Below are 69,937 nucleotides of genomic sequence, written 5' to 3'. Positions count from 1 at the left end.
GCAAACCCTCATGCCCCTCTCGGGTGAGCCAATGCGGGGACCACGCTGACCCCTCGACTGCATATTTAGGGCTGCAGGACCAGGGCAGAGCAGCAGTGCCACCCCCCTGGCAGCCCGGGAGCAGAGCTCACATCAGGGGCAATGCGGCTGCGTGGGGAAGTTCTCACGTTTGGGAGCAGACAGCAGCTTTATTGTTTTAGTTTGCAAACCAAAACCAACCGGGAGTTTCTGAAGTGTCTGCCATCCCCGCAGAGCTGTTTAGTCATGCCTGGTGTGCATGCATGTGAGACATTGCAGGGGAGGGAGGCTCTGGGACTTTGCAAAGATTAAAGATTTATGCTGACCCTTGAATGAGATCCAAGGGTGCTAATCTGCCCTGATCCTATCGTCTGCGTAGGGCGGATCTATTTCACTTTCCTTTATGGTGCTCCTGACTCACTGCTCTCCCACTGCAGCCGGCCGGGTGGGAATGGGAAGCACTGCCACTGCACATTTGTTTGGGTTTGCATGTAAAGCCCTGGACCTGCCATGGGTGCAGCTCATAAAGGAAACCAGCGTGGATAAGATATGGGCGAGCTGAATGCTTGGAAACCACTCCCAGGCAAAAGCTGCCGTGGTTAGAAATCAAGGTGGAGTGATGTGCAGGAGGCACAGTGCTGGGCAGCAACGCCCAGCGCGTGAGAAAGGCGCTCACTGAGGTGGGCAGTGGGTGTGCTGCAGGGCCCCGTGTGCCCTGGGGCCAGCTTCACCCCGTGAGGGCAGCAGTGGCTCTGGGTCCCTCTGTCCCCCCCTGCCCGCAACTTCTGGCCGCCGGTGCCATGGGATCCAGGCAGGGATTTGTGCCCCTGGCGCTGAGCTGCTGCCTGGGAAGCGTCTTGCTCCATCACCAAAAGGCTCCCGATGGCTGCCGGGGATTTATTATGGAAAACAAAGTGTGGGGGAAAACGCAGAGCTGTGTGGAAGGCAGAGTTAATCTCCTCTGCCCTGGCATAAAAAGGTGCGGCAGAGAGAAGCACGAGTTCCCAGTGCTGCCCAGGCCACGTGTCACAGCCGTCCTGGGGAGTCCGCCTGTCTGTCTGCCTGTCTGTCCACCTGTCCAGTTATCTGTCCGTCTGCCCAGCTGTCTGCCTGTCTGTCTGTCAAGCGGGCGGTGTCAGTCACACAGGGCTGTGCTGAGCTGACCGGGAGGCAGAGCGCAGCGTCTCGGATTTCAGCTCCCCCGGGACAGCCTGTTCTCCCGATAGCCCAGGAGGTGTAAATATAGCAAATGCAAAGCAAGGCACTTTCCTGCCGTGCCTCGCTCGGGCTGCATTTAGAAGGGGCTGAAGCCTAGCAGCACAGTTGGAAACACCCATCTGCAACTGTTAAATAGGCAGCGTGTTTTATTTTTAGTTTAAAATGAAGTTCCTGTTTGTAAGGCCAGAAGGGTTACAGGAAAAAAAAAAAAAAAAAAAGATGAAGCAGGATCATTTACTGCGAGGTTTCTTTTCACGTGTCCTTCCTTCCTTCCTCCCTCCTGAGAAATAGGATGTGGACCGCGGCCGTTCCAGCCCGCAGCGTTCGTTAGCAGCAATACCCGGTCCTGCAGGGCTGTCACACCTCATGCCACGGCAGCGCTGCGCTGCCCGGCCGTGCCAAGCGCCCTTCAGGTCGGGTTGCTCCACCGAGCGCTTATCTCATGTAAATGAACGCTGCCTCTTCCTTCCTTTCTCTTTCGTCAGGCTGCGGGGTGACGGGAGGGTCAGCGGAGCACACCCTGATGGGCAGCGCTCGGCACTGCCAGCCCCTCCAATTAGCGCAGCTGGGGCTAACGAGCCCACCGTTCAGTGCACGGCCCCGTCCAGCTGTAGTCGATCAGGATGTGTGGGGTGAGCACCGTTTGGGTGCCTCCTTAAGGTGCCTTCCAGGAAAGGGGACGTGAGCTGCTGATGGGGATTCCCAGGAGCTGTGGGAGCCCTGGTGCACGGATTGGCTTCTTGTAGTGCCATGTGAAGGAGAGGAGGCTTTGATTAATGAAGCAGGTTGGGTTTGGTGGGAAAGTGAGTGGGGGGATTTGGGTGGGGGGAGGAGGTACGTGCTGCTTGCAGGGCTTTGCCTCTCGTGCTCTGAGAGGGGGTCTGAGTGCCTGCAGCTTCTGGTGGGCGTTAGGTGGGATCCAGCCTCTCAAAGATTTGTGTGCAGATACCTGCAGCTGATTCAGAAGTAGGGCTGCCCTGATCCCTGCAGCCTTGTGGTGTGTGAGCACTGGGGCTTGAGTCCAGGCTAACATACATTGAAAAAAGATGAAGAGAAGGATGGGCAGTACGTGGCAGGAGGGACAAACTGAGACCTGGTGTGGCCTCTGCAGGGAGCCAGGGCCTTCTGCTGCTGCTTTTAATGAGAAAACCCCAGTGGAAATTTTAAACTTGGATCTCCATCAATTGCTCTAAGTTCAGGGAGCTCAGGAGGGGGAGTTCGGCCCAGTCCGTGCACCACAGCTATCTGCAACATTCACAGCCCAGTGCTTTTTTTTTTTTTTTCCAGAGACAAATTCTGCCAAAGATGAGCACTTGGATGTGAGGCATTTCTCTTCTTTTTCATCCCTTTTGCTAATTTAATTCCCAGATCCAAATCTAATTGTTCTGTCTCAGGCTTCTGTGACCTGAGATACATCGCTCGCGGTTACGAAACTGCCGTGGCTGCGTCCCTCCCCGCAGTGCTATGGGATGGCCGTGGCACTCACCTGCAGCAGCTCAGCCCAGGGCAGAAGCCCCCAGCTTAGGCACCAGGCAGGTTTATTGCAGCATTGAGTCACAGCCTTCTGACGCGACAGTGCGCAAAGCACTGCGTTTCCTCATTACCAAAAGAGAGGCACAGAAGCCACACGCTGGCTCTCCCTTATTTTCATTCTTTCTTGTTTTCTTGGTTGTAGAATGAGAGCTAATCAGAGCGATGCTCTCCAGCAGGCTTCTGTGCACGGCGTTACAGTGAGATCTGAAATTCCTTTTGCTGCTCATGCATACAAAGCAGGAAGAGCGAGCACGGCTGCAGACTGTTTGTGCTTTCAGATGGTCTCGCCAAGGAAAAAACAACAGGGTAGCGGGAAGAAAGCGCATTTGCTCAGAAACACGTCTGGAGTGCAGCTCCCTGGTGCTCAGCCTAGGGCAGGGCAGGGACACAGAGAGCCCTGCAGCCGTACCAGCACACACCCACAGCTCCTGCTGCACGGCGAGGTCAGCAGCCTGCAGAGGAACGCACTGGGCACGTTGTTCCTTCTGCTCTGCAGCCCTGCTGCGCAGTGCCACGTGAAGCACTGATTAGAAAGTATTCATAGAATGGCTTGGGTTGGGAGGGACCCTGAAGACCATCCAGTTCCAACCCTTGCATTTATTGGGTACCTCCAGCAGCTCAGGCTGCTCGGGCCCCACCAGCCTGGCTTGGGTCCCTCCAGGAATGGAGCATTGGGTGGGTTCCTCTGGCTTGCTGCACACAGCCCTGGTGGCTGGGAACAAGCACCCAGCCGTTTTCTTTGTTTCCAAGTGACACTTAGTCCCCAAGATTATCTCCCCTTGGCTGTGACAACATGGAACATTGGGATCAACAAGTAGACAAGTGTTCCCGTGCTCTGCATCCATCCATCTGATAATGGCTCGCTGCAGGCGAAACCCCTCCCCGCGATGTCTTATGTGCTTAGAGAGAGGTGCTGGGGGCCGGGGGCTGTGGTTAGGGCTGGGTGGCACCGGGTGACGCTGGGGTGAGGCTGCGGAGGCGAGGAGGCGAGCGAGAGGAGCGCTTTAGTGAAGCTGCACCGCCCTCTGCTGGAGGAACGCAGCAAGGACACAGAGAGGGAAAGGGGTGAGGAAAAGGGGCTCGAAGCTGTTGGGTAACGCAGGGATGCCGTGGCCGCAGAGTGCAGAACGGTGGCCTCGGTGGGATTGGGATGTATAGAATCACAGAGCCGCAGAATGACGGAGCGACTTAGGCTGAAAGGGACCTTAAAGATCACAGAATGAGAGAATGGTTGGGATGGAAGGGACACTGAGTCCGCCAGCCACAATCCCTGCCATGGGCTGGGTGCTCCCAACCTCAGGCTGCACAGAGCCCCATCCGTGGCCTTGGGCACCTCCAGGGATGGGGCACCACAGCTCTATGCAGTACTGCCGGGGCCTCACTGCTCTGAGTGAAGAATTTCCTCCTCATATCTAATATAAATCTCTGCTCTTTTCATTCCATATAGAGAAATGTGAACCATAGTTGCCTAAATTTATCAGGCATCAATAAGGGCCATCCATGGTTTTGTGCCAACCAGCCACAATGCAGCCCTATTTCAAATCTGTTTTTGCAAACAGGGTGGCAGTGCCTCTCCTGACCCACCCCCATGGCCACCTCTCACCTTCAGTGTTGGGAAGGAAGAAGAAGTGGGTGGGGGGCTTCGGGACTGCCCTGAAGCTGTGACCTGCAGCAAACAGCCATGTGTGAGCGAGGAAGTAATGCTGTTTTGGGTCCCAGGCCCTCAGCCAGCACCTCCCCAGTGCTGCAGTCTCCCACGAGTGCTGGCTTCCTCCAGATTCAGTAGGACACATCTGCACATTGTGCTTGGACTTAGTGCTGGAAGAATGCTTTCTTTTCTTTTTGGATTTTAATACTAAATTATAGAAAGGGTGAAATGCTGTGACTTAGCTGGTGAGGGCTCTGACTGTGCAATAAATCTGCAAGCGTGGGCCTGGCTTTTGCACAGGACCATGTGCAAGTGCCAAGGTCTCTGCTAATAAATCTGACTGGAGAACCAGGAGGAAACTTTGTTTTTAACTTACTGCAAACAGCAGGCTCTTTTTCGCCCATCATTTTTTCCCCTCTCTCTTCTGCTGATTCACACTCCCGTTGTCTCGCGGCGGGGAGACTCCAGCATTCCTGAAGGTCATCGCCTGCATGCAGCAGCTCACGCTGCAAAGTGCTTGCCAGCCTCTACCGAATCAGAATGCTAAAGCAACTGCGATCATTTCTATTTTCCTTGTCAGCAGTGGAAAAACTTGCAGCCTGCCAACCTCCTAGCTGCCACGTTTCCAGTCTGCTGGGCTACCAGAAGGCAGCAGAGATGCAGAGAAGTAATTCCTCCCTGCAGACCTGATACCACGCTGCCTCGGTGGCAAAACACCCTGAGGATTTTTAAATGGATTCACCTACGGGTGGTCCCCTCTGAGATCAGGGAAGCCCAGAGCCAAGGAAAGCACCTGCCTGACCCAGCAGCCCAGGTGAATATCAGGACTGTTGGCAATGAGATGTGGATGTGCAGTCAGGTTCCTGCAGGACTGCAGCCTCAGAGACTCCCAGGCTGTGCCTCCTCCCCTCTTGTGCCTGGTCTCCCCAGTGTGTTAAACGCATTGTGCCATCCTGCGCAGGACTGAAAGGAGTGTTGTCAGCATGCAAACATCACTAAGACAATAAGAATTACAATTCCATTTTGACTGCATTTCTCCCTTTCAGTGGCAAAGGATTATTTCTGTTTTAGCTCAAACCAAAGCAGCACAATAGACAGGTTTCTTGCTGAGGTGTGGGGAAGGCACAGTGAAATCCTTCCTTTGCTTTTTGAGGTTGTTCAGTGAGTCTTTATGCTGTGCCCATACCCAAAAGCCTCACAAAAGAGCAAACCTTGAGTACAGCTGTGGGAAGATGCAGGTCTCTGCCCCTGGCCGCTCCAGGTGTGCAGGCAGCATGCTGGATGCGGGTCTGGTGATTCAATGTCCAGCTCTACTTGTTCTTTAGGAAATGGAAGTAGAGCAGGAAGAGGAATAACTCTTCTGCTGTTAGTAGGAGGAGTTAACAACGGGCCCCAGCATGGAGCAGCTGCTGTGTAGGGGAAAATCTGCCTGATTTGTTATGGCTTTAGCCAGATCTTGGGGTACCACCAATTCGGGGGGAGGGGGGGGGGAAGGGCTTAAATCCAGCGCGTGGGCTGGGATGGCATTTCATCTCATGAGTTTGTTGATGTGGATCTGATTCACTGAGCTGAGAATGACGGTGTGCCAGGCTCTGGCTGCTGCCGCTGGGACACGCAGCTCTGGGCAGGGCTGGCAGTGACCACTCGCTTTATCTTTTTCCCTCTCAGCACTTTTAACATAGGCTTCACGCACTTGTATTAACTAAGCTCTCATCTGCCTGTTTTTCTTTCTCTGTTATTTCAATAGGACTCGGAAGTGCAGGATGGGAGCAGACCCCACCTGCTGGTGCTGCACAGCAAAGCTCACAGCCTGGGCCCATTTGCTCGCAAGCTCAGCTCCGCGTTTCACCCTCTGTGCAACAGACAGCTGATCTGGAAGGCACCTCAGCTTCGAGGCCATTTTACACATGGCCAACTCCATCCCTCTCGAGAGAAAACTGATGGCCAAGTGAGCAGAAGGCACACGCAGGGCATCTGTGTTGCCTCCTTTAAGCATGAAACACCAGCAGGCAGAAATGCAAAATCTCACACCAATACTGATGCTGTTGTTTGGTCGTGTTGTCTGTTCAGCAGCAGTGCCACGCAGCCAGGCTCTGTAACTAACCAAATCAATTAGTTTTCCTGTGTGCACCAGCTAGCAGGAGTAGTCTTCATCTGAAGACAAATTAAAAAACTGTCCAGTAAGACATTCTATTTTGAGATGAGCTGTCCTATTTTTCTCATGCTAATGACAGACTCGGAAATCTGTGCACAATTTAGCTCATTATTAGAACTAATTGGTGCCAGGCATTCCGTCCCCTTTGATACAGCTAACCACGGGCAGGAAATTTTCTGAGTTAATGAACCATAAAATGGATTAAGAACTTTCAAAGTGTAGTTCATATCACAGCTCAATCGGAAGGAGCACAGTAGCTGGCAAAGGAAAGCCATGCGCTGGGGTGGAAAAGCATATGTGCAGCCCCCTTCCCTGACACCAGGGAGGGGGAAATTTCTCATCCCTTTGCAACAAAGCAGCCTCATTGAGTGCAGCACCTCCACCAGCAGCACACGGTGCAGCCCAGCCTGGCGGGATGGCTGCAGCAGAGATGGATGGAAACGGGCTTTTTCCTCCGTGTGCAGCACTTAGCATTCCTCCTGTGTAACACCGAGCGGAGAGAAAGCAATTAATACAGATCCCCCAGCAAGGTCGGCAGGACTGCCAGGCAGATGAGGTGCCAGTAGGAAATGTAGCATGAACCCTCCTGGTGTGGATGGCATCACTGATGCCAGACTGTCATCCCCTGTGGTTTCATACAGATCTCGTTCTGTTTGGTTTTGTACACCTGTTTGATGGCCCTCAATTAGAGCAGATTTCTTCCCCCTTTTTCTTCTCTGGTGGTTTGGGAAAATAATGTAGCGTAATTTGGAAAATTTCCTTCTGGTGGTGATGGGGAAGAACTCACTGCAGGTGCCCCAGAGTGGGATACAGCATTGGGCTGCAGGGTGCCAAGGAGAAACAGTGAGCTGGGGCCCCAAGGGGAGCAGGTGAAATGGGTTATCCTCAGACGGAGGCACCTACAGCATCAAGCAGTGCTGACTGGAAATGTAACACTCTCTATGACCTTTTGTAGATATTTTCCTGAATCTGCATGGAAAAATCTGAAGCCTTTGTTCTTAGCAGACATTGCAGAGCTTTTGTTTTGTTTTGGTTTGGTTTTTTTCATTATCCAAACTGAATGAATTTTTATTTCCTCTGATGGCACAGCAATACAACGTTTCATGTTATGACACAAATTTGGTAATGTAGGTAATTTGCACCTTAGATAAATGATGCACCTATCCTAAACATACTTGGAATGGTGCTTTGTGTCGTCGGCTGTATCCAGAGGTTCTCCTCTCATGGTTTACAGCCTGCACAGAATTTCCAGGAAATGTCTAGACACAGAAAGTGATGATCCCAGCCCTGTCTTTATCTGCTCTTTCTTCTAATACGGCCATCTGCAGCCCAGTCCTCCTCAGCTGCCAGAAACACCCTGCAGTCCATGGCAGCAGTAATTGCATTGCTCCAAGTGCTCTGTGCTGCCGCAATAACGAGTGCAAAGACTCCCAGGGTGCCTCTGCAGACAGCTGACAGCGGAATTGGGAAGCAGAGTCAAAGTCTAAAGACCTGAGAAACCCTGCACGGAACAGTCAATAAAGTTATGTGCCCAGCTTAGCACTCCGTGCTCTGTGCTGAGCACAGAGCAAGGGATTGTGGAGGAATGCCATCGTTTGAGGTAAATGCAGAAAGTGTACTGTTAATTCAGTGAAATACATGATGCCATCCCTTTGCATTTAGACACGCAGCTTTTGTTACACCACAAATGATATGCCACAGACTTTATTGGGAGGAATACTCAGAGTGTTCAACGCAGACATATGAGAACCTGCAAACGCCTGCAACACTCTGCAGCTTCCCAAGGCCTGCCGAACAGACACAGCATCCCCGCCTGCTGGCTCTGCAAGCAGCTGATACGAATCACAACGTCTGTTGTCTGCAAACACACCACAAATGAGAGATTTCCTCCATGTAGGATATGCAGCCCGTGAGGAAGGTCTCTCTGGTTTCTCTGCAATACAGGGGAGGGGAGCATCGTGTTGCTGTTCTCAGCTATAGAAGAGCTGGGTAACTCCTGCCCCATTCTGTTTCAGTAGTGAATTAGCAAATTAGATTTGCTTCCAGGAGTAAAATACGCATTTATCATATAATTGAAAACACGACTGCTGCATGAGATGTGCTGTTGCCTGCTGCACATCTGCTTCCAGTGTTACATCAGGAAACTTTTCTCTCTGAAATGATGACAGACATCCGCATCAACCTGCTGCTTTGATCAGCTCCCGGCTGGCTCTGCAACCCGAGTGCTACAGCTTCACCTCCTGCAAAGCCTTCAGCATGCACTGCACAAACCACGGGCAGAAGGGGACCTTGGGAGCTGTTTCCTCCTGTGCTTCAGCAGTAAACAGAACGCTGCCAGCTCCTCGGGCAGGGATGTTATGCGGCAGCAAATCCTTCTCAGGCTGCTCCAGGAGGGGGCAGCTCAGGGGGCTCCGTGCCTTTTCGGATGGAGTCTGTGTTGTTAACAGCGATGAGCGACGATCTCCTGGCACACACCAGTTACGTTCCTTGCATGTTGCATCTCTTCTCTTTGACACGCTCCCGGAACCCCAGTACAAGGGAGGCCAGGACACACAGGGAAGAGCCCAGCAGAGGCCTCCAGGGTGGTGCGGGGCTTGGAGCGGCTCTCCCAGCGGGAAAGCTGGGACTGCTTGACCCGGAGGACGCCCGGGGGCTCCGGCGCACGCCCGCCACCACCTCCGGGAGGCGCAGAGGGCAGAGCCGGGCTGACGAAGCGGCGGCCACCAGGGGCGCCAAGGCGGCGGGGCGGTGCCGGGCACGACTCCGCCCCCGCAGCCACTGACGGCCCCGCCCCGCCCCTCCCTCCCGCCGTCGGTCCTCCCCGGGCGCCGTGCGCGCGGCTGCCGATAGGCGGCGCTGTGAGGCGCGGCCTCTCCCGGTGCGCCGCGCGAGCCCGGCCGCGGCGTCATATGACCGCGGCGCGGGGGCGAGCCGGGCCGAGAGGGAGCGCGCGGTGCCGAGAGCCGCCGGAGCCGTCCCGGTCCTCCCGCCAGTGCCCGGCCGTCGCCGTCCCGCCGCAGCCATGTTGGCGCTGCTCTCCCGGCTGCTGGACTGGTTCCGCTCGCTATTCTGGAAGGAGGAGATGGAGCTCACCCTGGTGGGGCTGCAGTACTCCGGCAAGACCACCTTCGTCAACGTCATCGCGGTGAGCGGCCCGAGCGGGGAGCGGGGAGCGGGCTGTGCCGCGCCGTGCCGCCGCGGTGTCCCTGCGGCACCGGGGGGGCAGCGAGGCCTGCGGGCGGCCTGCAGGGACGGGGCTGCGTGCGGCGCGGGATCGGGCCCGGTGCTTGTCTGTCCTCCGTCGGCCTGCAGGCTGTGCACGCCGTAACCAGCGGTGTCATCGGCCGCTTTCCCCGCTGGATCGTTTCGGTGCTCGTCGGTAAATGGTTTAAACGTTTCCCATTCCGTTGTCCTTCCTTTTTTTTTTTTTAATTATTATTTTGTTTTTAAACCTGTACCGATCTGTGCACTCTCTCGAGCTGTGTGCCAAGTACAACTCCCAGGCCTTGCAGCAGCAGCCTGCTGAGCCTGGGCCTGCTTATCAGATGCAGGAGGGCCGTGTGAGTCCTCCCTCCCACATGGAGCTTTGCTATTGCTGTGAGTGAGAAAGAGTGGCTGGATTGGATAGATTCCGTGGTCCCTTCAGCGTCCTGTAGTGCAGATGCGGTCACTGTGGGCGAGCTGCGATTTGTCAGCTGGAGTCGAGAAGCTAACATGGAGGCCGAGGCACCCTTTGCTTTGCAGGGGCTGTGACTGGCTTGAATCCAGCGCAACCAGAGCACTCGGGTCTGAACCTCGACTTCAGATCCAAGCACGCTTCTACCTCTTCTATGAGGCTGTGTTAACAGTGAGTGTTTTTATGCTTGTATTTGGATGAGTAACTCGATAGTGAAAGGCACTGCCACTCTCTTGCAGTTATACATAATTCTTGTTACGCTTACCGTGTCAAAACATAACAAAGCTCATGCGCAGTTGGGGATGTTGGTGCTTCATGGCTTGTGTGATAAAATGGTAAAAAGTACCTCTTCCTCAGCCTGGTTGTATGAAGCAAAAGCTGCTGGACTAACGTGAGAATTCCAGAAGCGTTTTCTTTGACATACTACTGGCTCTCACTGCTTTTGGTCTTGGATTTCTGCAGATGGAACTTGGCCACTGAACAGCCTCAGCCTGTGGTTGCTGACCTGACACTGATGTGAGGTTTTCAGCTGAACTTGGGCACTCGAATTACTTTGCAGGTTTTTACTCTTCTGCTGTCCAGGATGGTGATAGTCCATGTCAAACTATTACTTTCATGTGTGTTGGAGCACATCCACTTTGAGGTTTTATTTGTGAAACTAGCGCAGGCACTACAGAGCATTTAAGCTGTCTAGATTCTCGATTGTCCCAGGTGGCAACATTACTAAAAGCAAAGCTGACAACTGTGCCCAGCTTGCTTTTCTGGAGATTGAAGCTTGCAAGGTTTCAACTGCTTATTAGGTTCACACCCAGAAATTTATCTGAGTAAGTGTCATTCAAACAGGCTTGCAAAACTGAGTGAAATAAGGAAGTCATTATGTGTAAGGCACAGCATCGTTAACTGTTTTACGTTTGGGAGTAGCAAGTCACATTTCTGAAGCTTTTAATTAGGAAATCTGGTGACTCTTAAGCAAAACAGAGTGAGGGGACTTGCTCACGTCTTTATTATTGGTTTAAAGAATTAGTAGCATCAACTGTGGCTGTCAGCATGATATTGCCTCTTACAGAAAGAGTAGTTCAGTCCGTGGCATGAAGAGCTAGCCTTGTGCTGACTGGGCTTTAATTCAGAGTGTGTGTTAGTAGATGAGAGCTGGAGAAGAATACCTGCTCCCTGCAGGCCAGTTAATGGTTTGGATGGAAGCAGCTGTTGTGTGCTGGGATTCCATCAAACTGAACTGAAAGGAATGACACAGCAAGGTGTTAGCCTTGTAGACCAGCTTTAAGAGCTGCATTGCATGGCAGGATGTGGCTCAGGGTTGTGCTCTGCCTAACAGAAGAGTGTTACCAGTCTCTTGACAGCATGAGTTTAATCTAATGTAAATCTCTAATGTAATCTTGTGCCTTGCGTGGGTACCCAATCAGATCAGGCACATGTAACTAAAGGAAAACTCAAGCCCATTACCTTGGAGACTTGATACAGCTCCTGGCTGCTAGTGAAGAGGAAAGGCCGTGGAGGGCCAACAGTCTGGTTCTAGAATGTTCTTTCCAGGTTGGGAGCAGGATTTGACTGTATCTGTGCCTTCGGTGTGAACAAACACTCAGTTTATAATTTAGTTTGACTAGTGGGTTTAAAAACCATAGCAGAGAAATACAGTTGTAGCTAGATGCAGCTTCTGCTTTGCTAAGGCTCCCCATTAGTCACTGTCTCTAATTAGATATTTAGCATAAGTTTTCCATGTGCATGAGTAAACTTGCTCACAAGGGAGGATGTCATTTCCTCCCGGTTTTAATTTCCATAATGTGGATGGCCTGTGGCTCCTCTCAGTGAAACTGCGTGTCATCTCAGTAGCACCTCTTGAATTGTGAACTTCTGATCTGAGGGCCTGAGATGGCCATTGTTTTCTGGAGCCTGCAGAATCCTCTGTTTGCATCTCTGCAGCTAGTGCCTGTCAACAGGCTTTGATCGGAGCCATCAAAGCTGCAGGCCACAGCCGTGCTGCTATGGGGAGATGGGGCAGACAGCTGAGTTCCACTGCCATGTGATGCAACTGCAACATGACTCAAGCAAACCGGTGGCTTCCAGGCTGCAGGCAGGCAGTGCTGGGGAGTGGTGGGACGCCGTTCAGTTCCAGAATGTGCCTAATGGAAGAGCAGCATTCCCCATTGCACACTGAGCCCTGATCCAGGCATCGGGCCCTGCAGCTCTAAAACTTCATGGTCTGGTCGGTGGGGAGGACTGCAGTGATGAGGAGGGACAGACTTACCCTAAACTTGGTCTGTTCTGTCTGCCCCGACCCCTTTTGTGGGATTGCTCTCAAAGTCTGAATTGATGTGGATGGTTTTTAATTTTGGAATATCTGAGCTTTTGAATGAGGCCTTGGTTTCTGGAAAGAGGCGACTTCAAATGAAACTCCTCTGAAGGAAACATTCCTTTAGGCAGCTGGGAGCTGTGATTTCCTTCAGTCCACGTGACGAACTTTGGTATAAAGCTATGCTGGAGGAGTATGGAAAGAGATTGTTCCAAGGGGCTTCGCTGCTGCTTTAGTGCCTTGTGAAGCACCCAGGTGGATCCTGGGTGCACGTGTAGCTTTGTAGCACTTAAGTGAGAAGTGATGCCTCCTTTAGTGAAGGGTTTCTTGATTGCTCAAGTCTATTGAAATGGATTGCCTCACTTCATTAGGTAATAAAGCTAATACCAGGTGACTCACACTCCAGTTAATGCTTTCTGTGAGGTCTTGCTTGCTGTACTCCAAGTGGTCTGAAATAGGTGACTGAAATCTCAGTGTTGGTCTTCTGTCCTGGTCTGGAGTTCCCATATCACACTCTAAGCAGCACAAGGACCTCAAGTGGTAACGCTTGAGGAAGACAGCACTTCCATGGTTGTCACAGAGGTGTGAAGTGTCTCAAGCTCTTATACAAGTGACTTCTAGCTAGCAATATGCCTCGTTAGCTTGTTTCACTTCTGTGTAGTTGATACATGATAGTGCTCCATGTTCTTTAAAATATGCCATTGAAGTCCCTGTTGGGGAAGCAAAAATGTGTGTTTGTGTAGACTTCAGCTGTTTTGCTTTCAGCAGCCGTTCACAGAAATGCTGTTGTGAAGCCGTTTCAGGGACTTAAGTCTCAAGGACTTCTAAACCAACAGTGATCACAACAAGTAGTTGAAATGCTGAAGTGTTTTGAGAAGGAAATTGACTGCAGAAACTGGAGTGCTGATTTGCCCATATATGATGCACTTTCTTGGTAGAGGCTATGAATGTTGCACAGGATGATTGAGGTAGGGGTGGCTTTATGTAATGCTAAATTGACTGCAGACTGTGTGGGTGAGCTGTTGTAGCTGAAGTGGTGTCCAGTGCCATGCCAGAGGGGAAAAGAAGGGAACACAAGCTTTACTGCTACAGTTTGAGTTCTGCCTTAAATTGTTTCGTGATTAAAAGAATTTCTAGGGGAGATGCAGGAAACACAACTCCAGTCTTAAGATCAATTACTTGCTCAAGTTGCTTAGGGATTTGTGCTGCTGTCTGATATGCACAACCTGCTGGAAGTTAGCAGTCTTCTTATTGTAGCTTGTGGCTGCAGAAAGATGGGTGCTGAGACAGTATCTTTTGTTTTGCTTTGGACTTGAGACAAAGGGTGGGTTAGTAAGCAGCTTGATTCACTGTTAACTTTGTATTTATGAAACAGACAAACACCTCACCTAGCATGCTTTTTGTACTGGTAGACGATGCGAGGTTAAATCCTTGTCAGAAGTGCCTTCTGGAATATGATCTGTAATGATAACTGGCACTTTGCCATCTCATTCTCAGGGGAAACCTTCAGTGGGAGCTGGCTGGCAAGGCTGCCTCTGGCCTGCTGCTGGGCTGAGCAAGCAGAGAGCAGGCTTATGGGAGAGCAGTGCGGCCTCAGAGGCAACCTGACAGAGTTGAGGATAAAAGCAGCCCTTGTGAACGCGGTTGTGCTGACATACAGTTGTCAGTAGACCCTGCTACAGCAGGCACAAACAGGAACTGACCAGGGAAACAGCGTGGAAGGCTGAGGTGTGGTGCAAGGGCTGATGTGATGCTGACTATGGCTGGGCTGGCTGGCGCCCAGCAAAGCACTCAGGTGTCTGTTGCTTTCCTGTAATAATGAACTGTTAGGTGAAGTTCAGTGTAGTGCAGCCCTGAACCAGAGATGGTGTTAGCTCACTTGTAACAGATGGAACAGGCTTGGTTGTTGTGTAGAGAGAGCATTCATAAATGCTGTGGTTTGTGCAGCAGCTGGTGCTGACTGTATTGGACACAGGTGGGATGAATCAAAACTGGTTCATGCATGTAGGTGTCTGCCCTGCACTCCTAAATTACTTCCAGGCTGGAAGCAGTTTTGCTGCTTATCAGGTGGGCTGATACTTGGGCAGGGTTTCTGTTTCCCTATGGTAAAACCTTACCTGCACCTCTCCCATGCCAGCTTGTTACAAGAACTGTCCCTTGGTGGGCAAGGAACACATAAGGCTGGTTTGTTGCCTCTGGCTAGCTAAGAACTCCCTTCATTTTAGTACTTCAGGTCTAGTATTTGGTGTGATTTATTGCCTGATCTGCAATATACACCCCGTTGGCTCAAGGCTGTAACTGGGCAGTTCCACACTGAGCTTTACTGTAGTTAGTTGTGAGGCACCAACTGAAGGCATACTGCAGTACCTGAACGTGCCAAGAAGAAATACTAGAGAGCACTGTGTGTAGCTCATCTCAGTCACTGCAGCAGTGGCTGTACTATCTTCTGTTGAACATCAATTCTCATCTTCAGCAACCTTCATGTAAGTTTTGTGGAACGGCAGCGCCTGACCTAAGGAATTGGGTGGCACTAAGTCTCTAATATATCACGTGCTTGGGTTCTTCAGTAGCCTGGAATATGGCAAAGGGAACATCCCTGAAACCAGGAGACTCACATGCTAATCATGCAGGTTCTTTCTGCACAATGGCCTCTGAAATCTGGTCTGTTTAGTCTCCATCTTATCTCTCACATATGGACAAGACTTAGCTTTGTGACCTTCACTCAACAGCTTCCATTAGTGCTGCCTGGTCTGTATGGCTGCAGATTTGAGGGCCTCTTCATAATCACTTCGGGGGCATGGGGCTGATCTGGGAGGCCTCAAAGAGATACGGTGTCTGCCTCTTGGAGTATTTGTGGGTGCTGAAAACAGATGCTACTGCTAGGCCTGCCAGCAGCTGCTCTGCTGTCCTTGAGTGCTTGAGCAATGCTTACTGCGTGTGACAACAGCTAAGCATGTTCAGACTGAGAATAGAAAATATTTCTGTTCTTCTCAAATTGTTTTAAAGCAAACGTCTGTTTTAGAAGGAGAAAACATTATATTGTGAAAATAAGTACTAGGGCTGAGTAATGTGCTTTGGGGAAAGCAGGCAGGGGAGAAGCCTGACTCAAACTGAGCTGTATACTAAGAACAGCACATTCTTCTTGCCCTGTGACAGCTTTTTGCATGCAGGTAGAGCTGAGTGCCTTGGCTCTTTCTGGTTTAACTGTCTCTTGACCTGCCTTAAAAGACAAGGCGAATTTCTCCAGTCATGCTGGCTGAACTGCAGCACCTGCACTCATATGAATAAGTCATTTCAAGTTGAGATCAAAAGTTCACTGAAATACTCAGAACATGAAGATGGATGTGCCTCACAAAGCTGTGTTTTGTGCCCACCTCCTCAGAACCCACAGCCTCCAATCTTCCTCCAGGGCAAGGACTTGCTTGTGTTTTGGAGATGGAGCAGTAAAAGCACCTGCTGCCCTTTCATCCCACTTCTGACAGCTCAAAAAGTCACTCAAGCAGCGCTGGTTTGTCTCACCTACAGAGCAAGGTATAAAAAGCTGAAACACAAGTTGCTACGCCGCAGTCTCACGGCTCCAAGTCTGAACAAGTTGTTCTACCTGGGTGCACAGCACGGGTATGGAGTGCTTGGGAAGTAGCATGGGGTGCAGCAGCTCTTCTGAAGACTTTGTGAAAGCCTGTGATGGATCGTGGCAGCTGTTTCAACACGGCTGTAAGTGTGTGGGAAGGGAGGAGTTGCTTTAATGTGAAGGGATCTGTATTTTAAAGTGGCTGTGGGAGAGCATTAACTGTTGGTTGAACAGCTGTCTGCTGGAGGATCTGAGAGCATCTGAGTCGGAACTGCTAACAGCTTGTGGAGCTCTGGAGCAGCAGATAAACGGAGGTTCAGGGAGTGTTTGGAGATGGAGGTGAGGAGGTGTGGGTGTAGGTGTGACTTCAGGAATGTGGTGCTTCTTGAGCAACCGTAGCAAGCTGACCCTTCAAAGGCAAGGCCAGCAGGCTTTGGGCTGAGCTGCTTCAAACAGGGAAGTGGTGCTTGCCCACCTGCTGCTGAGCTGCACATCATCAGGATGGCTGCAGTGGGTGAGCTGGGCAGCGGGCTCTGGAGGCGGTGGTGGGAAGCTAATGAACAGGCATCCAGGTTGTGTGCGTGCTTTATTAAACTTCACAGGAAAGCTGGGCTCTGAAGCAGTGCTGTGTGAGATTGCTATGCTCTTCTGTATAGCTTAAGCAGTTGAAACTTCTTTCTAATGGGAATGCAAAGCAGCTGTCTATGAGATTTAATCTGTTGGGGTTGTTTGTTTTTTTACAGTATCATTCCTTAGATTTAAGGTCTGGGTTAATTCAGATGCCTTTTAAAGCTGTTATCTGTGTAGCTGTACATCTGGGAAGCAGATCCTAAGTGGAAAAACGACCTCCTATTCAGGAGGCTGCTTGCTAGCCTCACGTTCAGGCCTGGATGTATTTGCCGTGCGGGTCAGCAGCGAGAGCAAAGTGCCATTTAGCTGAAAGAGTTGGGCAAATGAGCCAAAATGAGATGAGAAGTCAACTGAGAACATACAGATGGTGGTGTTTCTTAGGGTAATACTGGAGTCTGTGTATTGTGCAGAGCTTCTGGCTTTGATTTGCTGGTGGAAGATCACAGTTCTGGTGTGGAGGGAAACAAGCAGCTGAAAGCATGGGTTTGTGAGTGACAAGTGAATGACAAGGCTTTGGTATTTACAGGCTGGCTGTCTTCTGGCAGCAGACGCTGAAAAGATGTGTTTTGAGCGTGTCCACGCAGACTTGGCTTCTTCCAGCTTGTGAGCAATTGGGTCCAAACTGTCGGGTGTAATGCTTGCTGCTTCACAGAAAGGGCTTTTCATTCACACTGGCTTCTCTGTGCAGTTTGGGTTGAGAGAAGCAGAGTTTCTACTGCTGTGGTATTGAGCCCTAATTAAGCAATTGGCTGCATTTGAGTTGACCTTTCTTTCCAAATCCGATGTGGCTGCCTGGTTCTATTAAGCATAACGGATGTAGTGAGATGCATAATGCCCACAGTGGCTGAGATTTACCTTCTGCCAGAGACCCAAGGCTGCATGGGAGAAATCTGTGCTGCTGATGATAAGGCCTGTTGTGGCCGCTGGGTTAGCTACCAGAGCTTGGCTTTTATCTGTAGCACAGCGTGAAAGTGTAACTGAGAGTGAAACATCTGCTGTTACAGAGGCTCTCTAATGTTACACTGTTTTGCAGCAGTTATCTCAGAGCTTAAGGTGATGCTAAGCAGGTAGCGTCAGGTTGTAATGCTTTGATTTACTCTTTGATTGCCTTTTCCACTGCTGAGCAAGGTGGGCACAGAGGTTTACAGGAAGCAGACCTGTCAGGTCCTTCCACCTGCTGTCTCTTAAGACTCTTCAGGTGTCTGGTCCATGCTTGTGGCTTGAAGCCTTACCCCTAAGTGATTTATTACTCTGAATTCTGTAAGAGTAGCTTGCATCAGACAGACATCTGAGTATTTTAGCTTCCAGGTGACCAGGAGATCCTGTAGTGCAGAAGCTGGCTCCTGTACCTGCCCTGGCTGTTTGTTCAACTGTGTCAAGAACTTCTCTCGAGTAACTTTGTTACCTTGGCTGCCTCGAGGCTCGAAGGATTATTTAAGTCCTTGTAAGAAGCTCTGTGACTGACCTGAAGCGAGCTTCAGCTGAAACACATTGATGTAATACATGTGATTTCTTGGCTATGAAGCCTTCAGCTGGGAGGCACGTAGTAAAATGCTGCATATTTCTCTAGCTATGTAAACTAATTGCCTAAGTGCTGGATTTAACTTTTCTTCTTTCTCCAGTCAGGTCAATTCAGTGAAGATATGATTCCTACTGTGGGCTTCAACATGAGGAAAGTGACAAAGGGTAATGTAACAATAAAGGTATGTGAACATTGTTGACTCTCAAACCCATAAGAAGATCTTCAGATCTGGTTTAAGAATGCTTGCTCTGTTTTGTTCCCACTGTTGGTACACATGTAGGAGACTGAAAAGGCCCAACTGAGTCTGTCCAATAGCTTAAGAATACACTTGTTTGTTTATAGGGTTTCTTACATGAGAAACTGTTTGACTTCCAGATGCATGGACTGCTTAAAGCAGTGCTGTAACAATGCTGTCTGGCTTTAACGTGAGTGAACTGTCACATGTTCAGGGCACAGATTTCCTATTCTTCTACTCCTCAGTATTGCTCAAGGCTGTAGTCAAAAGCAGGGTTTTAAATTGGCATATTTTCATGTATTCTACAGTATGTTTCCATGAAAACATAGTATGTGGGTGTTCAGTGCATCTGGTACGAGATGCTCTGGTTTTTGTTGTGTGCTATTGGGGCTGTAAGCTTTGTGCAGCTGTATTTTCACTGCTCGTGGAGTATTTCTAAGTGAAAGGTCTTGTAGGTGGCACAAGAGAAGAAGAAAACAGTTTTGACTTCTTATATTGTCCGTTTAAATATAGTGTATGGCTGAACTTACCTTTTTTTTTTTCCTTTCACTTGAGATTTGGGATATAGGAGGGCAGCCCCGGTTCCGAAGCATGTGGGAGCGATACTGCAGGGGAGTTAATGCTATTGTGTAAGTGTCATCTTCCTTGGGCTCTACTTCACTGCAGATTTGCTCTTCTGCATCCAGCCTCACAGTGCACGCTTGGCTCGACAGCACTCAATTCTGACACTGTGCTTGAGCCACAGTGTCTTCTTTGCCTTTGAGTTGGAGGCTCAAGCTGGGTTATTTTCTCATCGCTGTCTAATCCCACATGCTAACATGATTTCCCATTTGACTTGGGTGGCAGTGTAGTGTAATGGGAAGGGTCCCATTTACATGATCGTGGGGAATTTCTTTAAAAAAGAACCAAATTCTTTGCTCAGGTGACCGAGCTCTGTTTTAAAGCTTCACACGTGCTCAAAACTGACTGCATAGCACACAGCTGGTTCTGGAGTAGTTTGGTCTTGCTAAACTAACCTTCAATTCTCTTTAAAGCTATATGGTAGATGCTGCAGATCGTGAAAAAATAGAAGCCTCTCGGAATGAGCTGCACAATCTTCTAGATAAGCCACAGTTACAAGGAATCCCTGTAAGTAATTTGTCTCATATCACTATTAAATGTCTTTGAAAATTGTATATCGTCCTAGTGCCACTGAAGATTATTTGAACTCTGAAGTATAGTGTGAGCATTCTAAGCAATATCTGATCCTAGTGTCTAAAATCCAGTTGTTGACCTCAGCAAGTACTTCAGTGAGCATTCTTGACTTGGTGCCACCCAAAAAATGTGGAGGAGTAGATTGTTCTGCCGTATGGAGTTGTGCTCTGCTAGGTCTGCTGTGGTAGATGCTAACCAGAGCTTTGTACAGGCTCAGTCTGTTTGGGAGATCCCAGTTCACTGAGTTTGTTCTCACTTTTATCGGCTGATCTCATACTTGCTTTTTGCACAAAAGAGTATTTTTGGACACCCTCTTTCCCTGTAACTAGGTCAACCTTTCTTCTCAGCTTGGCTTACTACTGAATCTCTTCCTCCATTGGATTTAACAGTCTGGTGCAGGCTGTTGCTTTCCTAAGATATGAACAAACAAAGCAATAGAAACAAAGCTGAGACTGTTTCTGCTTTGAATTTCAGGTTCTAGTACTTGGAAACAAGAGAGACCTTCCTAATGCTTTGGATGAGAAACAGCTAATTGAGAAGATGTAAGTCTAACCCTTCTGAGGAGATTAACTCATCAATGAATTTGTTTACGTGGGGATGTTAGGTGAAGAAGCTATTTATAAGTAGAAAACACAGTAGCAAGTAGATGAAACATCATACAGAAACAAGTTATATGATGGAGTGGAAGCAGTTTAGATTTTCAATGCAGTGTGCTTGATGTAATGGAGCTGTGTGTTTTAACTTTGTCTCTTTTATAGGAACCTTGCTGCTATTCAGGACAGAGAAATCTGCTGCTACTCAATTTCTTGCAAAGAAAAAGATAATATAGGTAACTATTAACCTAAAACTGTATGCATTAAAAAGAGCTCTATGCCTTGTACTGTAGGGCTAAACTAATTTTGCTACCATCAGGTTAGGAGAAGGCAGTAAAGGCTGTCAGACTGGCTTTAATAATGATGTTTATCTGAATGTAATTATGTGAGCAAGACCAAGGTATCACTTGAAGTCTTTCTTAGAGGTGTGGTTGATTGAGGAACCTGCATCTGCAGCTCCTTCAAATGTTGCTTGCAAGGCTCTGGGCTTTTACAGGACCTGAACACAAGCAGCAAGCTTTCAGGATATTATTCTGTTAATCTGTCTTGGACCATCCTCTAGGGAAGGGCTGCCCAGTCCTCTTGTGTACTTGAGGCTGTGGGCAGACCAAAGTGATGCTGGTTATGCAAATACAATTCAGCACTTGAATATGGAACTTTTCTCTCTCTTCAGATATCACTCTTCAGTGGCTTATTCAGCATTCAAAGTCTAGAAGAAGCTGAAGTCTTCCTGGAATCTCCAGTACCAGTTGGCCATAATCTCAATTGTCCACTTCCCTCCATAATGAGATATAACCCGAAAATCCTGTAACAAGAATCTGCCTTTTCACAGTTCATTTCTCATGTGCACTGCTGAAGACTTGTATTCCTATTATGTCACAAAACAACTAGAGTTGTCATAAAGTCAGCACAAATATTTATTTTACAACCATCTACGGTGGGAGGGTCGTGGGGGGGGCTTTTTAAGAAAAAAATCTACCATGTTAACTATGATGGTACACTCTGTTCTGGTTTTTCAGGGCCAGGTTTTTATATGATTTTCAGCAAGTGTTTTATTTCTAGTGTTTAGTGGCTTGAAGATGCTGATGCTTGACAGCATTAAGATTCTGTAAGATGCCACATACAGTAGTTAGAAAACATTTAAACGTGAGTTGTGGGATAGTTTATCTCACAAATGCATGTGATGTGTGTATTTAGCAGAGAAATGGATACTGTTTGCAGAGGGGAGCACAAGACATAGCTCAGCATCACTGATCTACAGCTGAGATCTTATCCTATCACTTAAAAGAAAAAAACATGATGAATTAGGAGAGTCAACTGCTTAAACTCATTTTGTTGCTTCTGTTTAACATTTGTCTGGGGAATGGGAATGGACTGTTCTGTCAAGCTTTCCAAATCGGAGTATTCCAGCATGAGAACAAATCGCTTGGTTCAAACACATGTTTCTATCTTTGGATTCTAGTGATCTCTATCTGAAACCAGAATACACATTCTGAGCGGCTGCATGACACTTAAATTACTGATGTTTTTGTATAGAGTCGGTTGTTGACCTTTAGCACAATATCTATGTAATTGTCTAGTGTCTCTCCTGCTCAATGAATAGCTGGGCACGGTTTCACCTGGTGCTATGAAACATCTCAGCTATTGTGACAACTCTAGAGCTGCCTGCTTTCTTGATGTAACCATGTGCAAAGTCTGTAAGTGGCAAGGTGAAATGTTCAACTGTGTCAAAGCACAAGAGAGCCAACGAATCGATCCTATTTCTTGACTAGCTTCTACAGTGTAGGGAAGTATATATAAACTAAAGATTGTAATGTTTTTGTAGCTTTACTTTCTCAATGACTTCAATATATTTAAAGGGACAGACTTGTGAAGACTGGTTTGTTCATACAGTAATGTCAGTGTAGCTTGCTAGTGTATACAAATACATGATACACCTGCTTGCATTGCCTCACACTGTGTGTGATTCTTCCTTACCTAAATGTGGAGTTTGCGTTACTTTGGTTGAAAACACTGCTTTGTCCGTATCAGTAATGACAAATCAGTTTTAGTTTGGACTACCACGGCCTTACTGTTCGTACAGCTGTTGCACAGACACTACGTGCTGCCTGCATTCGGTCTGAACTTGGTTTAACTTCTTGTCCCCTTTCAGTTCTCTGACGTGTGATTTCGATTAATTCATCATCTGGTGCTGTAGAGGAGAGGGTCTATTAACTTGCTACTGTAGTCCCTAGTTCACTGTGAACTGCTACAGTTACTCTTATCTATCAAACTTGCTTGTGCCTAAAATATGGGAACTAAACTAGAATGTGTGAATCTTTGTGGGGGACCAGGTCACTGTTTAGTTAACTGGCCTATAGGTAAACTCGATGTGTTTGGTGTTTATCTACTTCACTGCTTTCAGTATTTATGGCATCCAAACACTACCAACTGTTAACCTGTGCATTACTCTCTGCATGTGAACAACTTATACAATTACTGAACTTTGTAAATACGTGGATTTTTTTATTTAGGTGGATGCATATGTTGGTTTACTGCTCTTCAGCTTTATTCAATAAACTTCTGTTTTGAGGGTTGTATTGACGCTTAACCGACTGACTGGAGTTGATGTGCTTAACTCATGGCATTGCGGGCTGCTTCTGATTAAAATTAAATGGGCAAAGAGGTGCAGTGAATACCTGAGCTTCCTCATCTTCTGTGGTTGCACTACTGATGTGAAATGCTTACAGAACTATCTTTCAGGCCCGAGGCTTTCTCAGCTTACATAAAAAGGCTTAACTAGAGTCCGTCTCAGCAGTCCTCAGTGCTTTTCGTGCCTGTGAAAAGGACTTATTAATCAGCTGAAGGGTCGTAAGCAGGTCAGCCTTCTGGAGTTGTGTTTTTAGAGATAAAAGTACTCATATCTAAAATCTTGTTTCTTGTCATCTAAACTAGTCGTGGCTTTTCTAGCACAGGGATCAGATCTAGCAGCGTCTGATTGTTTCTTACCAATTAAAGCATCGAGTTTTGTATCTCACTGAAAGGTGAGGCTTTCATTGACTGTGGTTTCCAACAGAACACCTTTTTTCTTCAATATCTGAAGCTGTACCCCAGTACTGTTGTTCCCCAGCATCATTTCATTCATTTCTCTTAGGTGACCCATTAACCTGTAGGATGCTATGCCAGCATCTTCCCAGTAATGGTAACAAATTAAATGTCTCCTGTGTGCTCTGCCTCCATGTAAGCCTTTACATTTCCTGAGCTGTAGCGAGCTGGCTCTTAGCTCTGAGTATTGGTTGTTCAGCATCTTTTGTAACTGGGTGTGTGGGGAGAGCAGGGAACTGTTGAGTAAAAGATCAAAAGCGTTTTTCTTCAGTTGATGGGAGATCCCTGCACGCAGTGTTCACAACCTGAGGCTCCAGTCAAAGAGAGCATGCCTTGTTACAGTATTGCTGTTGTAACATTTGTCAACCTGGTCGGTCATTTAAATAAGCTGCAGTGCAAACTTGGCCCAGGGCCCATTGCTTGGGATGGCATTTAAATATCATAGTTGCTACTTGGCCACCTGTAAATGAACTATTCAGAAATGTTTGGTTTTTGTTACTTCACAAAATGACTCTACTTGGGTTTTCACAGCTATTCTGCTGTTCTAGAAGCTCTTGGTTACTTACAAGGCAGAAATGTAGCCCTTAAAGTGATGATGTGAATCCAGTGCTGAGGATTGCACTTTCTGTTTACTGGAGGCTTGATGAACTTGTTGATCACCCTTGTTTTGGTATGGAATAGAAGTGCAGTAAGTCTTTCCAGAGAAGGGAGGCTGCTCTCTCTGCCTTCTTGGACTGAAACAACAACTTGCTCTTCTGGCATAGTTAAATCCAGGGCTAAGCACTTTCTGCTCTGAAAATGAGAGGAGCTGTCTGCTGAATTTGGTTGCAGTAGTTGCGTTACAGAAATCTGTTGGGCCAATCTGAGTTCCCTGATGATTGCTTGACTCTGGCTCTGTAGTGAGCAACCTCTCTTCTGATGTATTTGCAGTAGGCCGTTATTGTATGAAGAAAGGTGGGTCTTATCCCTGGTTCTGTCTGTCTTTTCACAGCTCTTAGTCGTGGATATGCACACAAATCAGACATCGGTCGTACCTGTACGGCTGTGTGGTGCATCAGTCTTGTCCTGTGTCCTTGTTTGAAATAGCTGTCAACTCTAAAGAATGTCAGCTTTAAGCACTAAGTGATCCCCCTTACTGACTGTGGGGCAGCAGGCTCCTGAAGGGAGGAAATAGTTGTGCATGCCCCCGTAGCACTGGGCTGTGATGAAGTGTTACAGCCCTGTTGGCTGCCCTGTGCTGTGTCAGGGAGGCTGGTGGGTCCTGTGTCCCACTGTAGAGCTGACACAGCCCTGGTGCAGCTGAGCGTCCCAGCAGTTGCACGGTGCACTTCTGCCAAAGCACTTGGCAATGGGAGAAATGCACAGGTGTGGGTGAAGCTGTTTTATGGCCCTGTTTTTTTATTCTTTGTACATTTTTGTGGAATCGGGTTGGAAATGCCATCCTCTTGAATGCTGGTAGGTTAAGAAAAACTCTGGTGGAAGAAAGGAGGCCAAACCTTAAGCAGCCTTTCTGGTTAAAATAATGAGCATCATGCAGGGGTCTGGAATGACTGAAGTATGGTTTAGCTGGATTATCAAGTGAACTTTTCTAACGTCCAATTGTGTATAGTTACTCTGGCTGTGCAATGGGTGTGCTGGCATGTCATGATTTGCTTAGTGTGTTGTGTGCCTTGTGAATGTTAAACCACGGCTCTTGTTGGGCAGCGTGCCTCAGCTCTGCTCCCTGCTGGCTTGGTTTTGCACTGACCATACACTAGAGAGCTGTGTGAATACTGAGCGGGATGGAAGTCAGATTATCTAAGGCACCTTGCTGAGGGCAGTGTGCTGCCAGCTACACGAGCAGCAAGAAAAGGAATTCAGGAGTTTTGTTCCAAAATTATGCATTCAGAATGACGTGTGTCATGGAATCTCAGACTTCTGAAGGTTGTCTGTTACTTCGGAACCACAGATGCTGAAAGTTAAAGTATGCCTTGGTGAAACATCAGGGATTTCTTCTACATGTTGCTTAAACAACAAACACAGGGTGGCACTCAGAAGGGGTATGCACGTATTCCTAAGGGAGAAGTAGAAATGTGATGGCTTTGTTTCCATCTCAGAGGAAGGTTGGTAAGTAGACCTTTGTGCCAGGATTAGTGCCTTTTACTTATGACATTGCAGGCTTTATTCTGTTAAAGGCAACATCTATCATTGTGATCATTTTGAAGTGCTTCAATAAAAGCGTTGTTGAAAAAAAAAAAACATTCTTTTGCATATTCATCTGTGGCAGGGCAGCTGCCATTGTGGTTGTTAGAATTGTGTACTTTATTAAGTTGTAAACTAGCAAATTTCAGTTATTTGGATTACCTGGGAGAGGCTCCAGCTCGCAGCACTGGATTCACAGTTAGGAGAGAAGGTGCTATTGCTTCTCAGGTGGCAAAACCAACATCTTTATCCTGGACTGACCCCATTTTAAACGCTGTCATAAAGTAGTGGTCTGGAATATATACTTGAGGAAGGTTGAGGTTAATTTCTAAATGAGACTGGATTCTGGACTTCATGTTCTCAGTTTTGGGGGGGGAGGGGGGGAAGGAGCTGAATGTTGGTGCAGGGCTGGGTCAGTGCTGTGGGCTCAGAGCGGTGTCTGTGGCAACTGGAGGAGGCCAGCAATGGCTTCAGGGTGGGAGAGGGGCTGTGAGCTCTGGGTTGAGTGCAGTGAGCTCTTGGCTTCCTTGGTGTTTCTTTGGACTGGCATTGGGTCGGTGCTGCAACGGGAGGCCCAGCCGTGCCTGCCGTGGGGCTTCCTGCTTAGCTGTAAACTTGCTGCGGCTTCTCTGCTCTGAGGAACCTTTCCTCATCGTTATGGCCAACAAGGAGATCCTCTCGGTCCGTACAGATCTCGGCGCCGCTGTGCGTAAGGCGGAAAACCACGGGGAAGGCACCCCCAGGACCCACCAGCCTCCCTGGCAGCCCAGAGCAGCCAGCAGGCTGAAGGGCGGCAAGGCCCCGGTGCTGCTCCGCCGCCGCCGCCAGGGGGCGCGCTGCAGAAGCGGCCACATTCCGAGGTTCCGCCCCGTGAGCCGCCGCGACGCGGCAGGAAGCGCCGCGCTCCGCCCATGCGCTGCCACGACTGCCCCGGCCGCCGCCCCGTCCCCTCCGCCCTGAGTGACGTCGCAGCGCGCCTATGAGCGAAGGCCGCCCGCGCTTCGTCCAACGGGCTGCGGGCGGGGCGGGCTCCTCCCCGCCGAGTTCGCTGTTTCTCTTCCGCCGTCAAAGGAGACGCGGCGCGGGCGGGCGGCCCGTCGGAACTATGCGCGCGGCGCGCGGGCGACCATGCAATGGCGCTCGCTGGTGCTGGGGCTGCTGCTGCTGAGGCTGGGGCTGCACGCGCTGCTGGCGCTGCTCCCCGCGCTGGCGCCCGGCCTCTGCCTGCGCCTCCGCCTCCCGTTCCCCTTCCCGCCGCGTTCCGCCGCCCTCGGCCATCCCGGCGCCGCTCGGCCGCCTCCCGGCGGGGGCTCCTCGCACTGGGGTTCGCTGCGGGGCGGCGGCGGCGCGGCGGGGCGCGATGAGTACGAGAGGCGTTACAGCGCCGCGTTCACCCCGCAGCTGCGGGCACGGCTGCGCGACGCCGCCCGCGGTATGTTCGCCTTCGGCTACGACAGCTACATGCAGCACGCCTTCCCCAGCGACGAGCTCGACCCCCTGCACTGCTGCGGCCGCGGGCCCGACCGCGACGACCCGTGAGTGGGGCTGGGGGGGCCGGGCCGGCCTCCGCGAGGGGGGGCTCCGGGTCGGTTCGGCCTCTGCCGCTGCGAGCGGCGTCTCCGCGTTCCTGGAGCAGCCCGGGAGCGCCGCTCCCTCTCTGCGCGGCCCGTGCCGACGCCCGCCCTTCTGCGGGGCTCCGTCCCGCTGTCCGACCCGAACCTTTCATGGCGCACGACGTCGGGCCGTCGCCTCTCACCCCGAAGCGCCTCGCCTGACTTCGCGTCACGTGGCAGCGCCCTGGAGCTCTGCTGGCCGTGCTGCCTGACGCCTGACTCTTGTTTTATGCAGCTCAAATCTGAACATCAACGATGTCTTAGGAAACTACTCGCTAACGCTGATAGATGCACTGGATACCCTAGCGGTGAGTTGCCAGAACACTTGGGTTTTATTCCCACGTTCATGTCTGGGCAGAACACACGTTGCCCCAAAGAAGTGTTAATTAGCAAGGAGGAAGGTCCTGCTGTCACGGATGAGAGCAGTAACGGGCCGGCAGGGAACAAAGGTGTACAACAGCATCTCTGATATCTTCTCCAGCCTTCGGTATCTCCTAACCCTTAGCTAACCTTCACAGACTTTAATCTGTCCTTCAGAGACTTTAATTGCTTCTATAACTGCACTTCTACTGTATGATAGAACTTCAGAATTACTGCAGAGCCCCCTTGAGCTAAATTGAATCAAAAGCTCGGGAAGGAAGTCCAGAAGGTTAGCTGGAAGGACCAAACTGAATTTTGCAAATTAATTGAAAGGTATGCTAATGTAACTGAGATACAATGCCAAAGAGCATTCATGTTGCTAGTTAAAATCTGAAGGCAGTGACTTAACAGGATGTGGTCATGACTTTCTGAAGGGTTGAAGTCAGGTGGATGAGAAGCTCTGAGAGGCATGAGAAACTCCAGATGCCCTTGGAAATATGGACGTCTGGTCTGTTCTGCTCAGCTGTCAGCAGTGGAAATGAGGCTAGGAAAGTGGGAGTCTGTCACTGTTTGTTTGCTGGTTAGTTCCCAGGTGAGGGAAACTGAGAATCAGAACTAGCACAGAGCTTCTTTTAGAATGCTTATGGAACTGCAGGTGTTGTTTGCAGTGCATTTGAATTGAGGTGGGATTATGGTTGTGAATGACTACTGTTAGGTAGTACTTTAGAACAGATTTTTGCAGGGAAGAGGTGAAGGATAAAAGGGGGGTGTAGCAGTGCATCAATTTATTTGATGACCTCTTGAAGGTGGTCTTGCTGGATCCTTGAACAATTCTCATAGAGTCCTTTACTCTGAGGCTGAACTGTGACCACATTAGAAGAAAAAAAAGGCCAAACCCAAAGCAACCCCACTGTCCAACAGCAATAACTTCTTGTTTTAAATGCACTTTTAAATGTCTTGTAATGGGCAGTGCCTGGGAAGTCTATTAGCAGGAGCTGGAAGGGCTCTGTTCAGGATCTGCATAATGCAGCTGTTGGTCTAAAATGTGTGCTTGCCTTTTCTTCATTTTCCATCTTCTTTTGAAGCAGTGATCATGCATAATAATAATAATACTTTTTATTCATATAAAAGGTAATGGGAAATTCCTCCGAATTCCAGAAGGCTGTGAAGTTGGTGATTGACACAGTTTCATTTGACAAAGACTCAACAGTCCAGGTTTTTGAGGCAACCATCAGGTATGTAGCTCTAAATCAGAACCAGGCTTAAAGGCTTGCTGTGCATATGCTACAGATTCAAAACAAAATCGCTGGTAAGGATTTCTTTGGTAGCCTTTAGTACATAATTGTTTCTTGGCTAAGTTTTTTTTCTAAGCATGCCATGAAAGTGTTGCATCTCTCCATGTTTGATGTTATTTAGTGAGTCACGTGTGCTGTGGTGCAATGGTAGTTTCAGCTGTCTTTGGCTTTCAGCCTGCTGCTTTCTGTCGTTCATCTTGCAGCAGACTCAGCTCTATGCACCACAAACAGGCCGGCTGATGAGCTTGCATGGTTTGATCATCCTCCGTGGATCTTCTGTTTGCTTTCAGTTTTGTTTCGTATGAAAAACAGAACTTGCCTGCCTTAGAGATGGGTTTAAAATGGCATCTGACATTGAATGGTTTCATTCTTTGAACTGCGGCCTTAATCTGTTTATTTAATTGCTGCTTAACTTCACTAGGATTTTGGGGGGGGAGTATTAGGTTTGGATATCAAACTTAATGTCATTTGCAGCAGTAAAAAAAAAAAAAAGGTGGGGAATGTGGTCTGTGCTTAGACTTGGTAGGGTAGAATGTGCTCCTGGGTGAGGTGAATTTTGCAGAACAAGATCTTGAGATTTCTGCAGATGACAAAAGCAGCATGGCTTCTGGATGTTCTCACTAACAAACAGTGGTGGAAAAAGATCTCTTTCTGTAGTGTCTGTAAGGAGCAGAAAGCAGTGCTGCTGTTAAACGTGCTGCTGGTGAGGGTTTAGCTGGAGAACTAGGTTCAGATTAGACTTAAAACCTGGAACTCATTTCCTTTTCCAATAGGGTTTTGGGCAGCCTGCTTTCTGCCCACATAATAATTACAGATGCCAAACAGCCTTTTGGTGACATGACCATTAAGGATTATGACAACGAACTGCTGCACATGGCTCACGACCTCGCAGTGAGACTGCTGCCAGCATTTGAGAACACCAAAACTGGGATTCCGTATCCTCGGGTAAGTGAGCACGTCAACAAAGAGTGGAGGGAGTTTAGAAGCAGCAGCTCTCCTGTCCTGCAGCTGAAGTTCTGTGCCCAGTTCGTGCAGCTGAGCTTTCTAGCCTGCACTGAGTTGCACTGAAATGGGGCGTGTGGAGGAACTGCAGTAAGCTGTGGTGAAATGAGTGGTATAAAAGTTGTTCCTCTTGCCTAGTAAATGTTTTCTTCAGGCTGTTTCCTTGCTCTGTGTACATTGCTGCCTGTGGGTCAGTAGTCATTTGTTTCCATGCTGTTTGGCTGGGATGTGCCCTGCCCTGTGCTTTCCACAGTAACAAACAGTGCTGTCAGTGAGAAGGTTGATGAGAAGTACAGCAAGGGCAAATGGTCTGGGAAAATACCTGTGCTGGAGACTTGGTACTAAAATAATCGTGGTGACCAAAGAAAATAAGGCTGAAATAATTGCTGTGTTGGGCTTGGATTTTGTCACTGTCTGGAGTGCTGCTCCGTGAGGACTCAAGGATGCTACAGCATACCTGAATGCGGCGCCTTCTGCTTTTAAACACTCAACACATAAGAAAAAAGACACAAGTTCTAGAAGAAGAGTTCTCAGCTATGAAACTAATCCTTGCCTTACTGGTGTGAATTGCTGGGTTCAGCAGCAGTGCTTTTCTTCCACACATGTCAGGTGTTAGGAGCAGGAGTTCTGCTCAGGGTGTGGGTAAGGCAGCTGATGGTGGTGTAACCTCCCTTCAGCTTTGTGCCATAGGGAAGTTGAGGAGCGTTGAAACTCTTGACTTGAGGAGTGCTGAAGTAGGGGAAGGAATGCTTGCATCACTCCTGGGAGAACCTGAACACTTAGCAGGAGTGATGAAAGAGTGGCTTGAAATTCTGGAGAGGTTAGCAAGTGTAAGAATGACAAAAAGGAGGATTTCCCACCGTAAGGGTGATATTATAAAGCTGGAAGATAAATTTCAGGAATTTCCCAGGCTGGATGTGGCTCTGGGCTGCCTGGTTTTGGTGGTTGGTGCCCCTGCACACAGCAGGGGGGTTGGAACTAGATGATCACTGTGGTCCCATTCAACCCAGGCCATCCTATGATTCTGTGAGTTATTTGGCCAAGCAGAGATGTGCCGGTTCTGGTGCACTGCAAAAATCAATCAAGAAAGGCCTTATAATAAATGCAAGGCTGCAGGTCAGAGCACAGCTTCGTGAGGTGCAGCCTGCCTGGTTGCTGTTAGCACTTCCTCTGCTTTGCAGGTCAACCTGAAGAAGGGAGTTCCTCCAAACAGCAATAATGAAACTTGCACTGCAGGAGCCGGTTCCTTGTTGGTGGAGTTTGGCATTCTGAGCAGGCTGCTTGGTGATTCCACGTTTGAGTGGGTGGCCAGGAGAGCTGTCAAAGCACTCTGGAGTCTCAGGAGTAACAACACTGGACTGCTAGGTAATCTCTGAGGTGGAGCTGTATTGTCTGGCTGTATTAGAATGCTGTCACTCCACAGGTTTCGTTCGTGTATTAAAGACTTTGTTGATCTGTTGCATCTGTAGCTGTGAAGTCATGCTCTCCTTGTGCTTTCTGTTGGCTTAATAGCACTTCACAATTTCATTAGAAAAATGGATTGTGAGAGTCCTTAGGGCATGGGTTTCCGAAGACAAAATTTTCATGAATCTGAGAAATGAACCAGGAGGTCTGCATTTCTCTTCCTGTTAATATGGTTGAGGTTGGTACTTAAAACAAGAGCAGGTGTATTCCAGCTCCTGGGATGAATGCACTGTAGCACTTGCATTGAATGTAATCTCTGTTTATTCCTCCTAAGGCTTTTTGGAAGTTTTGTATTCTGAAGTTCCTGTCTGATTGTTTTTTTTCTCTGATGCACTTAATGTTAGACTAAAGCTTTTGTCTGTTCTATCAGGAAATGTTGTGAATATTCAAACTGGCCATTGGGTTGGAAAGCAGAGTGGCTTGGGAGCAGGATCAGACTCGTTTTATGAATACCTCCTCAAGTCCTACATCCTCTTTGGAGAGAAGGAAGACTTAGAGATGTTCATTGATGCTTATCAGAACATTCAGAACCACTTAAGAAGGGGGTATGTTACATCATATGAGTTTCATATCTCTAAAAATGTATATATTCTAGTAAGATATGATGGCTTATATAATGTTTGGTCCCCCTCTAGAAAATTTCTGTTCTCTTCTTCAAAGAAGAAAACCTTATTTTTGTGGTAGTCACTGTGGAAAGAAAGCTATGGTCTGTATGGCACTGTTGGTGCAAAGAAGCTGAGCTGGTTACCATCCAATTCAGTAAACCCTAGGCTGAGAGAAGGCTGTAGAACTGTGAAGGCAGTGTATTAAATTAGCTAATGTAGTACTTCTTAAGGCCTGGTGTTACCTACTATGCTTCTCGGTAGGGATTCTGCTGATGTAGCTGAAGGATATGATGCATGTAAATAGTTTTCTGAGATCTGGATGGACTTGTCTGTGCTTTTCATGATGTCTTTGAGCCCAGCTCTGACAAACTGCAGCTTGTTCTCTTTGCTGTTGGCAGTGCTGAGAGTTGAACATGCATTGTGTTCTCATAAAGCAGTGAGCGTTTACACGTGCTTATGGTTCCTTGGCAGTCGAGAAGCTTGCAATGAAGGTGAAGGTGACCCGCCTTTGTATGTGAATGTAAACATGTTCACTGGACAGCTGATGAACACGTGGATTGACTCTTTGCAAGCCTTTTTTCCTGGACTACAGGTAAAGCAAACTTTATTTCTGTTAAAGACTGCGTGATGCAGTGGGCAGTTCTCAGAGAGGCTCATTCTGATCCTAGCCTGTCAGTGAGGCTGAGCATCTCCTGAGATGAGCTTTAACCTGCGGCTTTGAACTGGCTGCTTGGTAAGAGAGAGCTCTAGGACAACTCAGCCTCTGTGCTGGAATAACATTGCTTCAGTGCAGCGTTACGGCGTTGGAAGGCTTGGCCTCTTTATGTGAGCTTTGAGATGCTTTGTAACTTGCTCGTGTAACCTCAGTGTTTGTATGTGTGAGAGAGCAGTGTTTCACTGTATGACGTGTTCTTGTACACAGCGAGCAGTTTGCTGGCCTTCAGTATTAAGCATGCATGCTTATGGCTGTTGTCATACCTAGGTGTTGATAGGAGACGTAGAAGATGCTATTTGTCTCCATGCTTTTTATTATGCCATATGGAAGCGATATGGAGCTCTCCCAGAAAGATACAACTGGCAGTTGCAAGCACCGGATGTTCCCTTTTATCCACTGAGGCCAGAGCTGGTGGAATCCACCTACCTTCTTTACCAGGTACTTCATTACTCCCAGCTTACAGCTCGTGTGTTGGCAGAGATGACTTTCTTCAGTCGCTTTTTCCCCCCTGCAGTCCCTGCTGAGTACTGAGCCACTAGAACTTCATGGTTCTGTGTCTGCACTTCTTACAGAGAGGTCTCTGTTTCGGTGGTTGATTGTTATGTTATGAAGTTGCTATGTTGCTTGCTTTGAAAACAGCCTTTTTAATACATAAAGCGAAAGCAGACTAAACGCCCTGTTCAAGAATAGCTGGCAGATTTTTACACAGAAGAGACCTTGTGACTTCTTAATAGAAATCACTGAAGTAAATGTAATTGCTTTCTCTGCTGTGTTGTCCAGGCATGGTCTCTGGCAGCAGATGCAGTAAACTGAAATGGCTTTCTGGCTGTAGGAAAGCTGTCAGAGCTTGACTGCAGAGTTTTACTGCATTCTTGCACAGAGTAATCTAAGTCATGTTCCTATAAAGATGAGGATAGTGTAACACGTGAGAATCTGATACTGCTGTGCCTTTAAGTGCTACTTTTACAAGATTTCCAAAATTCTGACTCTGCCTGTGTTTTTCTTCCTTGTTTAGGCCACAAAGAACCCATTTTACCTTCATGTGGGAATGGATATTCTACAGAGTCTGGAAAAATACACAAAAGCGAAGTCAGTCTTCAGTGTTGTTTGCCTTCTCTCACTGCTATATACATATCTGTTTTGTATCTGTTTTGTATATAGAATCCAATCTGCTAAACGTAGGTAAACCAGAAAACCCGATTCTCCATGAAAACCACTAGTGATTATTTATGTATTGAACAATTATATTTCTCATTTGAAAATGAAGTTTATTGTCCAGTGACAAATTTATATGCCTTCAGAATTTTACAGCTACTCTTTAAAATCTGTTACTGATGATCGGTTGGCAAAAACTGGTAACATCATTGTTTTCCTAAGGCTCCTGCAAGAGTAATTCTCACCTCATGGGCCTGTGTTGTTTAACTAACTGGTAACATGGCCTGCAAGCTGGGCTGCTGCACATCAGCTTTCTTTTCCAGCCAGCAGCAGGGAATCCTGCACATCTGTTATGCATATCTGAACTTCTTGAAGGGAATAAGGGCAGGATGATGGATCTTTGCTTAGCTGTGGGTGTTTGCCTTGCTTTCATAGCTGTAATGTCATATAAAACTGTAGTGTTCTGAAGTTAAATGGGATTTGGATGCTGTGTAGGGGTGTGGCTGAAAGAATGGTAAGTGTACTGTGTGATGGCTTGCAGCTTCATCCATAAAAGTAGTAGGTAGCTCAGCAGCAAACCTTTTCTTGAGAGCAGGCTTCCAGAACTGTCTCTCTCATGTGGGGAAATGACCTGTTTATGCAGGGTAATTGGAGAGCACCTTGCTTCTTTGGAAGGTGCTGTTAATAAGTCTGCACAGTGGAACAGTCAGCCACAGTGCCGGTCCCATCAGGATAGCAGAAGTGTCAGTGCTTCCTGAGAAGAGACTTGTTTTGTTTCAACCTCACCCTTAGTGCATTGGAACGGTCTGAAGTTGAGAGGTACTTAGGGAGGAGTTCTAAGCCCAAACTAAACTTAAATCTTGCAGGTGTGGCTATGCTACCTTACACCATGTGGTGGAGAAGACAAAAGAAGATCGAATGGAGAGCTTTTTTCTCAGTGAAACATGTAAATATTTGTACCTGGTATGTATGCAATCATTTCAGTTACTCTCTTGCAAGTTTTGTGCACAAACACACCGAGAAGGCTGAAACTGTTAGAAACTGTGCTGGGCTCTGGGGAACCAGAGGTATTTAAGTGGCAGTGTGCAACTCCTTTCTTTGACCCCACTCTAATCCTGGAGGTTTGAGCAAGGTTTGTAAGGGCTGGAGGTTTGTAAGGGCTCGCTGTGCTGAAATGAAACAGCTGGCAGCTCTTTCAGGGTTGGAAGCTGCAAGGAAGGGGAGTAAGACTGAAGGTGGCTGCAGCTCAGCTGAGTTGCTGCTTGTGGCCTTTTTAGATGAATAGCAGCAGCCCTTCAATTACTCTCTATCAGGCTTTGGCAGTCATAGGAGAAAACATTTGAGGCAGTGTGGTTTAAGCTACTGTTCTCAATGTCCTTTACTATAAAAAAAGTGTGATTGAATAGCAGCAGTGGAATGCCAACTAAAAATGTCTGCATAAAAGACATACAGCATAGAAAAGTGAGGGCAGTTGAAGTCGTATGAGAAGTTTTGCTCTCTTCACTCCTGAAATATTAAAACTGCTTCTTCCCGTTTGCCCTGACAGTAGTTAGGCACTAAGAAGCACACTTTTCATGTGATCCTTCAGATGCATGACTGTGTGATCTGATGCATGTGACTGTTGTGACTGTGCTTTTTAACTTCTTAATGGGGGAACTTGAAAAACGTGCATGCTTAATTTACTTAATTCAGCTCCATCTCTCTCTTCTGTAGTTATTTGATGAAGACAATCCAGTGCATAAGTCTGGAAATAAATATATGTTTACTACTGAGGGACATATTGTGTCTGTGGATGAACGTTTTCGGAACTCGCTGTGGCAGGATATCCTCCCTGGGGAAGAGGACAGCACAGAAAAAGTTAAACCTAACGAATTAAAGGCCGTCAACTTCAGCTCTAATGTAAGGTTCCTGTGGTGTTACTGGAGGGTTGTGTGCTGGGCTGGACTGGGCAGCTGAAGAATGGCTTGGGGGTGGCACTGCAGGGTTCTGCTTTGTTTCCTATGTAAGCTCTAAATAGCCAAGCAGCTCCTTTGTTAAAACAAACCCTTGAGCGTGGAAGTGAACAGGTGAGGTAATGTGAGAGGGGTGATGCTGAAGGTGAATCCTGTCCTCTTTTGACTATTTTGTACTAAGTAGTTTCTTCGTTGTTCATTTTGATATTTTTCCCTTCCACTTTTCCTTGCCCTTGAAGTTTTCCTTTGTTGCTGTGATGGAGAGGGAAAAGAGCAGAGGGTGTGAGGTAAATAAAGGTGATTTCTCTTGAACAGCAATTGACTGAGTACAGAAGTATGGGTCCATTGCCTATCAACAACCAAAATAGTTCTGTTTTTAATTCACATGTTCTTAAGTCTCTAAGCTGGTAGCTTCTAGCATGGTTCCTTCTCCCTCCCTCCCTCCCCTGTCCTCTAGAAAAGGAGCATTTTATCTTAAAAAAACCCAACAGCACAAAACATTCACAGTTGTCATAGTGAAGGAAATATTGATTGAATGACAAGCTGCAGCAGTTTGGCTTGTATTTGGAAACTTGCAGCTTGCTCTGGAGAAATGCTGTTTGCTGATGTTTGTGCTGCATGTTTGTAAAGGAAGGGGGAGAGAGCACTGAAAGTGCTGCTGGTTACAACTTCCTGTGCTGGGAAGGAGGCTGTGGTCATCAATGCTGAAATGACTGCTATCCAAAGAGGATGTGAATGGGATTGACCGTTGGCAGGTTTTATTCTTAAAAATATTCTCATTTTGTTACCAGTGTAACAGAGTTCCGGATGAGAGGAGATATTTGCTGCCATTGAAGAGCAACTACATGAGACAGATCGATCGGATGGTGGGCTTGATCTGAATGGTTCTTCAGAGTAACTTCTGTCGTGTGTCAGGAAGAGCATGGGATTTGGCTCTGGGCATTCCTCTTCAGCTGCACAGCTGTGTGTGCTGCCAGTGGGTGTCCCTGTGCTTGTTAGTTTTCTATGATGGATATGAAGGGAGATTTAATTCCCTTACGAGTTCAGTCTTCTGAACTATGGAAGCTCCATGTGCCACCCAAATAGAGATCTCCTGTTTTAAGACTTCCAATGAAAAATGTTGAAAATGAAGGTTGGATATACTTCAAAAGAGGAAAAAGGAAAAAAAAATTGGCACGTGCCACTTAGCTACCTCTTTGTAGCTGCATTACAGATTTCCCTTTGGAAAAGGGAGGGTCAGGTATTTAATTTGAAATGATTGTGGGGTTGGGGAAGGAATGGGAAAGTGCAATTTCTAACACCACGTTTAATTATCGGGTTATTCTGACCAGCAATACACAATCTGAAGTACTTCTCAGGTAGGGACCCACTGGCAGTGGGTTTTGGCTAAAACAAAAACGCTCTGTGTTGAACAGTATCTTGAAATCTCTTGATCTCATAAGAAGCTGTCAGGATAAGTCATGAGATCCCTCATGTGCACAGTTGAATAGAGCTGTGCAGTCACAAGGGCTGTAGCTACAGAAACCAGTAATAACACAAATTTGGTGCCTTCTTTTGTAAGGGAGTGCGGGGTAGGGTGGGGGGGGCGGGCAAAACTTCAAAGCCACTCAGCTGTAGCAGCTAACCTCCAGTCACAGTGCCTGCCGTGTGCCTGGTGCCTCTTCCAGAGAGATGCTGAGAACTGCTATGAGTCTGTGCAGAACAAAGTGTTTCACGTTCCTTACAGCATTAATATGTTAGTGCCTTATGTTTTCCTCAGCGGCAGGAGAAACTGAAACAGCGTAGCTGCTGTTCCCAACCCAAAGAATGCTTCTGGGTTTATTTTCTGTCATTGTAATGGGTAAAGGGACCATCTCTGCATCATCCCAAGGCAGGAGTCAGTGGGAGGTGGGAGCTCATCCTTCTGTCACGAGGCAGTTTGGTACGTGCCATCACAACTGCATCGTGCCTGCAGGAGCTGGCAGTGCTCACCACCATGCTGGAGTGCACTGCAGGCTGTGCCTTTGGATTCCAGTGAGAAAACTGCTGGTGCTTCGTCCCACCATCTTCAATTGCAGCTCAGGTGCATTGGAGGAATAGCAGTGTGAATTTTCAGGAGGAAGGCAGCTGAATTCTGAGGGATGAGAGCAAGCTGGGGCCCAACAACTTCATCCAGTGACAGCTTTTTCCAGTGGCTCCTCATTGCTTACATGCTTTTTAGATGCTGCTGCTGACTGCAGTTGAAGCAGTGGAAGGTTACTGTTGGGTTCACTGTTTTTAAATTAAGGCTTAAAATAAGGGCAAACTTAATCTGCTGTATTTTCACCTTTTTATGATAACGTCTGTTTTCGTAAGCCATATATTGCAACTCAAAACATTTCTAATAAATATGAAGTTAGTGCTTTTAAGAGGTTATTGCTTGAATCTTTCAGTGTGCAGATGCATCTCAGGGACCTCACTGTAGAATCTTTTATTCCGTGGTAGCTGGATCTTGTATTCAGGCAAAAAATACATATATTCCTGTCTTCCAGGTTTTAATGAATGTGTTTTAATAGGGGTTTTGGAGGTAGAGGGAAATGTGTTAAGATTTCCCAAAGCTCTGCAATAGAATCAGTTGCCTTTGCTATCTTAGGCAGCTGGCAATTCCAGCTCCTTCAGAATTGGCTTTGCAAACAGTGTCTGCCCAGTTGCCTAAATCAAAGCAGAACACAAATTCAGTGTTAATATCCAAACGTGTTGGGAATGGTTCTCCTTAACCAGCAAGCATTGACTTTGTGAACATCTACAGAAGTGTGGGAGGATGAAATAAAGGGAGTGCAGGGCAGAGACAGCAGAAATGCCTGGGGTTTCTGAAATACTGCAGGGCCAGACCTGGTTGTGCTCAGTAACGTGGAAGCAAAGCACAGCGTTCTGGAACTTTCCACTTCAAATTGCTGTAGCAGATGCCAACGCTGACGTTGCCCTGGGTGTGCTGTGGATGTTTCTGGTGCTGGTTTCCCCCCAGCTGGCAGTGGAGCTCTCTGAATGTCGTTTTGCATCGTGCAGTTGCCTCTGTGTTTTGTGCCTTCTGAAAAGCCTGAGCCCTGCTCAGGGTTCCAGCTGAGTGTGACGCACCAAAGTCTGTTCCAGTTTTCCCCAGGGAAGCGCAGGGCTGTAATGAAGTTGCATGGTATCCTGCCACCTTGCTTCTCACTTCTCATGTGTGCCAGGAACAGCGAAAGTCGATGTGCAGTGGGAGCAGAGCAGGCAGGTAAGGCAGCCTTTCAGCCCGCGGTGACTTGGGCCATTAGTTGCAGTGCCAGCTCTTAGCTGGGCAGCTTCTCATTAGAGACAGTGCTGGAATTTGTGTTGCCCAGGTGAGCCGATGGCTGTCACCCCACAGGAGCATCCCTGCCTCCTGGGAGGCTGGTTCTGGTACGTGGTGGAAGGTCTGTGTTCTTCAAAGTGCTGACTTTTCTCTTTTGGAATACAGAAGTGTTCTGAGATACTTTGCTCTGTAATGGCAGGGTACATGCTATGCACTAATGTGGGTATTTTTAAAATCAGTGGTAAGTGAAATTGGTAACACTGCTGGAATAATTTGCTGAAACGTTTTGTATTTCTTGGTATAATGTGCAATATAATTTTTTTCTAATTAAAGATACAGTGTATGCTTAATTGTTGTTTTCCAACAGAGTATTTAATTGGGGATGAGGAACTTTTAAAAGGACCAAATGAGCTTTTGTGAAATGTGCGAAGTTTTCAAAACCGAGCTTCAATTTTAAAGTTTTGCATTAAAAATGATGTATTTGACCACTTCTAGCTGTGTTTTTCTGTAGTTCTTCATAAAGCTTACGTGTCATCTCCCAAAGACAGGGAAAGATGAATTGGAGTGCGTGTACCTCATTGCTGTTCACCCAACAGGAGAACTTCAGGAGGTGAAGGTGGGCTGGGGGAAGCAGTGATGGAGGGAAACAGGGCTGGGGTCTGGTCAAGCAGGTTTGGGGCTCTTGGTGAAATTCTCTGTGGTTTGACCTGCCTGAAGAGCTCCAGATGTCAGTAAAGTAATGAAGTCCCAAATCAGTGCTCTGGTTCTCTTGTAGGTCCCTGGGGAGTCTTGTGTGTGTGGGGAGCGTGGATCTCCACCTGTGTGCCACAAACAGTGGGCAGGGGATTCAGGTTTCATGAGCCAGCCACAAAGTGTCACTGCCCAAAGCACTGCTGTTACAGTGAGCAGCACAGCACTGTGCTCAGACAAGCACTCTGCTGGCTGGTTTTGGGAGGAAGGGAGAGCCTGCCTAACCCAGAGCTCAGCAGTTCTTTTTTGCCAAGGAGAACTCAGTTCTGTCTGTGCCTCAGACCTTTTTAGCTCAGGAACACATAATTGAGGTGTGCAAGAAATAGCGTTTATTTTCCCTGTGGGAGATTAAAGGCACTTTGCAGCCACATCCTCGCAGTAACACACAGGCAGTTAATGGCTTGCTGAAGCAGTTGCTGGCTGCTGGAGGCTTTTTTTGCCAGCTCCATCTGCCTTGGTTACTGGACAAGGTATTTATATGCACTGCATTTTCATCTAGTGGAGATTGAGGGCTGCGTCTGTACTGCACGAAGACTGGAAGTAACAACAAAGCAGCTCCTTCTCCTCCCACCACCCTGGTCTCCCTGGCTATTGCCTGGAGGGGCAGCCTGTGCTGAGTACAGTGATTTGCTGTGGGGTGAAGGAAGGCAGCGAGGTGGCACTGAGCTGATCCCTGTGAGCAGGTAATGGGTTGTGGCTGAGCACTGCATGCTGCTGTCTACCAACACCTTTCTGTTGGCCCGTGGAGAACCCAGTGCAGGTTCTGGATGCTCTGCTGCCCTTCCTTGTGGTTGCCCATTTACAGGTGGTGTCACTGCCCCAAGCAGCTATTGGCTGTATTGACCATGCTCCTTGTCATCTCTTCCCCCTTATCTGCTGTGGGAAAGTTGAAGGGTCACTGTGTTACAGCTCTGGAATGAGGATGCTTTGACTGGAGCTTCTCTTAGGTCTGCATTGCCATTGTCTGTGTTCTGGCAGGTTTGTATATGAGAGTGTATGATAGGGCATCTAAAGCTTGAAAGTGTGTATGACAGCTCTGGGCATTTTATAGGGTAAAATACATCAAGCAAACCTGGTGTGACAGCTAAAAGGAGGTGACTTGTGAGGTATGGAGGGAGGGCTGAAGGATTTGAGTTCCAGCGTCCTTAGGCTGCTGTAGATCTGATCTGCTTCCACAAGAGACCACTCTTGTGCCACTGTTTGGAATTGTGGCTGTTCTGCAGCAGCAAAACAAAGGTGATGTCTTCTGGGTGCAGCGTTCGAAAGCGCAGCTGCCTCGTTTTGGTGAGCGCTGTTCCTCCTTTAGGTGGAGCTGCAAAGCGCTAATGAGAAATGAGCACGAAAAGCAAAACCGTGTTCTGCTGTGAGATGGTCCCAGCAGCACTGTGTGACAAATCGCCTCCTCCAGTTCATGGAGGTGTTTTCCTTTCTCCTTGCTTAAAACTACTTCTTTTTTTTTTTTTTTTCCTTTTATTTTCCTTTGAGTTTGGGAGGTCTGAGAGGCCTTTTCCAGCCTTCATGATTCCATTATTTGCCCGTGGCTCCCTTCACCCAAGCAGCCTTCGGCCCCGCACTGAGACACGTGGGCAGAGCGAGGAGGGCTCTGTGCTAAGAGGAGGGAGGAGATGCATTCAGAACTCCAGAAATGAAAACGCAGATAAATAATGTCTTATTCACAACGTGAAAATGTAGCTTTTCATTTCTGCTGACAAAAAATGAGAGGTTTTTGAGGATTACAGTACCTGGAGTTGTATTGCGACTGATACAGCTCAAATGATCCCAACTTCTTGAACCAAGAAAGGGATTTTGTCACCAGTGCTGCACTGAGACAACCCAACAGCGCTGTCTGTGAGCACACAGTGGCCCAAGAACGGTGAGCTGTGGTTTCGGGGCTGCCCAGGGCTGTGCTGGGTCCTGGCAGCTCAGCATTGGGTGCACCTCTGCCTGTTGGCTGTGGCTGTTAGCAGACAGGTGGAGGTTTCTGCAGGGCCAGGCTGTCAGGGTGTGTTGGAAAACCAGAAGGATTTGGGATGCTCCATGGGACGTCGCTGCCCCTTCGTGCACACCTCGGTCTGCACTGCTTCTGTGCTGATAACAGAAACACTGGAGGCTCTAGGGCACAAACCCAGTGCTGGTTCTTGTATCCAGAGCTGGAGTGCTACGGTGGGGTCAAGACGGACCCACATTGCAGCCGTCACCCCTCCTGCCCCCAGGGCTGCCCTGCTGTGCAGAGCAGGGCCGAGCAGCCCGTCCTCTCCTTGCCATGGTCTGTAGCTTAGCACTGGGAAGCATTCAGCAATGAGGAATGTTTCAGTTGGGTGATTAATTAGTATTGCTGTTAACGCGAGATGCGGCTCCATTAGATTAATGTATCTTATTGGTCAGGCTTTAATTAATTAGGTAATAAAACCGACCCCGAAAAAAAAAAACCTGAACAGCAGTTAATGAAACCCATGGATCTACTTATTAAGAATTAAAACCTTTCTCCATTTAATATTTTTCTGCATTATTAAGCTCTGCCTGGTTTCTTTGTATGGTACATCCCATTAGTAATGAGAGTCTTATTTCTGAATTACTTTGGGTGAGTCAAGAAATCTAGTATTATCTAATTAGGGACAACTCTTTCTGCATAAAAAATACAGGAGCAGCAAAATCTACTTGTTCCAAGCACTTCGTACTACTATTAAAATACCCCATCTGAGGTGCTGTCTGCTGGTTTGCATGGAACAGAAGGAGCAAAGCCTGGGCAGCCCCAGCCTGCACTGCACAGAGCTGCTCTGACAAGGACAGGCTGCCCTTTTCCAACCAGAGCAACTGAATGGTTCTATGAAGACACTGTAAAGAATGCATTCAGTCTGAATACATTGAGCCCATCCCCATATCTGCTGGTGTGGGATCACTTTGGCCCTGTGGGCAGTTGGCTCCAGGAGCCTTCCGACGGATCTGTGCTGAGTGCAGTGGTGCTGCCTTGTGTTGGGCAGAGATGCGACAAAGCAAAGCTTTGCTTTGTTTTCCAGCTGATTGCCTTATCCTGTTTCCCAAGGCCAGGGATTTCACCAGGATTTGCTGTGATGAAAGTGTGGCAGATTCACTGCAGGAGCAATTTTCGAGGCTTTAACACTGAAAGAATCCAGAGGATCTATTTTCATGTGTTTATCTCTCTCGTGTCAAAATGTTGATGGATGCAGCTTGTGTGTGCTGAGGACTGTCGGACATGAGCTGTGTCCCCAGAGGGGAAGGGGCCACATGCTGTAGGGCTGTGGTTGGGTTTGTGCCACAGTGTGACCTCAGGGCTTGCAGTGCGCTCCAGGCAGGCACAAGGAATTGGTGGTGCCCCGAAATGGAGATTTCCTATTGCAGAAGTTTGAAGTGCTGGTGTACGAGGAGCTGTGAGGGAGCAGCGGGCTGCAGCACCTGGATGTGATGGGGCGTCCTCATGTGCTCCGTGCTGTGCTCAGACCTGGAGGCAGAAGAGCAAAGCCTGGCCCTGGGGACGTGGTTCTGCTGCATGGAAGGGCGCTGTGTGCAAACAGACGAGAATCGCCTTTGGAGTAAATACTCAACAGTGATTTCAGTTTCAATCTGTTCATGTGAAATCCTTCTTAAACAGGGCAGAAAGCTGTAATCCTTCGCAGTGCCATTCTCTGGCTGCTGCTGAGTCGATGCTGTGCTGTTGTTTCTGCATTCCCAGCAGCGAGGCTTTGGGTCGGATCCTGTTTTCCTTGGTTGTGAGCAGCCCTAACCCACTTCTGCTTTATATCTTCCCAGCCATTGCAGCAGCGAGCTTGCCGCTATAATTACAACGTGTAATTCATCTTTTGGTTCTCGGATACTTCAGCGTAATTTCCTGGAGGGATAACTCGGATGATAATGGATGCACGGTTATGAAAGTTGTGCTGCCTTGTAATAATAGTCCAAATGAAAGGTAAATGAAACAAAAGCACATCGATGCATGTTACGTTGCAACAGAGAGGTTTTCCCTGTGCTATGGCTGCTGTGGGGAGCAGAGCCTCCAGAGCCAACCTGCTCACCACATTATGGTGCAGGACTGGGGCTGCTGTGGGAGCTGCTGAGGTGTTGGTGGGACTGAGACCATGTTTTGTCTGCAAGCCAGCAATCGATGGGGCTGCTCTGACCCCTGATTCCTGCAGTCAGAGCAAATCCTGGTTTATATTCATTGTTTGGTAAAACTCAACACAAACATACTTAGCTTACAGTGAGCCCTAATTGTTGGCTGTAATGAGCCCGGGGTTATGACAGCCTTGGAGAGTGATAACTGCTCGAGAAAAGAGAAGAAGGAGATGGAGAGGAGAGAAGGGTGGAAGGGGTTACTGTGCTGAGTGTGGTGATTCACATGGAGGGTGCAATGCCTGCTGTACCACCTGGCCTTTATTCGGTTTCATGATCATCTGCAAACATTGCCATGTTTATCAGCTCTTCTGTGCTGTGTGCAGGGAGGTAAGACCTGCTCCTCCCAGTGGTGCAGGCGGCAGTGGTGCCCATCTCTGTCGGGTGCTTTTGGTGCATGCATGAGCTGCAAGGCACTGCTGCAGGCTGCTCTGCACCCGCAGTCCTGCTCACTGCTTTGGCTGGGTTAGAACAGGTGGGGATGGGAGGTGCAGGAATCTTTGTTGAGAAATAATGAATGTGGAGAAAGCTGAGGAGGTACAAAAAGATTCTCAAGCTATAATTAGGCCAGGTAATGGAAACACAGGCTTCTTGAGCTGCCTCCTTGGGGTTACATTAATATGAAGCATTTAATCATTAGGGAGAAGAAATTAGTTCACCTAGATTGATCTCTGGGCTGAACTGGAGAGTGTGACAGGATAATCATGCCATAAACTTCCACAGAATAACAATTCCCTGAGCTGTGCTGGGGATGCCCACCCTTCACCACCCACACCATGGTGCTGCCCATCCGCCCCGGCCCTGGGGGGCTGATGTCCATGGGTCCCACGTTCATGGTTTTGGAGGCTGAAACGGGAAGGTTTAAGGAAAGGCGTGCTTTGCTTCCCAATATTGAATTTCCACGCATTATAAGGAATTGCAGTTCAGTTTTCAGATCTGTGTGCAGATGGGTTAAAACTGTTGGGATTTATCTGAAAGGTGGTAAAACCAAAACAGGGATTGGAGAAAACGGTAGCTCTTTGTTACCATGCAATAAGGATCAGGGGAATGTTCTCAGCAGCTGAACCTCGGACTTCTTTGCAGGTGGTCAGGACCTTCCCTGCTTGCCTTTCTGCTGGGGCTTTGATCCACATCTCTTCAAAACTCTTTCAGGTCTGCAGGTGAAAGTGTTCTGCATAACTCTACGGCTTCACCTCTGCTTGTTTTTACCTGTGCTGCACAGGTGCGTTGCTGAGCTCTGCTTTCCCTCCCTGAAGTCAGTCTGAGCATGACAAGAGTTGGGTGCACCATTTGTCTCTCACCAGCTTTGGCTTTGAATTGATACACAGGTTTTGCAAACTTCTGGTCATTACTGTTGAGTATCATGAAAAAGAAAAAAAAAGAGAAAATAGCTTTGTTTCATGAAAAATGGAAGTAGGAGAATCACAGAACTGCAGAATCATTTGAGTTGGAGAAGACATCCAAGATCTCCAAGCCCAGCTCAACCCACCCCACCTGCACCACAACCAGTGCCCACATCCTTCAGTGCCACATCTTTGTGCTCCTCAGCACCTCCAGGGCTGGGGACTCCTCAGCTCTTTGAGCAGCCCATGCCAGCCCCAGGCCTGAGAATACATGAGGCTGAAGTTTCCTTCACATCCTTCCAGTGAAGATCTCCAAGGTGTTGCTATGGATTCTATGGTGATGTTTCCAGTGTGGTATTCCAGAACTGGGGAGATGTGGCACTGAGGATGTGGCTTTTGGGCACGGTGGGGGTGGGTTGGGGTTGGACTTGGGGATCTGAGAGGTCTTCTCAAACCTTAATGATTCAGTGAGTGGGCATGGCATGATGAGTTCATGGTTGGACTCAGTGATCTTAGAGGTCTTTCCCGACCTTAATGATTCTATGATACTTTGTTCTGGCATGCTGTGTGCAGCAGGGCTGAGTGCAGGGGTCAGGCTCCAGCCATTGCAGGCATTTGGGGGCTGTGCCCATACCAAGGAGTGCATAGCAGAGCTTTCTGCAGGATGCAGTCAGCCCGCAGCTGGCTATTGCCCAGCAGCTCAGAACAATGGCAGTGTTAGCAGTAAACAGTTTTAATTTATACAAGTGACATTTAACATGCAAATCAGACCTTAAGATAATTGCTGGAAATAAGGAAGCCTTCACTGGTTTAGGGAGACTTTCCAGTTTCTATGGAAATGGTTTATCAGTCAGAGAGATCAATGGAAGAGGTTATGACTTCAAAGAATTGGCTGGAGCTGCTGTTTAGCATGAACACATGGGGACAGGAGATGTGTGCTAGGAATAAAGTATTCAAATCCATTGAAAAAGAAATGTTTTCTCTTCTGAAGAGGTTCTTTCCTCCTTATGGCAGGGTAATGTGGGCAGGGACCAGCCTTGCAGAGACCTCATCCTCTTCGCCCAGTTTGGAATGCTTTCCTTTACTCCTTTAACCCACCAATCTCTTGTGCTCTGATTTTGCCTTCCCCTCCTGAAGCTGGACTTGTGTGCGTATCAAATACCTTTTGACTGGAGAAAATGCATAGAAACACAGTTCTGGCCTGAAAAGCACCCCATGTGTAACATATCATAGAGTCACCAAGGATGGAAAAGACCTCTAAGATCACCCAGTCTGACCGCCCATCCATCTCCAATGTTTCCCACTGACCCACGTCCCTCAATACAACACTTAAACGTTTCTCAAACACCTCCAGGGACGGTGACTCCACCACCTTTTAGTTTCCTGCCTGTTTGACCTGTCCCTGCTGCATTGGTGCCCTGAGGACTGGTGGGTGAGGTTACTTAGAGCCATGGACCTGGCGTGCTGTGAGCAGGATGTTGCTAGCACAGCATTTGCTTCAAATTTAGCTTTTAATTCTTTGTTCTCTCAAACCTATACCAAAAACACAGCAGCGTGTCGGTATGTCTCCTTTATCTGTAATTCAGTTGAAATTCTTTTTCATATTCAGGTTAATAGCTCGCAGTTGCACTTCATGTTATGGCTTTTATTAAATGATCAGTTGTTTTTGCAGGTTAGACAATCAGCAAGCTATTTGTAATAAAACCCCACTTGATAGCTGTTACCAGCTATGGCAAATGACTGCTGTTTGCATTTGCTTGTGCTTATAAAATTTGTCGATCCTCAGCTGTTTGCAGGTGAGGATGCTCCTGGGCTGCCTGAGGGGCAGTGCTGGGCAATCCTGTTTCACCTTGAGGCAGTAGAGGCAGTTTAGGGTGAAGCCAAGTTGGTGATACAATCTGTAATGAGGGGGGAGCTTCAGCAGAAAATAATTTATTTCTCTTCTCTTTAATGACTTGCTGCTGTTGAGGTGCAGCTGGGGCAGCATGTGTGAATGACCAGCAGGTCCAGAGCTGCCTGGGACCCCTGCGATGGGAGGTCTGAATGCTGCTGGGGATGGGGAGCTGTGATACTGGGATGGCACTGCTGGAACAGAAGGAGGGTCGGTCTGCTCCGTGTGGACCTGGACCTGGTGGGGTTTGGGTGGTAACCTGTAAATTCCTTTGTTATTTTTTAATTTCAAGTATAGTAACATTGTGGAAGGATCAGGACAATTTGAGCAGCAAAATCTGGTGAGTTTTGAAAACGTAACCTGTGTTCTGGGCAGACATGGCCTCGCTTAGCTGGAGGCCATGCTTCATCTGCAATTCTGCATGATAGCTCTGGATTTTCACCATCGCTTGGGAAGAGGGCACCTGCCAGAGGTTGGGGCACAGCTTTCTGGCAATGGAGGGAGGCAGCGGTGCTCAGGGAATGTCCCACCACCCTGAACACCCCCCGAACAGTGTGATGCACTCCTTAGAACCTTGCATGTAACTTATCAGCTCCTCATGAAGCTCACCTTTCTGCCCCTTGCTGGGTAACCCCTCATCCCTTTGCTGGGTGGCCCCGTGCCATCCCCTCCCCTGTAGCTCTATGGCTGAGCACCGTGTCCCCTCCCAGCAATGTGGATGACTTGTGCTGAGGCAGATCAGCAAAGAAGGGCATTTTTTGTTTCTAAGCAAGAATGAGTGGCTTTAGGTGTCACTCTCAAAGCAGGTAACTTTCCAATCCGAGATCAGTGATCGGTGCCAGCGCAGCATCCTTCCCCAAGCACATCTCACTGTGTGGTTATTTTCCTACTGGAGCAGGGCTGGAATAGGCTCACTGCTGGGGAGGGAACAGCCTCCGGACCCCATGGCTGTTCCAGGAGCTGCCCCTGAGGTGGCTCACAGCTCATCCCAGGGCTCGGGGTGCGTGCATAATTGAATTCATCACAAGTAGGGGAACAATTACCTCTCTTGTCTTGGGCTGATCTCCAGGTCATCTGAGCACTCTCTCCCTCTTGATCTCATTATGAATTTAAAATATGCAATAAATTGGCTCTTAATTCTATAGAAAAGGTCAAGCTTGCTTTCTGCTGGAGGCAGGGGTGTGTTTGATGGGAAAATCTCAAGGACGAGGGAAACATTTGTTAAGGAAGGCATCGAGTGCCAGCACAGCTCACCAGGCAGCCTGGGCAGAGCTGCTGTGTGCACAGTGTTCCCATGGGCAAAACCCTGCCTGCAGTGCAGGGGGAGTAAGGGGCCTGAATTTCTTCCCTTGGGTATTTTGGTCAGCTTGGCTTGAGAGATGTTTTCTTAAGGTTAGCAGAATCCTTGGCAAGGGGAGGAGGATGAATGACACGAAGTCGAGCTACGTTGGTTTACCCTTGTTATCACAGAATCATAGGATCATGAAGGTTGGAACAGACCTGCAGGATCCCTACCCCCCCCCCCCCCCCACCAGTGACTGTGTGCCTCAGTGCCACATCTCTACATTCTGGGAACACCCCCAGGGATGCTGGCCCCCCACCTCTGAGCAGCTGTGCCAGCACCCGACTGCTCTTTGGAGAGGAAATTATTCCTAATATCCAAGTTCTGGTTTATGCAGGTTTTGTTCATTTTTATGTAAGGATTGTGATGCATTTGTACTACTATATACTTCTTACAAGTATTTATAGCTTGTCTACACTTCCTATATGCATTTATACCTTTATGTAGAGACTCTGGGCTTTCTTCTTTTGTACTCTTCAAGGAATGCTGTGTTACCTGCTGGCACTGCAGCAAAGCTCTGGGTTTAACCAAGCAAGCTGCCTGGTGCCCTTCCTGCTGCCACACACAAACCATTTGATAAGGAGCAGCCCATCGAAATGCATCCTGCTGCACGGCGGGTTTACTCCTGCAAATGGAATTAGTTCAATAATAAACCCCACTGATCAAGGTTTTAATATAAACATAGAAACCCTTTGAAGTGTAAAAGGTGCTGCTAAAATGCAGCGTTTGTGCAACTTGGGTAAACTTCAATTTAAATGAAAGAAGATGAGAATTTTATCTTCTTTTGGTTATTGTATTCACTTCTTTTTTTTTTTTTTTTTCCTCTCTCTCTCTTTTTTTTTTAATGCTTTCCAGAAGGCAAAAGCTAAATTGAAACTGGACTGACTGCTGTATTCTCTATTCAAACATTTTAATATACATTGCCTGGCAGTGCAAAGGACAGATAATTAGGTAGACCTATCTTTTCTGTGGGATGGATGATTCGGGCAGTGTTCCACCAGGCGCTGTGCACACAGAGCTGTGAGCATCCCTCCTCCCCCACAGGGCTCCCATGTCCTGCTGTGGCCCAGGGCAGTGGCTGGGAGCAGACAGCCTTAAATTCCCCACCTTAGGGTCACAAACTGATGCAGCTGTGTTCTGGTTTTCACTGTAGATCCCATTCTCAATGCCCGTGCCTGAACTCTTTTGCTACAGAGCTGGAACCTTGTGTGCCCTGCTAGACACTAATTAAAACTACCCGTGTAGCAATTTGCCTGTGTGTTGTTGATGGACGCCTATTAGTGAAGTGCTCATCTGCTTTATTAACATTAATGAGTGATGGTAGACTTTGTAAAAAGGGCAAAAAAGGTCGTGCTTAAATCATCACATTATCAGGCTTAATTATCAGATTTAATTTGCTGTTTGCCTGCCTCACAGATGTTTGGGAAAACAGATTTCGTACTTCATATATCATGCATCGGTGGTATTGCTCTTTCTGTTGTGGTAATACAGTCATTAGAGCTGGCCAAGGATGATGGCAGTGTTGTTGCTGGTGACTTGTTTTCAGTGCCTTGCCAGTTGAACCATCAGAGGAGCCCACTGCTATTCTCTCCCAGCTGCACGCCCTGTCCATATCTGCCTCCACTGAGACAGAAATAATAATGATAAAAATAAATAATGGACTTCTGCAGCACAGGAATTGCTGCTTGTGTTTTCTGTGGCATTGGATGTGTCCTCTGGGGTCTTCTGCCATGGCACAGAGAACGCTGTGGGGCCCTGGCCCTTGTGCTCATACTCATTACAGTGTTCAAGAGGTGTCTGGATGAGGAGCTACGAGGTATGGGTCAGTAGTTTGTGGTAGTAATGGTGATGGGAGGATGGTTGGACTAGATGATCCTGTCGGTCCTTTCCAACCTTGTGATTCTATGATTGTTGGAAGGGAAAAAGTGGCAATAGAGCTGCAGAGAGCTCCGGGGCTCGGGGAGGGTGTGGGAGCACATCTGGAGGAGTGGTGGAAAGGAAGGCTTCTTCTACAGCTGCTCTGGGAGCCTCAGGGCGGTTAGCAAGGTGATGGCAAAAGCGAGGAGAAGGCTTTGGGATACGGAGCAGCCACGTGTTGGGGTGATTTCTGCAGCCAGCAGATTGACAGTGCGGTGATGTGGAGCAGGATTCCCCTGGGAACTCACAGGTCCTTCTGGCTTTGTGTGATTCACTCCCTGCTGCTCTGAGATTTGGTTCATCTGCAGGAAACCTCCAGTTAACCATGGCTGCGTGCTCAGTGCTTGCTGTGAACCCAGCACCCATTCCCTGTGGATGCCCAGGCTGCTCTGGCAACAGGCACCAAATCTTTCCCACTGTATTCTGAGGAGTGCCATCCTCTTTGTCCCGTGTTGAGCACTGCCTCAGCCTCCTGTGCATGTGGAATGGTTCTGAGCGCAGCCAGGTGGGTACATGCAGGTGTCAGAACGGCACAGTGCTGCAGGCTCTGTGCTCTGGATGTCTGAGCAGAGCTTTCTGCAGTGAATGTTGAAGTGCCAGTCCGCAATGTGCTGTGAAGGGAACAGATGGATATTTTGCCACGTGATGTAGCGCAGAAAACAGCTTTGATTTAGTGCACTATGCTTGTCTGACTTTTAAACTTGTATTAAATAGAATTTCATAAAGGCAAACTCGATACCAAATCTAAATAACGGGCCACTTGGCGGGAGGTTACTAAGCCATGAAAATTATTGATTCATTTTCCTCTCCTTTCAAATGGACGGATGTGCATGAATACTTATTTTCTTTGAGAGCTTTTTTCTTTTTTAGAGGGGGGAGAAAGGTCTTCACCGGCAGGTTTGGTTTCATGGCACAACTGTGGGAATTGGCCCTGCGTGCCAAAGAGGAACTAACGCTGCTGAATGCCCACACCCATGCTGACATAAGAGAACTCCCCCCGTATAGAGCTGCTCCTCTTGTCATGGTGTTTCTGACACTCCATCCTTGAGGTTATTATGCAGTGTTAGCCCACAGCTCTTCAATGCTGAAGATTCAATCGCTTGCAAACGACCATCACCAGGCATCCAGGTTTAGCAGCATCTCAGGTAATTGTGTGCTAATTGCCTGGCTCTGATGAGCACCATGTGGGCATGCTAAAGTAATGGGTGAGGCACAGATGCTGGATGTGGCTGGTGGGTTGTTGTAGCAACAGCCGATACAGCTGTGGTGGTTTAAAAGGCAAGATTGCCTCTGCTTGTTCCCGAAACTCTCAAATCTGGTCCCATAGGACGTGATCCCAGGGTTTCCAAGCTCGTTTTGCAGATGTGGTCTGTGAAATTCATGAAGAGTTATTGTCTAATATTAGTTTTTATGATATTATAATAATAATTTAGCTTGCTTCCTAAGCAGACAAATGGTCTTCCAACAACTTTTACATCTGAAATAAGGGAAACTGCCCTTGTAAGGAAGGAGATGTTTGAGATCAGCTCCTTTCCTGAATTATATTCCTTTGAGGACACGGTGTTTGTGTTGGGATGAAGATGGGAGGAAGCAGGAGAGAGGAGGGGAGAGTGGGGTGGCCTCAATTTGGAAAATCACGGCGCAGCAGCATGACCTGTTTTTGTGGATGGGAACCTCCAGCCAACAAAGTTCTTGTTAAGAGACTCTATCTGGCTGACCAGATGGTGCAATTTGTCTGGCGTTGACATTTGGGAATATCTGCTGAATTTTGCATAAGGACAACTGTTTTAATTATCTAGCGACTTGCTATGTTAATCTTATTTGTCTGCAGCAACCAGCCCTTTTCTTATTCCTGGCTATCATGGCATTGCATTGTGTGCACCTCTATGCAGCCTCCTCCTCGCTCCTGCTCTTCTGTTCTCTCTGCTCCCTCTGGGTATTTCCTTGGGTTGAACTCCTGTTGCAGGGAAACGACACGCTATGGAAAACAAGCCGTGATGAGCTCTGGATATTTAAGGCTTCTCTCTTTATCCAATCCTTCCATCAGAATAAATGCAAAATTCTACTGTGGTGGGAGAGGCTCAGAGGGACATGTTTAGTGGGCATGGCAGGGATGGGTTGGCAGTCAGACTCGATGATATTAGGGGTCTTTTCCAACCTTAATGACTCTGTGATTCTGTGAGAAGTATGTGGGATTGGAGCAGAGGAACAGTGCAGTGTTAAGGCTGCAGAGGAGCTCTGAGCGTGGCAGCAGCTGGCTGCATGGCCGGGTCCCCTCTTTAGGAAGCACAGCAGAGAATTCAACTGCAGCAACAGAAAAGAGCGGCTGTCACATTCTCTTCTTCAAGGCAGAAGAACCATTGACCTTCTTGCCACTACCTGGAGAAAATCCCTTTGCTGAGCACTGCTGTGCTGCTGCCTGCGCACTATGGATGGTGAATGGGTGCTGGCAGCTACATGCTGCTCTGTGCCTGGGGCAGGGTGCAGGGCTGTGTCACACCATGCCATGTACCCCTCACCTCCCTGTGGCTTTGTCCTGCAGCGGTGATGGAGAAGCAGGAGTAGGTTCACACCCAGCAGAGCCCTGTCTCAGCTCAGATAATTCATTACAGTTTAATTTAGGAGATTTGGGATCGGGTTTGTGTGTGCAGAGGAAGCAGCTCATTACAGAATAATTGCTCTCATTGCCTGGAGCAATACATCTGTATTGATACTGAGCAGCACAGAAATGTGCTATCCATTAAGGCAATCCCATTAGTCTTCCATTGCGATTTATGATCTAATATGTCCTCACTGCCACGTGTGTGGGCAGCATCCCGTGTTGGGAGCCTGGGCAGCTCTGTGGGTGCACCTACCTGCACCTCTGCTGTTCCTGGGGAGATGTGGATCTTGACCAGCCAGGTCTTCACCCCACAGTGTGCCAGGGCTGCTGGATGTCTTAGCTGAGAACGTGCTTAGTGTGCTCTTACTGCTGGAAATTGTGATGGATTGCATGCAATAGCAATGGTATGTAGCTGGACAACTGTGCAGTTAATTACTACAATTATAACATGCTACAAAAAGGAATTTGATTCATGGTCATTCATGGTGATGATGAGTTTCCCACACTTCATTGCTGCGTCACTGAGTGACAGTAGCCAGGTCCCGTGGAGCCCCTGCCCCATCCTGCACACAGGGCAGCATTGGGTGCCTCTTCTGGTTGCCCAGCTCCATGCTGATGCTCATTTGCACGTAACACTGACATCTGAACTTTTGAAAATGAGTTCATGGATGATTTTTCCGCAACCAGCGTAACGCATCCGTTTGGAAGGAGATTTTTTGTTTCATGCCATTTCAGGCTTCAAGGGAAAATGCTGGTCTTAAATCTTTGGAGGGAGCGGGGAGTGAGATGTTTGGGCAAATTGCATAGAGCCAGCAAAACGACAGGAACTGGGAAGTGGGAGTGCTGCATGGTACAAGATCCTTGACTCCAGTTGAGTGATAAATTTTCCATTACTAAATGGCTGGCACATTATGTTACACGGGGTTGATGGGTGCAAATTATCGGCTTGGTTGTTTCTAGACAGAATGTTATTAGCTGTAGGGAAATATGGCAAGCGGCCAGAAGCAGAGGGTGAACTTCTGTGTACGTTGTCTTGAATTGCAAAAGCAAATGTATGTGCATATTCTAATTGGCAGTGGGAAACTCACTACCAAAGCTATATTTAAAGTGAAGAGATTGAGCTTTTTCCAATACAGGCATGAGACCTCGATCACATTGAGAATACCAGGGTTCCAGGTTAATTAGAAACAACCTGTAATCAAATAACTGAATTTCCTGCTGCACTGAGAGCATAATGCACAGTACTCAGAAAGAATTGCAGGTACGTGTGGTGTGAAAAAAAATAGAAAGAAATATCTCTGAGAGGATATTGAGCTTCGTAGTTCAAGCAGTCTGCAAGAAATGGAGGTGAGAGCTTTATGGGGCCTCTGCCCTCCTCTTTCCCATGTGCTGGATGCCTCCACGAGGAGGGCTGGCTCTCCATCTTTTCCCCTTTTGCACCGACCTCCACAGTGTGCTTTGTTACACCGTTTTGTGTGCATACAGCATCCCATTGTCATGGTAATTGATTTTTGGCAGTCACTGTGCAAGAACACGGAAGCCAAATAGAATGAGAATCATAGAATTGCTCAGGTTGAAAAAGACCTTAAAGATCGTGAGTCCAGCCATGACCTAATGATACTACCCTAACAACCCTCCACTCAATCGTGTTCCTAAGCACCACCATGATTAGCTCGAGAAGGCTGTATGAGAAGGGAGCATCAGCTATGGAAGCTGCCTGGTCTCTTCTGAGCTGAGTGCTGCTGGAAGTCGCTCCCTCTCCTGAGTACCGCTTAAGGTCTTCTGTCCTTGTTTCTGGAGCTCTGCACCTATAGCCCCAAGCAGATTATCAGCCCAGTGGTCATGAGTTCTCTTTCATTCCTTGTACTGCTGCCAAAAAGGAATTGAATTTTCCCCGTTCTTGAGTAGTAATGTGAGCATTGAGAAAAATGCTTGTTACTACCCGTGCTGCTTCTGGGAGTAGAGCACTGCTGTTTGCTGCTGCTTCGCAGAGCTGACTGAAGCTGACTTTGCCTATAGCTCTCGTGGGAGAGGCTCTGGCCACCACATGAATTCCCCCAGGATGGATTAATGTCCTCCCAGTGTAATAATGGTGCCCACGTGCATGTTACTGTGCAACCTGTTCTGTGTTTTTTTCCCCCCTTCTGTTGAACTAGGAAAGGCAAATGGCAGCACTTGGGAGCTTCCTCCTGCTCAGTGCTTTATCTCGGTGCTGGACACGAAGTGTGAATCACTGAGTCATGAAAGTCCCAGCATACCCATATAGAATTTTTTAGGGAGGTCTGTCCATACAGACTCTCCATGTTATACAGCTCTCCAGCTTTACTGGAGAAAGAAAACCATTCATTTGGCAGGTCATGAGATGGGAATATTCCTCAGGCTTTTATGGTTTGAATCCGACCCTGATTCTCCTGGTGGAGCCACGGTCTGTTTGCCTGCCTTTCTATTTTGAACAAGGGGCTGCGTTAGGCCTCATCCCACAGGTCGTTATGATGTGAATGCTGTCCATAGAAGCAGCCATCTGCCTGCGTGGATGAGATCTTCCAGGTGTTGTAAAGGAGGACAGGAGTCAGCAAGGTCAGCTCCAAGAGCAAAGAGCATAGCGCGAGCTTTTTGTCTTTGCACATCACATGGAGAGCATGAGGAAGGGCAGGAGGGCACTCGTGTGTCCCCCATTTGGCCCACTGAGATGGGGCTGGAGGGATGGTCTGAGATCCAGAGTAATGGCAGGATGTTGGAACCAGCTTTGTGCAGCCTGGCAGTGAGTCACTGCGCCCAGCCTCAAAGAAACACTGCAATATCATTCATTCCTTTTGCTATTTTTAATCACTCAGGGAAACAAGATGTCTCATTTAGAGCCTACTGAAGTGAATGGATGACTTCCACCATTTAGGAGGGGGTGTTTCATATTTTGGGACCTCTCATATGAGCTCCCACACCCTCCCTTTCCCCACCAGTTGGAGGCAATCAATTGTGCGCAGCTCTGCAGGGGATGAGCAGTCGCTGCGTTCCTCCTTTGGCTGCAAGAGGCTGGTGGGATGGTTTGCTAGAGAAGAATTTGCTAGAGAAAAACCCAAACATCATTGGGTTGTGCCAGCAGCCTCGGAGGGCTGCAAACAGTGCTGCTAAGAGCAAGGGCACAGTGTTTTGATGTAAAAAATATTAGTATTTCTCACATGTAAACAGACTTCCTGGCTTCTGCCTCCAGGGCAAAGGAGATGAGGTTGGCTGAGAGACACAGGGAAGACATTGGAATGATTTCCACACGGGGAATGCACTCGGATGGCTGAGGATCAGAACACAAAGCTGGTTTCTAAATCCCGACGTGCTCCCACCAGCCTGCTGCTCCCCGCTCTCAGTTCTGCCATATTCTCCATAAATGCAGACTGACATCCTCAAACTTTCTGCCCGTTAGCACTGTGCCTATGTCAGCATCTCCTCCTGCAGGAGTGCAGACGATGATTTCCAGCAGTTATCCCACATCTCCTGGAGCCCAGCTAACGCACCCAGACAAGCGCTTCTTCAATTTGGAGCCCACAGACCAGCAACCTGCTCCTGTTACGCTGGGCCCTGCAAGAACGCTGAGCTTTAAATCACTGTCCCAGTAATTATCATCATCGTCATTATTAGATGACATAAGATTTTATTGCAGATAATTTGGAGGCTTTGATACGTTTATTTGAACTGACTGCTCCTTTGGCTGAGATTAATTGCTTGGGTTCCTCCCGTGGGCTTTTGCCGCTATAAAAAGATTGTTGACCTTGGAGCTTTGATTTTGAGTTCTTATTCAAATGTGAATACCAATAACCCAGAGAAAAAGACACAACTTCCCAAGCTGAGCTCCCTATAGAGTTCTGGGGACCTTGGATGATGAATGAAGTCTGTGCCTGCGTGGTTAGCGACTCCTGTGTTCCTGGTGCTTCTCCAAGCCTAACATTCTCCAAATTACCAAAACCAAATGCGAACCTTTACTGCACCTGACTGCCCCTCCAACGAGCTGCTGGGGCTTCTGAGGCAATGTGGTGGTTACACAGTGCTGGGATTTCCTTCTCCTTCAGCAGGGATGCCCAGCATGTTCCCATGCATGCTTCAAGGAGCTTTGCTATCCCTGCACACACTCACTTGTTTCCCACTGTGGCACTTAATGCAGTGCCACATACAACTGTATGCATGTGGGTGGTGCTGTGCTAATCACAAAAAAATGGGTCAGAAAATGAGTTAGGAAGAAAGAAGTGTTGGATAACAACACACAATGGTGGCAGGCATTGTGAAGGATCCTGGAGGGCTCTGGAATGCCATGGTTTCACACAGTGTGCAAATAAGGATGAAATTGAAAATCCACTACTTTAGGGAAGCTGTCTCTTCATTTGTATGAAATAATAATCAAATAATTATCCGGCCACCTTAAGCAGCAATACTGAAGATTTAAGGTCACTTAACTGCTCAGAATGCTACAACGCCTAGCAAAGATTTGGAAGTTTTTGGTAAAAGTATAATTACCCATGGGATTTGCTAATTTTAAGTTGAATAAACTTACCTTGTATTTGGGATAACACACTTCATCCTGAAAATACCTGAAGTGTTTGACTCTCGGATGAATCGTAGTGCTGAACCCCAAGTGCTGACCTACAGCTCTTAGAGACTGAGGCACTGAGTAAATAGAGCACGAGGATGTTCTGTTGTTTTCAATTGGGAAGTAAAATTAATGAGTACAGTGATATGAAGACTTCTTGTGATGGCACAGAGACTCTGGGGGCTGGAAGGCCAGTCGGACTCCTACCAAATTGTGAGCTGCTTCGTTTTTCAGCAAGAGGAGAGACAACCTTTGTTCCAGCGCACTGCAGAAGTGTGTTGAGAGACCCTGAGAGCAGATTTCTTCCAAAGGGCCATTATTACAATGTGTCAGTGATGATCATGGGCTGTTTTGACATTCCTTGCCTAGCTCCCACTTTCCTGTCTATGAAAAACTTGTAGTCTTGGCAGCACAGAAAAGAAATGTGTCTGGTCAAGCGTGCAGCAAGTGAGTTGAACTTAATGATCAGAAAGGGAAAGGTCACCTTCCTGGAGATGATTTTTGCAGTGATGCTATCACATCCAACTTCCTGGCTCTAAAATTAAAGCTGAAATAAACAGCAAAACAACGTTGTTCATAGCGAATGATTAGAAGTGCCCATCCTGCATCAAGCTGGGGCAGAAATTTAGGTATTATATCACTAGTATGGTCTCTAATCAATATATTTTTTTCGCTTATTTTTCACTTCTATGCCTCTTATGATCTCTTCTTTCATTGCAGTTGATGACAAATACTCCTAAGAAATAATAGGGGTGAGGGTTAATTGTTCAGTCACTACTGCTAAGGAAAGCAGTACGTTCAGCCTGGTATAAGAAAGCTTTGTTTTCCACGATGCCATTAAGCATCCTCACTCAGTGCTGAGAATGAGTCATTGCCTCCAGTTTAGGATCATCAAAAAGCACATGGTTTCTGCCTTTATTTAATTGACTTCTGATTTACTGTTAATTAAATCCACGTATCCCCAATCATCTGTTGTGAAATGGGACTTGTCTAGGTTACATCAGCACTGGTGAGCCCCAGCTGGGTGCCCAGGGATGGTTGTGATGGTGTTGGTTGCAGTGCTCATGCACATCCCTGGGGCTGCTGTCACTGGGAGTGGCTCGGAGTGGTGGGCTGGGTGCTGTTTAATTAGCAATCTGCTGGAGGGTCACTGTGTGAGGTTATCAGGAGGGACCTGTGCATAGAGAGGGGAGCCAAGGGGATGTGTCTGCTGCAGAGGGGCAGCAGAGAATTTGGCAAGGAACTTTGGGGAAAAACTTTTGGAAATCTGATGAGGACCTTCAGAAAACTGGAGAGGAAATGAAGGGGAAGTGACAGAGACCAGTTGAAGACGCCTGGGGCAGATGGGCTTAGGCTCTGGTGGCGCAAAAGCAATGTTTATTGAAGGCTCATTCTTTTTATAGACTGGATACACTACAACATCGTAAATAATTAGCTATTGTGAAAAACAAAGCAGAGGCTTGTGCGCAAGCAGCTGTTCTTGTACTTCCTTATCTTAACTCGTTGTGTTCTGCTTACCGAAACATAAGTTCTTTCTTCTATTGCCAAACAAGTATCCATCCCTTTCAGGGTCACTGTTGTTTTCGCTAGAAGTATCCATCCCTTTCAGGATAAACACTGTAACCCGTTACCAACCCTTTCAGGCCAGTCACGTAGTCCGCACAGCAGTTCCCTTCAGGGAAGAGACACTGCAGTGTAGAAGGGCTTTTGAGTCCATCTCTGGGGTGCAGCAACCCCCCAGCAGAGCTGTCCTACTGCTCTCCCTCAGCCTCATGGCTCCCTGCCCTTCTGCCCCTTTGTACCCATACTAAATCTAGAGTACCTGCAGGCTCTGGGAGAACAGCTGTGACCCTTCTTCTCCAGGGTCCTTGTGGCATTGTTTAATTAATAGCAACAATAACCCCCTGCAACACATCAGCCTCCTGCAGCACAGGTGAGTGCTATCAGAGGCCAAGCTGGGGCACGGGGGTTAATTAGCATGCTCCAGGGTGGTGCTGAGCCAGGTGGGGTCTTCCATCAAGAACACCCTCAGCCAAACAAAGGAAATTAGGAGAAGGTCTCTGTGGAGGCTGCGAGGGCACAGCAAAATGAAAGATGCGTGAGCAAAGCACAAACAAAAAGAAGGAGAAAAGAGGGAAAAAAGGGCCAGGGAGGAAGATGGGGGCTGTTCAGACACTGAGCTGCAAATAAGCACCTTTTGTTGTGCTCCTCATCCCCCCTGCAGGGAGGTCAGACCTGGTGACCGGTGGGTGCTCACCTGCAGCCACCTCTGCTAGCAGCATCCTGTGAGCATGAAGGCTCTCCTTACTCACAGTCCCTGCAGCAAGGTGTGGGTTTGATGCAGTCAGACTGTGGGCTATAGATCAGAGGCACTTCCTGCATTGTGCAGCTCCTTGAAGGAGTCACGTTTTCATCTTCATTTGGATCTGCTCATCCTCTAAGTCAGCTGATAAATCGTTCCTCCCTAACTCAATTCAGTCACGTGGTTCTGCTTCCCTGTGGAGTTACAGTTTAATTCTCAGCATTGCAGTGAATGAACTGCAAGGAAAGCTCTTGTCAGCCCTCCGTGCACATTGCTGTTTTGCCTGAAAGAGATACTGCCAGAAATGCAACATGGGTTTTTTAAAGAGAAACAAGGTCTTTTCAAGCTGCACTTTTAATAAAACTCCTGGGATGAATGCAGGAGTATCTGGCTGTCCAGCAGGAGGCCTCTGAACTACACCTGCTCACCCTGGGGTACGTTCATGCTTGGAGGTTCTTGCATATCACTGTGTTTGGTTGCAGTTGGTGCTACTGGCAGCCATCACCATCGGTAGCTCAACGCCTCGCAGCACACAGACCCTAAATGCCCATTGCTCAGCCTTGGAGAGCCATATTGCACTAGAGAGTGATCAAAGAGCCACAGAATCAGTAAGGTTGGAAAAGACAGCACTTCCAACCCCAACCCATCCCCACTGTGCCCACTGACTCCCATCCAAACGATGATGATGATGTTGCAGCCATTATCAAAGCGTAACAAGTGTTTAAATTAACGTCTGAAGCCTCTTTCTGTTTTGGGGTCTTTGAAAGCTTAGGTGATGTATCAATGACCAAAAGTAATTGCTTGCTCTAAAACACGCCTTTCTAAAAGGAAATTTGACTTGGGTGTGTATATAGTGATGGATTTAATTTATGTGGAAGCAATGAGCTTGGAACAGGAGGAGGAGGAAAAGTGGTGATATGGAGGGTGAATTCATCTGAAGTTATGAATAATAGATAACTCACTCGGGATTATTTTTTGCTAGATTTAAATTAAATCTCATCAACTATGTGATGATTGGATATATTTCTAAATGAGCATGGCCTACTCAAGGGGATTCCAGTAATACTGCCAATAGTACATGTTAGCCATAAAGCTGGGTGCAAGCAGAGCTCAGAGGGCACGGAGTGATGGAAGGCTGAAGTTCTGGCCAAGAAATCCAAAGCTTGCTAGGATTTGCTCTCTTGGTCAGGGCAAATCTTTGAGCTGAGGGCCTCCTTCACGCAGGGGCTGCAGGAGCTGAGCATGGAGGTGATCTGCACAGCTCTGTGTGCGCTCATCTGCATGCAGGGACGTGCTTCCCCATAGCTTTAAGGACCGTGGCATTCTCTACTGATGAAAATGGTTAGATACTTAATTTTTTCTCTCCTACAAATTATCAGGTCATTTAAAAAATGAACTCATTTTAATCTAATTCTGCATGTGCAACAGTCTGGAGAGTTATTTTCAGCTCCAGTAGTTGCAGTTTGCAATTATTACGCTTCTTTTAAGAAAAGAAAAGTAACAGCTCTATATTTTATGTGAATTACTGGTGATCTTTCAGAACAACTTGTGTTTGGGGTAAGTAATAGAAAAAATAAGAGGCCAAATGAATAGCAATGTAGACTTGAGAAAGCAGGGAGGAGGTGGGAACATATGTAAAGATTACAAAAATATTAACATTTGACCACTTAGGCATGAATATTTCAATTAAAATCATGCAATTTTTGTTGAAGCGAAACCAGCAGTCCCTTACCAACCATTGGTTGGGGTTGGAAAAAGACAGCATTTTTATCTTTGTTTGTTTAACTGCTGTGGTTCAGCTCAGTGATGTGATGCTCAGACATTCCTGCAGCTCATCCTGTCCTTATGATGCTCTCAGTGGGGTGGCAGTGAGTGCCCTGTCCCTGCAGGGACTGGGGCTGCACCCAATGCTCTGAGCAGGTTGGAAAGCAGCACTGCCAGCACATGGCTTGGCCCAGTGCTGCCATACAGATGTGACCGAAAGTCCAACCTGATCCCAGCATGCTTTTAAGTCTGAAGCTTTGGGTGCCCTGCTTTTAGGTCTGAAGCTTTGGCGTATCCCCACTTGGGTGAAAGAAGATGGGATCTCAGCGGCTTTGTCGTGCTCCTGCGGTTCATCCCGAGATGCTGAGCGGGGTCCCAGCTCAGGGCAGGCTCTGCGTGGGCTCATGCCTGGCCCTACGCTGCCAACACTTGCTGACCAGGGGAGATGTCCACACTGGGGCAGCGTTCTGACACTGTGGGTTAACTGAGATGGGATTTGGAAATCACACCAACGCCAGTTTGTGTCACAAAGAGGCTGTGTAACAAAGAGGATGAAGAATTTCCAGCAAGTTGTTTCCACATGTGCACATTCCGAGATGGTTTCTGAAGGGACTCTGCTCATTGTCCTCATTATGTCAATTCCAGCCAAAAATCAAGGCCAGGTACTCCACAGCACAAATGTCAAGTGAATTGTTTAAGGACCACTTGTGTCATGTGTGAGCTCCTGCTGCATCCCTGACACGGTTCCTGGGAGCAGCAGTAGCAGCAGGGCTTGCTCTGAGGCTAAGGTGGCAAAGACAGGAATGGCAGAGGGCAGGACGTGGGGATGCTGCTCTTTGAGATGTCAGCACCAAAGGATTTAGGAAGGACGACGCCTTTGGTGTAGGGGTTGGCATGAAATCACATGCTGAAGGCAAGGAAGAAGCTTCAGGGAGTTCAGCATTATGCTATGCAAAAGATGTCAGGCCTAACTTTGTGAATTTTGGTGACGCCATTTTTGACGAGCTTCAATTTTAAACTAATTTAATGATGACAGTAGAAAAGCCAACAATTTTGACAGCAACAGGAATGGTAAGGATAAGGCCAGACCCGAGGTGGGGAGGTGGCACAGGGCGTAAGTGATGTGTGGAATCCTAAGTGCAGAGCTCCTGGGGAGGTGCAGAAAGAGCATCACAAAGTGAGAGTCCTTAAGGCAAAACAGATAATTGAACTGTGATGGTATGTGATTCTTTCTCTTACGTATCTAGGCAACTATTTTCTTTAGACGTAATGGCTATTATAAATCACAGACTGCAGTTTCTAACCCCAACACACGCCTGGAATGGAGCTGCTGACTCTACCTAGCTAATAAAGTGCATTCCTTGAAGCAAAACCCAGGTACCTAACGCTGTGTCACTCACCCTTGTGTGGTGATAACAGCTTAAGCAGGGCTCAATTTAGGTCACCTTAGAACAGCTCCAGTCCTGTGTTTAGAAACAGCAAAAAGGTGAAGGAGCTGTGAACACACAGCATCTTGTGAACAAATTGTATCTACTAACTGCCAAATTTCTGAATGTCACACGAAGATCTGAGCTGGCTCCATCTCTCCCATTGCTTTGGCTGGGGTGACAGTTGGGGATGGGAGGGACACACACCTCTGAAACCTGAAAAGGAATTTTCTGGGGGAAAAAAAATCCCTCTTGCAATGCTGTGTATGCTGTACCATCATCTGGCCCTTTTAGGTCTGAATGAATTTTTGATCTGCTGAATTACCATTTAGCTTTTGGGATCCATGGCCACGAATGAATAAAGCCCTAAATGGCACTGGAACATTGATGGAGCTATCTGAATTTAGGGGTATCAAGGTTTGGTATTTGGCAATATGATCTGAATTCAAAATACAACGACACGTGCTTTGGCTATTTGAGAAAAATAATGCTGTTTTTCCTCTTGTCTGCGAAAAATGGGTGACCTGTTGAAATGAGAGATTGCTGCACACTGCTGTACGTGTTTCTTGCATATTCACAAAGAAGCAGTTTTGAGGAATGTACTGCTGTGTTTGCTGCTGGAGGGAGAGGCAAATATTAAAAATCCCATTTTTCCCACTGCTTCATTTCTGCTGCCGTATAAACGTGGAGCGTTTGCTGTCCTGCTGAGATTAGCTAATGTTTGCTCAAGGTGGGAGAGGTGTTTTTGGAAACAGGTGTTTTGGTCTGGATTTTCCCCCTAGGAACTGGAGAGATGGATGTTAATTTCAGATTGTTCTCTGCAATTTTTACTATTGGCTCTAATGGAGAATAGCCAAAGCAAAGAGGCTGTGCAGCAGGCAGTTTGCCTTGATCATCCCCTCCAGGCAACAGCACTGTCCTGTGTGTGCCACTGCCCTTGGTGCCCTCCAGGAGATCCTTCTCCCCTCCCTTCCCCATGTTGTATACTCCATAGATACTCCAAAATATGTGTTAAGACCTCACTCGATGTTGGGGTATTTTTTGACTTTTGATGCTGGACTTTGCTGGGGATTATAATATTACCATATTGCACTGAATGCTGTTACAGACAGGTGTACTGCTGGGATATGAAGCAGACAGCATCAGCGTTGATGCCATAGAAAATATTCCAAGAGCAATCACTAATTCCCAGCACGGCTGGCATAAATGCACAGCACAGCAGTGGGGATGGAGCAGGGCTGGCACTTCTGCTCAGCACCCACTTCTGATGGCCCAGCAATCACACAGCTGCTCTTGGCTACTTATCTTAATTTTAATTATCAAGACACAGGAATGATGAGGTCTGGGTTACCACTGGTGTGCAGCACCTACAGATCTCTGCCAGCCTTCTTGTTGTTGGGACAAATAATGAAGAAAAATTAAAATTTCAGCCTTGGGAAGCAAATGTGCTGAGTGCCTCGTCAGCTGTGCATCAATGCAGCTCTGCTATGTGCAATGACAGCTTCTCCTGCAGAGAGGATTTGAGAAACGTTAAACGTATCAGTGCTGGGGGGGGGGGGGGCAAAAAAAAAAGAAGAAGAAATTATTACCATAATGATAGCCATCACACCAAAGAGCGAGGAAAAGTGCAGGGAACCACAGAACTGCTATTCCAGCTTTCAGAACTGTCTCCGTGTTACAGATGGAAAGAAAAGCTTCTTGGAGGCGTGGGGCTCGTTTGATGTACGAGCTGTCTGCAGGCAGCCAGGTGGGGGGGAGAGCTGCTGGTGCTGAGCACAGCTCAGTGCTTTGGGAGATGCTCCACGCCAGGGATGCGGGATGGGATGTGGCAGCACCTCTGTGAGTGTTGCTGCTTTTTCCCCCTGGGATCGCTTTGCTTGGAGGCAATGATAATTATAAATCTGTTCTGGTGCTCAGCTTGGGTGATCTTCCTTCTCTCCCTTTTCAGGAGGAAAAGGGACTACAAAGCTGATGAAGACACACTCCTTTGATCACAAATAGAGGGATGGCGCATGACAGTAATTAAATTTTTACTCTCAACTAATCTAATTTGTTAGCAAAATAGGGGAAAAGGCTTCAGTGTGGATGGGAGGAGGCAACTCCCTACACCTGATGTACTCACACACTAATGTCTTTGTTAGAACACGGGCCAGGCTGATGACAAAGTGCTCATTTCCATGGATGTGCTCAGGGAAACCAAGTGCCAGTAGGAGGCTGGCCTGCCATGCTGACACTCATTAAAACTAAGCCGTAAGTCTGTTCTCATGCTGCCTTTGTCACGTTACGAATTCATTGCTTAAATGTATTAAGGCAGCAAATACAAAGAGAAGAGATTACTGAGCACTAAGGCAAAGGGCAGGGAGGGGGTGGTGTTCCACTGGGACCAATCATTAAGCTGGAAAAGACTCTGAGATCACCTAGTCCAACCATCCAGCTTCTGTCGGACGTGTGATACCTCAGTGCTACAGCAGCAGCCTAAGTAAGAAAGCACAGTGTTTATTTTCCTCAGCTATTAGATCATTAGTGCCCTTGTTTGTGTTATTGCAAAGCTGCTAGTGGAAGCTGTGGAAATCTGTGCTGGCTCAGCTGCACCGTGCAGCCATTTCCTGCAGGGAATGGCATCCTTTCTCTTTCTACCTGTTGATAATAACATATTTATTTCTGTTTGTAACTATTTTTCTTTACCTTTATTTCTCGAATCCACTTCAGTTGTCAATAAAACCCACAGCCAGTAGCACTGGAAATGTCATTTTCACGGCAGAAAACATTCTGCCCAAACGCGCTGTAAAATTAGAAGGGATGCATTGTTTTTTGAAATACTCAGACATGAAATTTGATGGTAGCACTTCAAGCTTCACTCACCTCATTCCAGGCTCTGCTAGAAGTGCCATTAATGGAAGATGTTTTCTGAGCAGCTCTGTTCCTTGTTGTGGTGGGAGTGGTGCAGGGATGCTGCAGAGCACAGGAAGAAGAGAGAATGCCATTGCTCACACCACATCTGTCCTCTGCTGAGATGCAGGGAGCTGCTCCGTGTGAGCCATGGGAGATACAGCCTTAGCTCACACACACAGGTTTCAAGGGTCTTGCTGGTACAAAGGCAGTTAGAGTACTTTGCCAGATTGGTCTCAAAATTGTTATAAGATGAGGTATGATGCAGCAATTTACCCCCCCAGACTGAAGGCTGGCAGTAGTGAACACAACGGTGTTTACCATTCGCAGCCTCACCGAAGAATTTGTTGGTTTGCAGAGCACTTAAATTGATTTTATACCTTTATGAGCACAGAAAATAGCAATTAGTCAGTGGTGTATATTGGATTTTTGACAGGTATAAAATTATAGTGCCAATTATTTTATCCAAGTCAATGCACAACAGCCATTGCAAACAGCAGAGGTTTCTGAGCAATCTGTAGGACGACATGGAGAGCAGAAGCACGGCAGCTCACTGAGATTCTCAAGGTGCAACTGCCTTTCACCAGACAGCATTGTCTGTGGTGCTTCACAGCCACACGTCTCTGCCAGCCTTTATCATCATGCTGGCTGCTTTTCTCACAGCATACAGGAAAAGGGGTTAAGTACTAATTGTTTGAGAGCGGTGTAGCAGCGTGTGAGGTCTGTGTGGTCTTTGTAAGGTGGAAAGAGAATTGAGCATCCTCAGTAAGAGAAATAACGTGCATCACCTGAGCACAGGATCTCTCCCCGGTTGCAGCAGCTGTGTGCTCTCAGGCAGCTGAAGCGTAACACTTAACTCCACAGCAAGTAAAACCTGCCTCCTCCAGAAGGGTTGGGACTGCACAAAGGCTCAGCCTAATTGGTATTTAATGCCAATTATTGAATCTATTTGCTTGTCAAATGAGAAGACGACAAGCTCAACCAGCAGCACAGCTCGGCCCTGCGCATGCCTGGTGGTGCCGGACAGCCACCAGCTGCACCCCCAGCCACACAAGGACAGAGTTTTTAAAACAGAAATGCTTTCTATCAAGCTCCCGAACTTCTACACCTCTCAATAGAACAGCCACATCAATTACAGTAATTTTGTAAATTACATATTTCGGAGATTGCCTTCAAAGTTTGCTTCTCTGAAAGCGGAACTGTGAAGGAACACGGCGTTCTTCATCGGCGATATTCCTCTAATAGAAGCATGCAAATAATAGAAACTGTTATAAACATGATTCCTGTATAATTTGGAGGCCCGGCTGAAGCAAATTTCTTTTATTGCTAACAGGGAAGATGCACACCGTGGGTCATGATGAGTACAGCAGGAAACGGGTTTGTTGCACCTCCAGATGGAAGCGCGGCCGTGCGCTGCAGATGGAAGTGGGGCTGCAGGGCCATGGGTGGAGCAGGCAGGTCATGCAGGGCAGTGCTGCTCACAGAGCTGGCCTTGCCGTGCACCAGAGTGACTAGGATGGCTTTTTTCCCCATCTCTTTTCATTGTGATGCCAACAGAGATTGAGGAGCACCGTGTCACCAGCGTGAGTTAACAAAGCTGCTCAAACAAGCTGGGGTCCAGCTGCTCATCTGCCTCGGGGCACACATTTAATCTACCTATGCATGCAGGAAATTCGATCTGAAAGGCTTTCCCTTCCTAGCAGAGCCTTAATTGGATAGCAGTTCTATATTTATTTTATTTTTCTGACATAGGGATTAGGGCAGTAAGAAATGATTTGGCAAATTTGGAAAAAACACAGCGTATCACTTCTTTATTAATCATTCCTCTCCTGAGGTTAAACTTGGTTCTATCAGCATTACTGTTAAATAGCACAGAGTTTCATCACCAAAAAAGTTTCAGACTTCTATCGCAGCTTTGACTTCTGGGATCGAACTGTCCCAACTAATGGCATCATCACTTTTTGCAGACAAATGAGGACATTAGAGGCATGATTTATCATTTCTCCAGAGAGTTCTCCCAGACAGGATCTCTAACCGCATCGCCTGATTTTTAGAAACTTCATTAGGTTATAGGCAATGCATCTGTGAGGCTGAGGGAGACGAGAAGTATGATCTCTTATTCTTAACTGACATTGTAAGTGTTTATTAAGGCACGCATTTCCTGATAGGGCATTATGTGACAGAAATATTGAAAAACAGCAGGCATCCCACAGGGCAGGGCTTGGTAATCAAGATTGCATTAATGCTAATGACAGTGGCTGCACAGCTTATTTCCTGAGAGGCAGAAGTTGTTTTAACCATCAGCTCTTGAGATGGAAGTGGAAATTCGGAAAATTTAGACAGCTTTTGCATGGATTCTGGTATATTATCTGGGGAAGGAATTCACTCAGAATGAGGAGAAATGCTGGTGGCAGCTTCAGAGTTCTCTAAGGATGGAGAGGAACCTTACGGGGTTCAGCAAGGGCAAGTGGGAAATCCTACACCTGGGGAGGAATAACCGTGTGTATCAGTGCCATGTGGGGCTGAGCTGCTGGAAAGGTGTTCTGCAGAGATGGACATGAGGTCTTGGTTGACCATCTGGTGTGTCCCTGTGGCCAAGAAGGCTGATGGCACAGGATGGGGCCAGCAGGGCAGGGAGGTGCTCCTTCCCTCTGCTCTGCCCTGGGGAGGTTCAGCGATACCCACAGACCCCTTCCAACCCCATTGCACAGTGTTGTTGACTCCTATCTGGTTTGTGCCCTATTCTGATCCCAGGCCATTCTGAGCAGCACTGCTGCTTAGCCTTGTTCTCACGCTCCTCATTCTGTATTTCTATTTTATGAGAAGCTAACAGGAGAATTTTGCACTTGTTTTGATTAAATTTTATCCCTTTCATGTTTCTTTTTTCTCTTTCCCTTTAGGCTGTTTTTGATGTTTGGCAAGGTCACTTTGAATTCTGATCTTGTCTTTCAGCATGTTTGTGGTCTCTCTTAGATTGCTGCCAACAGGAAATTTAATGTGTGCTCTATCCCTTCAACCAAATCGCCAGTGAAAATTTGGAGCAGTACCAGGTGCCGTGCAAACCTGGTGGGCTCGTTTTGGTGCTGCTGGCAGTGAGCTGCTCGTTACTGCTGTGTGTGCATCCTGAGGATGGGGCTCTGCCCTCACCCACAGCAATGGCACGCAGTACAGTATCAAAGCCTCCATCCTTTCCCTGTCCCCTCATCCCAGTGCCTGGCTGCAGGATGAAGGCAGGTGGGCCTGATGGAATTTCTTCTTAACCAGCTCGCATCAGGTGCAGCTCATGCTTTGTTTTAGCTGGAGGCTCCTTAGCTGGGTGCTCCCATGGAGGCAGAGCAGAGGCTGAGTGGCTGCTATGTAATGTCCCAGAGCCAATATGCTGCATTTCACTGCCTGTGGGCCCTGTTCTTTCCAAGCAGTGCCTTGTGTTTTCCTTGCACAGGTGAAAAACCCTTGTGGGTTTTCAGAGGTGACTGCTGAAGGTGCACATACCCAGCTCATACCCAATGGGGTACTTTTATCTGACCCAGGCTGAATGTAAGCATTCAATTCAGAGAGGCATTTCCAGATGAGAAATGAGGACAAGAAAAGGATGTGTGCAAACCAGCTGGAAAATGCTCCCAGATGAAGGTGATGACTGTTTAGAAATGAATGTCACTCTGATTTGGCACTGGCTGCTTTGGTGGGAAGGTGATGCTCGATCTAACACCAGCTACTGTTTTTCAGATCAACTTTTAGTTTTAATGAAGTGGAATAAATGATTTTGAATTAGTTATGCTAAAAAGAAGAAAGAACATGGAAGTCAGTTGATCTGACAGGTCAGGCAAAATATCTCACAAATTAGCAACACATTTAACTGTAACAAGATGTGATGAGTCAAATTTCTCTGTGTATTGGTATCAGCTGGAATGGGATTACAGCAGCCTGTGCCTCTCAGGGCAGGTTGGCTAAAGCTATGTGGTCTTAAATTCTTCCAGAAACATAACAGGATATAAA

The 69,937-nt window shown here is 47.6% G+C and overlaps 2 protein-coding genes across 2 annotated transcripts; both read left to right on the top strand.

Annotated features, from left to right (window-relative positions):
- The first annotated feature begins 9,550 nt into the window (after positions 1 to 9,550).
- ARL8B (ADP ribosylation factor like GTPase 8B) lies at positions 9,551 to 22,891 on the top strand. The gene is made up of 7 exons (XM_042823639.1): positions 9,551 to 9,717; positions 18,380 to 18,460; positions 19,070 to 19,143; positions 19,549 to 19,642; positions 20,183 to 20,250; positions 20,467 to 20,537; positions 20,975 to 22,891. The coding sequence occupies exons 1-7, from the start codon at positions 9,595 to 9,597 to the stop codon at positions 21,022 to 21,024; spliced, it is 561 nt and encodes a 186-aa protein (XP_042679573.1). The 5' UTR covers positions 9,551 to 9,594; the 3' UTR covers positions 21,025 to 22,891.
- Positions 22,892 to 26,668: 3,777 nt separating this feature from the next.
- On the top strand, positions 26,669 to 39,507 carry EDEM1 (ER degradation enhancing alpha-mannosidase like protein 1). The gene is made up of 12 exons (XM_042823709.1): positions 26,669 to 27,101; positions 27,415 to 27,487; positions 28,671 to 28,774; positions 29,608 to 29,779; positions 31,018 to 31,201; positions 31,671 to 31,845; positions 32,377 to 32,497; positions 32,888 to 33,058; positions 33,636 to 33,709; positions 34,642 to 34,738; positions 35,489 to 35,674; positions 36,519 to 39,507. Exons 1-12 carry the CDS (start codon positions 26,695 to 26,697, stop codon positions 36,606 to 36,608), a joined length of 1,854 nt encoding a protein of 617 aa, XP_042679643.1. The 5' UTR covers positions 26,669 to 26,694; the 3' UTR covers positions 36,609 to 39,507.
- The last annotated feature ends 30,430 nt before the right edge of the window (positions 39,508 to 69,937 follow it).

Source organism: Centrocercus urophasianus, unplaced genomic scaffold, assembly GCF_019232065.1.
Source record: "Centrocercus urophasianus isolate 14NV4802_14NV808 unplaced genomic scaffold, USGS_Curo_1.0 seq_22, whole genome shotgun sequence".
NCBI lineage: Eukaryota > Metazoa > Chordata > Aves > Galliformes > Phasianidae > Centrocercus > Centrocercus urophasianus.
This window is presented reverse-complemented; position numbering and strand designations above follow the sequence as displayed.

What these genes read in the sequence shown, in the direction of transcription:
- ARL8B (XM_042823639.1), top strand. Translation starts at nt 9,595, where the DNA reads ATGTTGGCGCTGCTCTCCCGGCTGCTGGACTGGTTCCGCTCGCTATTC. An exon ending in AGGGTAATGTAACAATAAAG is followed by an intron (nt 18,461 to 19,069) that starts GTATGTGAACAT and finishes CTTTCACTTGAG; the next exon opens with ATTTGGGATATAGGAGGGCA. An exon ending in CAAAGAAAAAGATAATATAG is followed by an intron (nt 20,538 to 20,974) that starts GTAACTATTAAC and finishes CTCTCTCTTCAG; the next exon opens with ATATCACTCTTCAGTGGCTT.
- EDEM1 (XM_042823709.1), top strand. Translation starts at nt 26,695, where the DNA reads ATGCAATGGCGCTCGCTGGTGCTGGGGCTGCTGCTGCTGAGGCTGGGG. An exon ending in CCTTTTTTCCTGGACTACAG is followed by an intron (nt 32,498 to 32,887) that starts GTAAAGCAAACT and finishes TGTCATACCTAG; the next exon opens with GTGTTGATAGGAGACGTAGA. An exon ending in CCGTCAACTTCAGCTCTAAT is followed by an intron (nt 35,675 to 36,518) that starts GTAAGGTTCCTG and finishes TTTTGTTACCAG; the next exon opens with TGTAACAGAGTTCCGGATGA.